The sequence below is a fragment of the Arachis hypogaea genome, chromosome 6 (genome assembly GCF_003086295.3).
Source record: "Arachis hypogaea cultivar Tifrunner chromosome 6, arahy.Tifrunner.gnm2.J5K5, whole genome shotgun sequence".
NCBI classification, from domain to species: domain Eukaryota; kingdom Viridiplantae; phylum Streptophyta; class Magnoliopsida; order Fabales; family Fabaceae; genus Arachis; species Arachis hypogaea.
Window position 1 is genome coordinate 38,452,162 of NC_092041.1, and position 72,089 is coordinate 38,524,250.

At 35.4% G+C, this 72,089-nt stretch overlaps 1 protein-coding gene across 1 annotated transcript; it reads left to right on the top strand.

The window, feature by feature from the left end:
* Positions 1 to 5,528: 5,528 nt before the first annotated feature.
* On the top strand, positions 5,529 to 28,857 carry LOC112805523 (uncharacterized). Its single transcript, XM_025847896.3, has 9 exons — positions 5,529 to 5,537; positions 5,655 to 5,742; positions 10,112 to 10,238; positions 11,401 to 11,649; positions 11,752 to 11,846; positions 17,701 to 18,033; positions 20,125 to 20,237; positions 26,861 to 27,232; positions 28,618 to 28,857. Exons 1-9 carry the CDS (start codon positions 5,529 to 5,531, stop codon positions 28,651 to 28,653), a joined length of 1,422 nt encoding a protein of 473 aa, XP_025703681.1. The 3' UTR covers positions 28,654 to 28,857.
* Positions 28,858 to 72,089: the final 43,232 nt, after the last annotated feature.

A 72,089-nucleotide genomic window follows, 5' to 3' on the forward strand; every position in this document is an offset into this window, starting at 1 on the left:
GTCGTAATACCTTGCCATCTCTGAATTATGACTTAAGCATAAGTCTCTGTATGGTAGGGTGTTACATTCTATATTTTCAGAATTTACTAATTCTTCTTCTATTTGAAAACCATGTTCCATAATATTATTTTCTTGAGCCATTTTTAATTATTTAAAAAGCATTGTAACTTCTTCTAATTTTTCTTCAATATTCATAATTTTAGTGGTGGTTTTACTTTTAAATCTGTTATGTTGATTATATTCTTAAATTTTTCTTCTTTGAGATTTTCTTTTTCCTTATTTCTTTGAAATTTTATGGATACTAATATTTCTTCAAGCATATCTACTATAGAATTTAATTGTGGGTTAAAAGTATGATAAAGATGTGGGGAATCATTTCCATGGTAACATTTTTTAGAAATTCCGTATGAAAAATAAGTTTTTTCAGGTTTTTGAAGTCCTTCAATAAAACTTATAGTAAAATACAGATTTTGAGAAAAATCATTTTGTATTGATTTTAAGAATTCGGTGTCATTACAGTTAACATTAGTTAAAATCATTAATTTTTGGTCTATTAATTTTGATAACTTAATTATTTTTTCTCTTAAATCTTCTAATTTACTTTTTTCTATTAGGTGACGCTTTTCTTTGTGAAGAGTTACAGATTTAAGTGAAAAATGTGGCTTTAGGATGTGTGGTTTAGATTTTGCCACGTAAGCATATCTTTAAATTTGTATAGATTTTTGATCTGTACCATATAATTTTTTTTATATTAAATGGTAAAGACAAAGTTGTAATACATAAGTAGATAAGGTAATTTATTCACACAAGGACGTGCACATAAAAGTAAGGTCAATTTTATGGTATTTTTTATTTAGTGTTTGATTTTTATTTAATTTATTTTTTATAATAATTTTTATATTTTAAAATTTTAAAATTTTTATATTTTTAAATTTAAAATTAATTTTAATTATTTTAATAATTAAATAATAATTTTTAGATATCGTAGCAAACGCTTAAAAATAAATTAAATTTAGCAGATTTATTATTATTTATTAAAATATTATACAGCGTATCTCCGCTATTCAATCTTATTTTATTCAGATTATCCGAACAGATAATTTATTTTGTTTCTTTCTATGTTTAGACACCAAAAAAAATTTTTTATTCAGATTATATATTTTTCTAATTAAAGTCGTAATTAACGTACGTGCGTGTATATTTTTAGCATTATACTTCGCCACGTCATTAAGATGTTTATCAATTATCATAATTCATGTTATAATTAGGCTCCAAAGTGATCACTATCCGATGATCTCATGATGAAGATAGCTCCAAGGATTTTAAAATAAATAAAAAAAATAATATTTGCACTAATTTTTCGTGTATATTCTTTTCATACATCTTTTCCTTTATAATAAAAGGGAAATCATTAAAAATGTCTTTTAATTACTAAATCTCTGACAAAGTTATCTTTTAAAATATTAGATATGACCCAATCATTTATACTAAACAAACCTTAAGTATGATCCAATCCGGATTATATATCGGTTAAATCACCGATTTTAGTAAAATTCGTTTGAGTTAGTCTGATTTTTTATTGGATCCAATGCTTAAATGATCTAATAAATAGATCGGTCCGACTAAATGACTGATTGATCGACTTACGAATCTCAAAAAATCTAGTTTCGAAAGATTTATGTTTCCATGGTTTTTTTCTTAAATATTTTTCTCTCATTTGGTTCGGTGAAGAAAAAAAATGAGATGATGATGATGATGTGGTGTTGTATTATTAAAGGAGCGTGTGCCATGCAAAAAAAATGCTGAATCAGCACGTCTAATTATAAATATTTTAAACGAATAATTACAAAAATTAAATATATTAAAACACAAGTAATAATACATATAGAGATAAGTATGTATAAGTTATTAATATAAATAACATAATGATCATAAGGATAGAAGATCTATAATAAAATATTAGTAAAATTAAATTCATCAAAAAATATCAATATTTATTTATACTAGCAAATTTTAAACTTAAAATATTTATTACCCAAATTAAATTATAAAATGTTCATTATTAATAGATTGCTAAAATTATAATTTTAATTATGTAAAGTATCTTATTATAGCAAAATTATATAATAATATTAATTAATCCAAACTCAAATGATAATAATTATAAAAATTAATTTAATTTTATCTATTAAAATAATTTTTAATAAATAGTTCAAACTAATAAAATATATCATAATGAAGTTAAACCTCAATAATAATAAAATTAATATAGTTACTCTTAATAAAATAGACCTCTAAAGATAATAAATTCAGATTAATAAAATAAATTGTAAATAATTTATAATAGAAGTTTCAAAAATACGGGTTGTTATAGGTTAAATTAGAATAATCAGAATGTGTGAAGACTCTATATGAACCATTAAACATGATAAAAGAAAAAATATTATCAACTATTTGTCATGGTCAATTGTATCAAAGAAGAATGGCTAGAGCATTCAATTAAAAAGTTCAGTCGAGAATTTGATGAAGGAGATTTTGTAATGACTCAATTTCTAACACATCATGATTGTATTAAAAAAAGTGTTACTAATTTGTTTTCCTAAAACTCTAACTCTTTATTAATATAGCATATGAGCCTGATTCGAAGAAAAAAGAAAAATAAACTAATTTTAAAGTTCAATTCTATTATAACCAAAATTATTATGGCAACCAATGTAGGTATGAAAATTACAATTTTTAAAATCATAATTAGCGTTTTCGCTCAAATTAATTTCTATATGTGGTATTAGAGCATCTTGATGAGTTTGGAAAACTCTTATTAGATTTTGATGATGAACAAACATTATTAAAATATTAAATTACAAAATTATTAATTTGATCTTAATTCATATTTGCTCAATTAATAATTTTGTTGTGCAGATTTTTGTTGGGCCGAAACAAAAGAGAATTAACAAAGCCCAACTGTTGCATTATTGGTTCAGCTTTGAGTGTCCAAATGAGTTTGTGATTAAAGCTAGTTATATTGGGCCAGAAATTTAAATAATGTCACAAGCCCAATTTGTTGAGCATGCATGGTCCGAAAAAAAAATGGAATTGGGGCACATTGATGAAAAATCCAACTCATTGAATTTGGTTGCTTGCCTCCAACAGATTCCATTTTTTCACTTTGGATGGAATTCAAATTTGATTTAATGCATTAGAAACATAAGAAAGAGAGAGAAGATTGATTTGATGGCTATTATGACTATGCACGCCACTCTAAGGGAAGTAAAAGCAAGCTATTCTCAAATTAATGTGCTTTAACCACTCTACATTGCTTTTCTTCAGATTCTTTAATTCTCTCTCATCTCTTTCCTCTTCTTTCTTCGGTCCTTGTCCAGGAAACAATGGAAGAAATGTTCTTCAACCAAGAAAAGGAAGAGGCTGCATGCATCAAGACCATCAAGCTAATGATGGCAAGAAAACACACTAAAATAAAAGTGAGCTGTGGCTGAGATTTTCACCAAATGTGGTTAGATTTGGTGAGGTAATCTTGAGCCTTTCATGCTCAAAAAGGGACGTTGAAGATTCGGCCAAGAGGGAGATTCTTGAAGCATGGCTTGTCTTTGGTTCTGCTCAACCACCACAGGGAGTAGCTAGAGTGGCGAAGTGATGGTTGAAGGCAGAGATTGAAGCAGATGAAGTCATTATCATCATGAGGCATCAAGGGCCAGAAATCCATCTTGGAGAGCAAGCCAAGGATGGAGAGCCCGGATTGATGAAGGGTGATGATCAAGAAAGGACTAGAGGTAATTGCATGTTGGTTAATGCATGGTTATCTCTTCTCTCTCTGTGGGGCCGAACCGGTTCTGTGTTTGTTGAAGGAGGAAGAAAGTTGGTTCGGTTTTGGCTTCAAGTGTGGAGGCTTTCCTCTTTTTTAAAAAGGGGGGACAACCACTGTTTGAAGCAAGGAGAAAATTTGAGAGTGCAAGGCACAGAGTTCTCAGAGCTACCTGAGCTAACAGTTTTTCTCTTCTCCTTCAATGTTCTCTGTTTTGTAATTTTTCTGTTTAATTTTGTCATGTCTTGAGTCTCATGGAAAAAGGCAAACAAGTGAGGTTTGTATGAAAAAGCCATAGAGTGGAAAAAGGCAGAGAGAGCAAAATTAAAAGAAAAAGCCATAGATGTCTTAGAGGTCCTTTGTTCATCTATGTTGTGTATCATGATTCTGTGGGAATCCCCTTGTAAGTTGGGTTAGCACTTTACAAGTTTTAATCAGATTGATTATAGTGAAATTCCATCATGTTTGTGATGGAGACTGGATGTAGGCTGCATTGCACTTAGCAGCCGAACCAGGATATATCTGGGTGCAATCTTCTTCTACTTCCTACTCCATTTCTGTTTTCAAATACACAGGAGCAAAAACCAGAATTATCTCGTGCCAAGTGACGAGACAAAAAGAAAAGTCTCGTGGCAAGGGACGAGACAAAACAAAGTTGCTCGTGTCTATTGACGAGCAAAAACAGAAAAGTCTTCTCTGAAGGTCAGCAAGTGTTAGCATCGAAAAGGGGGCTAAGATTCAACCCCCCTTCTCTTAGCCACTAAAACCATCACATCTGTTTTGAAAGTATGTGATTTTCTCTAGTTTAATTATGATATAAAGATGATGTCAACTATTCTGATCTTCTAATTAATTACTTATATAAGATTTTAATTAAATGGGATTTAAATTTCATGCCATCAAACATTGGATTTGTGGTCGTATATGTTCTACATGTTTTCTTTTAAAAATTTTAATTTAGCCGTAAATTATACTCATATCATGAATTTAGTTGAGTTCATGCACAGTGTTGATGACAACTATATTAAAATGATATTTCAAACCCTAATCTTGAATTTATTTTGAGTATGTAATACACTCTAATTTTATGAAAAGCTATAAATATTTTATTTATAATATTAAGTTTATTCATAATTATCTACTATTTGTATACATCAAAGTGACCAAGGTATGAATATATGATGTAAAATATAGTATAGTTTAATATTGTGTTAATTAATTTTAAAATTATATTTATCCAAAGAATTTTTTTTCTATTATCAATAAACTTGAAAGTGATAAAATTGTTATTCTTGGATCAAATATATATAGTATATGTATTTGGTAGAGAATTTTAATATTCAAATATGATAAATATGACATTTATTAGTATGTTAGTGTATTGTAAAATTTTACCTAAAGGTGAACTATAATATACTATGTTATGTTCTATAATCTGAGTATTTGATAAAATTAAAATTAATATGAGTACTGTATTATTAAATTACAAGTATTTCGATTCATTCTCAAGCTTCATTGATTACCATATTTAATTACTTAAACTTCTCTGAATGGAGTGAGCAAGTAAAGTTTTATTTAGGTCTTTTGGATCTTTAATTTGTCACTTTTGCAAGAAAAGCTCATTGTCACTAATAGCAACGATGATAATAAAAAGTATGCACTTAAGACATGGGAGTATTCTACTAGATTGAGGCTTATGTTTATATGAATGACTATTGTAAGCAATATTAAGACTATCTTTTCACAAACAAAAAGTACTAAAGAATATCTTGCATTTGTGAAAAATCACTTTTGATATGTTGATAAGTCACTCGCTAGTACATTAATGTTACAGATCATAGCCATGAAGTTTGATAGGTCTAAGAGCATGCAAGAGAAAAATATTAACATAACTAATATTGCTGCAAAATTAAAGTCACCAGGTATGACAGTTGTTGATTTCTCTATGATACAATTCATTTTAAACTCACTACCTTTTGAATATGGAGCCTTCCAAAATAATTATAATGTTATGAAGGAAAAACAAGATGTTAATGAATTGATTGGAAAGCTCATATAGGAGGAAAATAGACTTAAGAATTCTGGTAATCTTTCTGTTAACTTGGTTCAAGGAGTTAGCAAATCAAAAATGAAATTAAAGGTAAAGCCCAAGAATTTTAAGAAAAAAAAGGACATTCCAATGCAAAACAATATCATTTTTTTAAGAAGGAAAGAACTTCCAAAAGGATTATCCTAAATGTAAGGCATGGTTCGAAAAAAAGTATATTTGAAACATATGTATGAACTTTTGAATCAAATTTAATTGATGTTCTCATAATTCTTAATGGCTTGATTTTGGTTTTACAACTCATGTATCTAATGTAATACATGGATTACTTACGATCCAAATCACAAACCAAAGTAAGATGTTCCTCTACATGAAAAATCATGTGAAAATAACAATTGAAGGAATAGGAACTTATTGCTTAGTGTTGGATACTAGCTATCATTTAGATTTATCTTGAACTCTTTATGTGCCATCAATGTCTAGAAATTTAATTTCTATTTTAAAGTTTGGCAATTGTGGTTTTTCTTTCAATGGTGGACATTATTGTTTTAATTTATAAAAAATTGCTAATATTGTTAGTTATGATATTATAATTGATGGCTTATATAGATTAAAATTTCTTGATCAATTTTCTAATCCTTGCTTATTGAGTATCAGAATAATGTAGTTAAGCCAAATTTGCTTAAGAAAAGTTATGCATTCTTGTGGCATAAATGCTTGGGTTATATATCCAAGAAAAGAATGAAAAGATTAGTAAAAAATGAGATTTTACAAAATCTAAATTTTACTAATCTTGTTTAAGTGTTGATTGTATCAAAGAAAAACAAACTAGACAAAATAAGAAAAGTGCCACAAGAAGTAGTTAGCTTTTTGAAATTATACACACTAATGTGTGTAGATATTTTGATGCTCCATCTATTAGTGGAGAAAAATATTTCATCACTTTTATTGATATTTTTTACATTATGGACAATTTATTTGCTTAAAGAAAAGTTTCAAGCAGTTGATGCTCTTGAGATTTATATTAAAGATGTTGAAAGACAATTAGACAAAAAGGTGAAAGTTGTTAGGTTAAATAGAGGTGGTGAATATTATGAAAAACATAATGAAATATGATAATGTCCAGGTTCATTTGTAAAACTTCAAGAAAAACATGATATATGTGTACAATATACTAATACCGTACACACCTTAACAAAACTCGGGGTGGGGGGGTTGGCAGAAAAGTGTAATCAAACGTAATGAATATGATTAGAAGTATGATGAGAAATTCTTCTTTACCCAAATTCTTGTGTATATATGCAATAAAGACTACCGTGTATTTGCTAAATAGAGTTTCCAGTAAAGCTGTTCCAAAAGCTCCATTTGAGTTATGGACTAATAGGAAACCTAGTTTACGATATTTGCATCTTTGGAGTTGTCCAGTAGAAGTAAGAATACTTAATCCACAAGAAAAGAAATTAGATTCTCAAATAGTAAATGAATATTTTATTGGCTATCCAAATAAGTATAAAGGGTATATTTTTATTGTTTAAACTATAGTCCAAAAATGATAGAAATTGGTAATGCCAAATTCTTGAAAATGGTGAAGTTAGTGAGAGTGAAAATCATAAAAATATGAAAATAAAATAAATTAAAGTCAATGTTTCTATACATATTAGTGTTTCTTTATCCATGCCTACTCAAAGAGTTTCTCCAACCGTTGTTAAACACATCAGTAGTGATGGAAAAACTTTGAATAATAATACTCCCAATGAAAAAACTAACTTACAAATATCAGAAAGAAATGAGTCTCTAAAAGTATCACTGAAGATATCTCAAAAGAAAAGAAAGTCAGCTATTCCAAGCCATTATGAGGCTTATTTGCAAGAAAAAGATATTGAAATATCTAAAGATCCAGTTTTATTTTCACAAGGCATAAATAGTAATGATTCAGAAAAAATGGATTGGTGTCATGAAAAAAGAGTTAAAATCCATAGAAGATAACAAAGAAATATTTTGTCTGTTTCTAAGAAAGATTCATTGTGTATCATTGTGGAACCTGTGATTCATTATGACTTAGAGCTACATCAAATGGATGTGAAAATCACCTTTTTGAATAGTGATATTGATGAAGAAGTTTATATGGATCAAGATGAAATTTTTCAAAATGAAGAAAAATGTCGTATGGTGTGTAAACTCAAAAAATTAATATATGGACTGAAACAAGTCTCACGACAATGGTATGTTAAGTTTAATAATACCATTCTTTCTTTTGGTTTTGAAGAAAATATTGATGTATGCATATATCAAAAAGTCAGCGGGAGTAAGTTCATCTTTCTAGTTTTATATGTTGATGATCTTTTGCTTGCAAAAAATGATTTAGGAATGTTACATGAGACTAAAGAATATCTTTCTAAGAACTTTGAAATGAAAGATATGAAAGAGGCATCCTACGTGATAAGAATTAAATTTTTTTGTGATAGATCACAAAGACTATTAGGATTATCTCAAAAAGTCTATATAAATAAGGTTCTAGAGAGGCTCAATATGAAAAATTGTTTCACATGAATTGCACCGATTCAAAAAGGGGATCATTGAAAAGCTGCAGAAAAAGTTTTAAGGTATCTTTAAGGTATAAAAACTTATATGCTCATGTACAAAAGGTCTAACCAATTAGAAGTAATTAGTTATTTAGATTCAGGTTTTGGTGAATGTGCTAACACAAGAAAGTCTACATTTGGATACTTATTCTTATTTGGAGAAACTACCCTATCATGGAAAAGATCTAAACAAAGTATTGTGGCAACATGGCTATCATGGAGGCAAATTTTGTAGCATGTTTTGAAGTTAGATATCAAGATTTATGGCTATGTAATTTTATTTCAAGACTTGCCATAATTGACTTAATTGCTAGGCGATTCAAAATTTATTGTGATAACTCTGCAGTAATATTTTTTTCCAAAAATGATAGATACTCTAAAGGTGCCAAATATATGAAAATAAAGTACTTTGGCATTAAGGAGGAAGTTCAGAAATAAAGAGTGTCCATAGAACATGTAATAACAAAACTTGTGATTATTGATTCATTGACTAAACAACCAAAGACATGTACAGAATTTATACATAAAATAGGTCTTAGTTCTTTTGAATGATGTTAACACTTTGAGCTCATTATGTTTATTTATGTGTTTTTTGAACGTTGATAGTTTCTTGTTTTTATTTTAAGTAATATTATTATATGAGTTATAATATAATGATCGAGAAACTTTATGGGACCGATATAAAATTTTATGTTATTTATGTAGCTTGTGTAGTAAGATACTAGTGATTGTAATATATAAAAAGAAATGCATTTCATATTTAAATATATGACTGCCATAACTCACACAAAGTATTTTACTATATTAAAGTAATTATGTAATGTATGAAAATGTGAATACACTTAGGCCAAGTGCGAGAATGTTAGAAGTTCATTATAATATAAACTTCTATCTTAGCGTAATTGTAGTTATTTATAAATTGTTAATAACTTAATCTTATCTATTGATGTTAATGTTTGATAGACGTATTAGATTAATAGTAATGACATATATAAAGATTGACCTTTCTCTGCCCATAAGACATGATATTTTATAGTTTCTATTTTACTGACAAAATACTAGAAAACTGCCATCATGACGAACGTCTGAAAGAAGGAGAAAAGGAGGAGAAAAACTAATTTGAAATACAAATATGTGTCTAGACAAACTTTTTATGCCGATGAATTAATCAGTTTATGATAATTGAAATTTTATAAATAATAGGCCAACACATTGAATTATTGATCCTTTTTATGTAATGTAGATAATTTTTTTAATTGAATAAAAACATATAATTAATTATGCAATTAAAATCAATTATTGTATGCACCGCATGTGAAAATTTGTTAGTTCTTCTATTTAATTTGTAAAATGTTAGTCTTTTAATAAACAAGATCTTTTGCAAGCTTATTTTTGTTCTAATTTTAATATATATTTTATTTGTGTTATCTCAGTAATTTTATGTATGCGACTTATTCCTTATAAATTTTGAGATGATTGTTATTTATCAAAATATAATATTATAATTTTATAAAATTAAATTGATTATACTCATAGTTGGTTATCTCACAAAGGTATAATTTTATTAATCTAACTTTTAATATGCTTTATATGTAGACTATGATGGCAGTGTTCGACATTTTATTGATTATTAATCTATCTTTTAATATGCTTTATATGTAGACTATGATGGCGGTGTTCGACATTTTATTGATTATGTTATAAAGGATTATGGCAGGATTTTGTCAATGGTGTTCGACATTTTATTGATTATGTTACAAAACAACCTCAATTTGTACTTGATGGCGGTGTACTTAGATGTCCTTACAACAAACATAAAAATAAAATTTTCTCACCTCCGGATGAGGTTTCACTAGATTTATATAAATATGGTTTCATGCCAAGGTACTGGTGTTGGGATTCACATGGAGAGAGTCCGTTGTATTTGAATGTAGATCATGATAATCAAGAAGGCACATGTTCTTCTCCACATGCTAGTGTGCCAATAGAAATTCGTATGAATCTATGGTGGTTGATGCTGCTGGACCAAAATTGATGAGTCAATTTGAAGAACACATGGAGGAGCCTTCGAATGCAGAAGCTAGAAAATTTTATGATTTATTACAGTCTACTCAGTGCCCATTATTTGAGGGATGTGTTAGTCATTCAGAATTATCAATGGCAGTTAAAATGTTGAGTATAAAAGCTAAAGGGAATGTATCTCAACAAATCTTTGATGATTTCGTGAAAGCTATGAAGGAAGTGATGCCTAAGGATAACTCGTCTCTAATTTTTATGAAGCAAAGAAGCTAGTATCAAAACTTGGCATGGAAAGCAATAAAATTGATTGTTGCATTAATGGTTGTATGCTATATTACAAGAAGAATGATATATCAAGAAAGGAATGTAAATTTTGTCATTCTCCAAGGTACAAGATAGGTAAAAAAAGGGTAAAGAAGTGCCTTTGAAACGAATGCACTATTTATCACTTATACCTCGTTTAAGAAGACTCTATGCTTCAATGCACACAACATCTCACATGCGATGTCATTTTGATCACGAGTTTAAAGAAGTTCTTGAGCATCCATCGAATTCAAAAGTATGGAAGTATTTTGATAGAAAACATCCACAATTTTCTCAAGAACCACGCAATGTTAGACTAAGATTATGTGCTGATTGATTCACCCCTTTTGGTCAATTTGGTAAACAATATTCATGTTGGCCAATAATTGTCACTCCTTATAACCTGCCTCCTTCTATGTGCATGAAACTCCTTACATATTTTTATCCATGATTATCCCTCCTCGTAATTCCAAAACTAGGATTGATGTATACCTGCAAGAATTAAGAATGCCTGATGAATATGTTTCAAATTTAGGGAGATGTGTTGACATGAAGGAGGACAAGTTATTATGAATGAAAAGTCATGATTGTCATATATTTATGGAACGTTTACTCCCAATTGTTTTTAGTTCATTGCCAAAGCAGATATGGAAGTCAATAACAGAGTTAAGTCAATTTTTTCGAGATTTATGCTCAACATCATTACGAGAAGATGTTCTCAATAAACTTGAAGAAAATATTCCAATTGTGCTATGCAAGTTAGAACGTATTTTTCTTCCTGGATTTTTTGACTCAATGGAACATCTACCTATTCATTTGCCATTTGAAGCATTGCTTGGTGGTCCTGTGCAATATAGATGGATGTATCCTTTTGATATGTACCTTAGTCACACCTCTATATTTATTCTCAAATTTCTTTTTACTATTTTATTAAGCCAATTGTTTGTTGTTTGATTTTTGTTATGAATTTTTTACGACAGATTTCTCCATCATCTTAAGAAAAAGGTCAAGAACAAAGCACATGTTGAAAGATCTATCATTGAATCATACCTAATTGAGGAGATTTCTCACTTTTGTGAGTACATTTTAACCAAACTAGCATCGACACAAAGCAAAATGATGAGGGTGATGATTCAATGCAACCAACTTTGTCTATTTTTAATTTGCCTGGTTGTTTGGCTGGTGAATACAAAATTCGTTATTTAGATGACAAAGAATTTAGTGCAGCCATGAATCTTATCTCAAATGATATTGACACTATTATTGATTTATTGGATACGATAGTACAAGATATAAAGATGATGATGATGATGATGATGATGATCATGATGATGATGATGATGAGACAATTAAGGATGAGGACGAGGACAAGGATGAAGATTAAGACGAGGACGAGAACAATGAGGACGAAGATCAAACTGAATAGTATGAAAAAGTGCACTATAAAATGTATTCATTTGTATTTTCTTTTTTTAATTTTTAATATATCTTAATCTTATATGAAAAAGTATATGATTTTTTTATTTTATGTGATTTTTTTATTATTATTTATTATTTGTATTATTTTTTTAGAAGATTCGATATAATTTAATTTTAAGTTTTTATATATGTGATTCTTTTAGATACACTTTATCTTAATTTTTTTTACAAAATTAAATTTTGAATTATTATAAAGTGTATAATTAAAAGAATAAATTAAAAAATAATAGAGTAATCTAAAATATAAATAATATTTTTATACTAAATGTTAAAATTTTTCAATAAACATTTAAAATTCGTTTGAAAACTGATGCACTTTCAAACAGAATTTATAAATGATGTTATTTTCGTCCCAAATTTGTGGGAAAAAAAATTTTAGCTATTTCGAAGGGTTAGCTATAGTAAAAGCATTTAAGACTAATTATAGATAAATTTGGGATATAATTAACATTTTTCAAAATGCGTCCCAAATCCGTCTGAAGTTATTGCGCATATTAAGATGGAATACGGACGAATTATAGTTTTTGTCCAAAATGTGTTGCTAATCTGTATTAAAATTTTAGTGCCATCCAAAAAAAATTTGGCGCCAAAATTTGGGACAAAATTTAGACAAATTTAGGATAGAATATATTATTCCAATATCTCAACTAAAAATTGTTCAACATTTGTCTCAAATTTGTCCGAATTTTGTTTGGAATTTTCGTCCGAAAAAACCCTATTTCTAGTAGTGCATCTAACAACTGACACTTTGACTTCAATTTAAAATTTTACTTATATGAGCTTGACAGTACATTTTGTGAATTTGGATTGAAATTACTTAAGAGAATACTTAATTTTTGTCAAGTGACTTCAATTTAAAATTTTACTTATATGAGCTTGACAGTACATTTTGTGAATTTGGACTAAAATTACTTAAGAGAATATTTAATTTTTGTCAAGTGACAAGTCATTTAGGAGAGGTCATAGGAGCGACAATTGAATCTTGTTTAAATAATTGAAATTTGAATCGGATATTTAATGTGACAGTTGATAATGCATCATCTAATAATGTTGCAATTAAATATCTGAAGTAGCAATTAAGTTCTTGGAATAGCATTTTTTTAATGGTGAATTTATTCACATGGGATGTTGTGCAAATATTCTAAACTTAATTGTCAAAGAAGGATTAAAAGAGATTGATGAATCAGTCATAAGGATTCGTAGTACAGTAAAATATGCCAGATCTTCCTCATTTAGAGCCACTAGGTTTCAAAAGTGTGTTAAACTAGAAAAAAATTCAATATAAAGGCTTGCCTTGTATGAATGTTGTGACTAGGTGAAACTCTACCTTTCAAATGTTAGAGATAGATTTGAAGCACCGTAAAGTACTTGAGTTACTTGCATTGAAAGACAACACATATACACAAGAGTTACGTAGAGGAAAAGGGAGAGGTGTGCCTTTTGATTTAGACTGGGAGTATGATGAGTCAATTGTACCATTTTTGTGAGTGTTCAGTGATGCCACTGTATTCTGCTACCTTATATGTTACCAGTGATATGTATGTGAAAGAAGTGCTTGTAATTAGATGATGTATTCTTCATTCCTGTGATCATTCTGTTGATTCGGTACTTTGTCAATGGTGGAAAAGATGAGGGTTAAGTATAAGAAGTACTAGGTAATCCTGATTTGGTGAATATATTGTTATTGGTTGTTGTCATACTTAACCCAATGCAAAAAATTGAGTATGTCAATTAATTTTTGGATTACTTATTTGGAGAAAAAAAGGGGGACAAATTGAAGTCATAGTTTTCTAAGTACATAAAGTTACTTTATCAGCAATACCAAGGTTATGAGGAAGCAAGTGAAGCTGATACGCAAGATGTTCAAGATAGCAAAATTAATACCGATGTTCATGGCATAGGATTTTTCTACATGCAACAGGTCGTAAAACAAATACAATTTCTGAACTTTATAGATATTTACAAGAAGAATGCGAGCTGTACTCTCACAAGTTCGATATCCTAAATTGGTAGAAGATCAACTCAACTTGTTTTCCAATTCTTGAAAATATGGCTTGCGAGATATTAGTTATACCTGTTTCTATGGTAGCTTCAAAGTCTGCATTTAGTACTGGAGGAAGAGTTCTCGATCTATACTGTAATTCCTTGACACTTAGAATGGTGGAGGTCTTAGTGTGCACAGGAGATTGGTTGAAGGAATATGTTTTCTTAGCTTTAGATGGTGATGATAGTGAAGTTCTTCAACAAGTTGATCAAGATATAAAATTTTATTCATATTATTTTATTTTATTTTATTTTATTTTTATATTTTTGTGTTTTTGGCTATTTTTCTCCTTTGCTTTGATAATTTTTTTGTTTTTCTTGGCTGATATATTTTTTTCTAATGATGGTGCTTATTCTATGGTTGTATCTATTGATCATCTTGGTGATGACTAGGTATGCTTTAATATATTTTGTTATTTGCAGATATATTTATCTTATTTGCTAGTGATCTAACCAACATAATTAATTCTTGATCTGTAGGAAAAATACGAATTTGAGTTTTTGGAGGCATTTTTGTTTCTTCGAGTAGCTTGTTTGAGAAACAAAAGATAGGGAATGCTTCTAAATTGTATTGCTTTCTTTTTGTGTGTTTATTGAAGAAGAACTTCTACACTTTTTATTTTCTAACCTTGAAGTGTTATTGCAAGGTGTTTAAACTTTAAACTTGGATAGTCTATGAAGTACGAGTATGCTAATATTTGTTGAACTAGTATAATTGTTATATGGATTAATTATTGTCGTTAGATTTATAAAGAACTAAAATTGAGGTGTAATGAGCCTATAAAAAGACTTTAATATTAATTTTACCTTTTTAGAAAAATATTAAATTTCAAAATTTACAACAAAAAATCAATTTTAAAACTAGATTTTTAACAGAAAAAATATGATTTGAAAATTGAATTTCTAAAACCTGGTTTTTTAATTAAAAAATCTAGTTTAAAACAAGATTTTTAGAAAAATTGGATTTAAAACCGAACTTTTAAATTTAATTTTTAGATAATCGAATTTATAACCAGTTTGTAAGTAAAACTGAATTTAAAGTTCAAAACCAATTTGAAAACATTTTTTAATTTTCCAAACCGATTTAAAACCGATTTTTTTCTTTAATCTAGTTTCAATTTGATTTCAAAAACCATAAAACTGATTCTAAAGTGGATGCAATTTGAATTTTTAAAAATCCAAATCATGTCCACCCGTAAGTCCTAAATTTATTATTGCAGCCAATTTAAATATGAAAATTACAACTTTTAAAATCCTAATTAGCTCTTCTCTTCAAATTAATTCCTATATGGGACACTTCAACTGTCTTTGGAGCTCCATCAATAACCATGTTCCAAATGCCAACTTCCACAGCTTCTAGCTCAGCCTTTTCTCCATCTTTGGCCGTCAGTTGCACAATAATCGATAAAGGTTTGAGAATTTGAGGTCCAGCGCTCAACCATGGATGAGTAAGACATGGAGTCGTTATTGGCCTCTTGTCAGGGACAAAATCCAGTAATGGAATAATGAAGCTAGTCATGTCATTAGCTAATGCTCCACCAGTACTTTCTTGAGAGGCCAGAGCCGCAATTGACAAATTTGCCTCAAATCACCATATATATTGAAAAACTCATGTGAATAGTAACCACCTAATGCAATCTAAAGGAAAGATTGCTTTTAGCAGTTGGGAACAGATTAAATATTAAAACTTATTGACAAATTTAAAAATTAAATTCTAATTAAATTCTGCTATGTAGCTCAACCATAAATCACGATATAACTAAAGGTGTTTGACACTTGCAATAATTATAATAAAAATTATTCGTATGTGTGTGCATGATTGGTTGATGGTATAAATAACTTTACACTTATAGAATATCAAAATAAAAATATAAAATGAAATGCAATAAATCAACATATTGTTTCATTCTCTAATATCAGATGTCATTAAGAAAGAAAAATAGCCACCAACAAAAATCATGTATCACCACCTAATTTGTAGCTTGGCTTTGCATTGAATAAACATTACTCCTTAAAGATACTAAAATAAACGTCATATCGATCTAGCCTTTTTTGAGTAGCAAAGTTCATGCTCTAATCAGAACTATAAAATCATTTGAATTTTCTTGCATGCTTAACAGACACACTTAATCAGAATAAGGGGAGCTCTCAAACCTTCCTGCATACAAGAGGCAACCCATAATATTTTGTAAGTCATCCTTGTTGAGGGAAGCGAAAGGAGAAAGATAAACTAATCTTGACAAGTTTATCCTGGTTGGCAGAGATCCATGTTAGAGCAGGCTAGAGATTTCTAACCCTCATAGCTTCAAGAATCAGATGCATTTTTCTGAACTGCGACTGACTTTCGAGCCTCATTTATTATGCTCTATCTCCAAGATCAAATAAGCCTTAATAGTAAAAGTGGCTTGCAGTGATCTGATTCACAATGTGATTATCAAAATCAACGTTTCTGTAAGCCTTGATACGTTGGCGTTTAAATATTTTTGAAGGAGTTTTTGGTACTTGGAAAGACTTATGCTCAGTTCCTTCTGTGGTCCTTATAGTTGTTTAAGTACTATAATAGCATTAAACTTTGACTTAGATATGTGAGAACAGACTTTGAATCAATATAGGGGTTGAGGTGCTATTTGGTGACTAGATAGTTGCCAATGCCTACTGAATTTCACGCCCCACCTAGTCAACAACTTCTTGAGACATGGAAGAGGATAACTTTTGCTTCTTAGCTTCATAGTCAAATACATCTTTGATACCTCTCATTTCCATCCCTGCTCAAATCACACAATCTTATTCCACTACAAGAAAAAAGGTTTGTCGGCACACTTTTTTCTTGCCACGCTTTAAAAGTGTGTCCAAAAGTAGTCAATGGCCACGCTTTTGCGAGGGTGAACACTGATATGAGATTTAACCACGCTTTTTTTCGCTACGCTTAAAAAGCGTGGCCATAGAGGAAATCGGCAGGCTTTTACGAGGGTGGCCACTTATTTAAAATTTGGCCACGCTTTTTTACTGCCACGCTTGAAAAGCGTGGCTATAAAGAGAAATCGGCACGTTTTTACAAGGGTTGTCGCTGATTAAAAATTTGGCCACTTTTTTTTGTCATACTTAAAAAACGTGGCCATAGAAGAAAACCGGCACGCTTGAAAAGCGTGACTATACCGTGTTTATTTTAGCGCCGAAAAAAAATGTGCCGATAGAATTTCCTCCCCTAAAATTTAGTTTCCACCTATTTTTCCCACACTTAACCTTTTTTTCCTAAGTTATCAAATTTTACCCTAAAATTGATAACAACAACACACACTAACTTTACATTGTTACCAAATTCACTTTTAACTAAAAATGATAACAACAACACACTAACTACAAATAATGAAACAGTAAAAATTCACTTTCAAACGCTAAAAGCTAAGGCGCCGTCAGCTTTATCTTCTCAAACCCAGCCTTGGCGTCGTTCATCCATCTTCATCACTGCCCTTCATCGCACCCAGCCTTCATTGCATTCATCTCCTTCATCGTTGTGTTAGCGAAGATCGCAACTCTTCGCACTCAAGGTCGAAACCCTTTGCGCTCAAGATCGCAACCCTTGCTGTTTTGCTTGTTGTCCTTCTCGCCGTTCTGGTCGCGGTTCTGCTCGCTTCTCTCTGTCGCAGTTCTGCTTGCTTCTCTGTCGTGGTTCTGCTCGCTTCACTGTCGCGGTTCTGCTCGCTTCTCTGTTGCAGTTCTGCTCACCGTGCTGCTCGAAGGTTAGTGATTAGTTGTGCTCCATCTTCGTTTTTTTTAAAATGCTTCATTTAGAAATTAATCAAGAAAATGGGATGATTAATGGAATGTTTTCTGCTGTTAACTTTTTATTGAATTGATTAGTGATTAGCTCTTGCTGTGTTGTTGTTTTAATTTGTAAAATAGATGATTATTGAATGTTTTCTGCTGTTTTATTGATTAATGGTGACTCTTGCTATTTTAATTTGTAATCAAGAAAATTGGATGATTATTGAATAATGTTTTCAGCTGCTTTATTGAATTGATTAGTGGTTAGCGCTTGCTTTTTATTGAATGATTTCTACTATTTTCTGCTGTTTTAACTAATGTGCAATATTATAAAATAGCAAAATAGCGACTTTGATTCCACTTTTAAACAAAGCACAAGATATAATCCACCGCAACTCCAACCCGAAACACCCCTTAGGCTTGGGGTATTAATCTCTATCTCTTTTTTTTTTTTAAATCATGGAAAGATGTGTAAAATACTATATAATGTTTCTCCTACTGAGTCAGTTCCTATATTCAGGTAATTTTCCTTCTTCTTCTTTTTTTTTCTTTTTTTTATTTAGCTTCTTCAGTTAAGTTAAGTTCAGTTCTGTTCCGTTCTGTTCTGTTCTGACATTTGTTGCTTAAGTTTGAAGATATTGTTTGTTTGTTTCTTGATCCTCACTTCTGTTTCCCTTCTTTTTTTGGTTTAATGTATTCAGTTGCTTTCCTTTGCATACTTTATCTTTTGAATATATTCTCTGCTCTCCCTTTAACTGAATGGTTCTATTTTAAGTTTTTTGAAACCACAAATTGCTTTGTCCTTCTTTGTCATTTTGTGTTCTTTCTAATTGAAATTTAGTTAACTAACTAAGCACCTTTTTCTCTTCTTGTTTAGTTCAAAATGGACGTCAGAAACTTTAAGGTCCCTTTTTATGTAGATTGTTGCTCCACTCATCACACCAAAATCTGCAACCATAACATAAAAATAATTACACTAAATTAAACCAAAAATAAAGATTTTAGCATGCTATATATATATATATATATATATATATATATATATATATTTTACCCTTTCTCAAAATTTTGAATAACTGGATAATACAAGTCTTTTTATTTTTTTCAATTTCAATAATTTTAATTAATTTTTTCAGCTAGCACATGTGTGGTATAGTATTTAGTTTTATTCTTCCCTTGGAATAAACGATTTTTTTTAATTTTCTCTTGAAACAATGAAGAAGAAAGGACAAGAGAAACAAAGTGTAACTAGGCCTAGTTTTCTTTAATTCTTTGTAACAAGATGCAGGGGATAGGAAGTCAAATAGGCTCAAAAGTGAAACAAGTAAGATTAGAAGGCAGGTAGGAAATGAAAGCGGTGAGTGCTGACCGTAGCCAAGTAAGATTGAAGTCATGGAAGCCAAAATGGCACAAGCAAAAGCATACTTGTTCCTTTTAGGCTTCTTCTTGTGAGGATCGAAATCTGCAAGGTGGTTAGTGTTGTTGTTAGTTGCAGCTTCAACTGCTTTGGCCTCAGTCATTTTGACTAATTATTGCTTGCTATAGAGAAGAAGAAACGAAGAAAGAAAGATGGATGAGAAGTGTGTGTGTGTGTGTGTTAATGGTACATGTGTATGATTAATAATTAAAATGGCATGTGATGAGTTAGGTTTGTGAGGATGCTCTAGCTTGCTTATATAAACATCACCCCCTTGGACCATGGACGTATGGACTCACACACATTACTCATTTACTCTCTCTCTATGTATAGCCTCACAATCTTCTCTCTCTTTCGTCAACGTCATTTTCACTCTGCCTAAGGGGTGTTTTGGGTTGGAGTTGCGGTGGAATAATATCTTGTGCTTCGTCTAAGAGTGGAATCAGAGATTCTGCAGCTTCATTTATTCCTTTTTATACTATTTTAATATTTTTTTTAATTTACCTTTCATAAATCACTTGTCTCAGTAAATTATATATAATGTAGGGACTTATAGATTTAATTCTATTTGAATTAATTGCCATCTTCATTTTTGTTACAGCTTCTAATGATGTTTCATTAACAAGTTTAGGATCTGCTACCTTTACAGGGTTGAAGTGTCCAGCACCAATTGCAAATGGGGTTGCAGAATTACCAGTTTCATCAGTTAAACACTTAAAGGATTTCCTGTGTTGTCTGTTGTCCCAGCTGCAAAATAAAAAAGTATGTTAGTATGTTACTCTCTACATAATAGAGTTAGATAAAATTAAATATAGTGAAGGGTCACCTTGAGAATATTAGGGTCAATTACACTTGACCCCTTGCTAGAGAATGAGGCCACTGAGGGTGCTGGTTTGGTATTCATGACAGTTATTTCGGGTAGAATATATACCATTGGATTAGAAGAAGAATTGATGTAGTGAATGAGTTTTAAAACATTGTGATAGGACACTTGAGTGGAAGGAATGAAGTGAGCGTCACTTGATAGATCATTCCCAAGTAGTTCATTGTTTCCTAGGATGAAACCAACACCACCAGCTCTTTCAACTTCTAATTCCTTTCTTATTCTTCCTCCTTCCCCTCTCATGCACACAACTATCTTCCCTTTGGCCTTGTTACGATCAAGGCTGTTGTCCAAACAGAACCTGCATATATCATTACATAAAACTAGTATTTACTTTTTTCTACCTTTGTTTGCCATGTCATATACTAATCAATATATACAATAGCAAAATTGAAAACTCTGTGTTTGTATGCTTGAATTGAATCTTGTGTTTGCTTGGTTGCTACTGAATCTTATTAGTATTGATTTAAGTCTATTTTTTTTATTACAAGATTTTAGTAGTTGTCTTTTTGCTGCTGTTGCCGCTGCCATCTCTCTTGGTTTGCTTTTGCTGTAGTACTGCTGTTGCTGCTAGGGTATGGATTTAGTTTCTGCGGTGCTAGTTGACTATCTTTATTTTAGTTTAATTTTAAAAATTCTGACAGCTTCTTTAGAGGAAACTACGCTAATGAATGTTAAGTTGTTGTAACTTATTTGTTTTGTAATAGAACCTCTATCATTGGAGGTCATGTGATCGTGGTTCTCTATGTCCTAACCTCGTATAATTTGTTATTCATGTTATGTATACTACTTAATTTGTTATTCAAATTATGTATACTACTTAAGTGCTTTCTTGAGGCAATCACTTCAAGGATTTCTTTAAGAATTGCTAAAACTCAATTTTCTTTGATAGTTTTTGTTAGTTATCTTCAAAGTATTTTGGAGGTTGGGAAACATTGTCTCTTATTAGTTACATAGGAAGCTAGATTTGCAGTTAGTGAGACTAACGTTAATTAAGGACTTTAGAACAGGAACTTAGCTATCTATTTGAAATACATAGGTTTTCGATGGATGTCTCCAAGAATTGGATGGATACGCCCCGTCATTTGAAAGAATATCAACTCGTTGTAGAAAGGTTTTTAAATTTTGCTTAATCAGCGGGAATTCCTCAAGGGGAAGAAATTCAATGCCCATGTAAAAAGTGTTCTAATAGACTTTAGTTAAAGAGAGATGACGGGTATAACCATTTAATATGCCGTGGATTTGTAGAAGGTTATAGGCGGTGGTTTAATAATGGAGAATCACTTGTTGCTATGGATGTTGACAGTGACACAGACGGTGAATATAACTGTAATGATAACATTGATGAGCTGTTACGAGATAGATTCAGAGATACTACATAATTTGATGGACAAAATACAGGGCCCGACGAATATGCAAAGGAATTTTATAAATTGGGGGACGAGGCAAGCCAAGAACTATACCCTGGGTGTAAAGGATTCACAAGATTATCTTTTACTATCTGTCTTTACCTCTTAAAATGCTTGCATGATTGGAGTAACGCGTCGTTCACTTCTCTCTTAGAATTATTAAAAAAAGGAATGTCATATTTGAATACCCCTACTTCTTTTGATAAAACCAAGAATATGATAAAGAATTTGGGTCTTGACTACCAAAAGTTCGATGCATGTCCTAATGACTCCATGTTGTATCAAAACGGGCATGAGAATGACGTATCGTGCCATGTCTGTAGATCATCCCGTTATGTTGAGCGTCCCGTTGTGGTAGAGGATGATGTAACCTCATTAAGAAAGTCTCGTAAAGTTGCTACGAAAACTCTAAGGCATTTCCCTTTGATTCCCAGACTTCAAAGACTTTTCAAGTGCACAAGGACAGTTGAAGCTATGTCTTGGCATCATAATGAGCGTGATAAAAATGGCTCATTAAGGCATCTTGCTGATGGTGAATGGAAAGCATTTGACAGTCGACATGAAGATTTTGCGAAGGAGCCTCGTAATGTGAGACTAAGCTTAGCAAGCAACGGGTTCAATCCGTTTCGAATTTTGAACAGTATACATAGTACATGGCCTGTTGTTCTGATGGTGTACAATCTACCCCTTTGGATGAGAATGAAGCCTGGTTATCTTATGCTCTCTTTACCCATTCATAGACCACAATCACCGGGAAATGACATTGATGTCTTTCTTCAACCGCTTATTGAAGAATTAAAAGAACTGTGGGAGTCAGGTGTAGAAACATGACTCTTCAAAAAACAAAACATTCAACATGAGAGCATGTCTTTTATGGACAATTAATGACTTCCCTGCGTATGCTATGTTATCTGGCTGGAGTACAAAGGGAAAACTGGCTTGTCCGTGTTTTAATGATGACACTTCTTCTATCTATTTGAAACATAGTCACAAGACTGTTTATATGGATCATCAAAGATTTTTACCCATGAGTCACCCGTGGAGGCATAACAAAAGATCTTTCAATGGAAAAACTAAACTTCGGTCTCCACCCCCGTTGTTAGAGGGAACAGCTGTATTTGACATATTGCATGAGCTAGATAACTCTTTTTGGAAGAAGCAAAAGAGATCAAAGAATGGGCTATCAAACTGGAAAAGGCGGTCAATATTTTTCGAATTACCATATTGGAAGTACAACATGTTTAGACATAACCTTGATGTCATGCACATAGAAAAGAACATAGTTGATAGCATAATAGAAACTCTATTGGATATTCCCGGAAAGACAAAAGATCATGCAGCTGCTCGTTTTGACCTTGAAGACATGGGTATCAGGAAAAACCTTCAGCCGAAAGATACGAAGGATGAAAAAAAAAAACTATGTTAGAAAATGCATGCTTCTCAATGACTTCAGCAAAGAAAATAATCTTTTGTGGTGTGATGAAAGGGGCAAAATTACCAGACGGAAGTGCTTCCAACATCTCTCAATGTGTGCAACAAACAGAAAAGAAGATTCAGGTTACAAGACCCATGCTGCTCATTTCATGTTACATTACTTGTTGCAAGTACCAATCATGAGCATACTTCCTGACCATGTTGCCATCGCTCTAGTTCGATTATGCTCATTTATTCGCCGGGTATATCAGAAGGTAATTAGCCTAGCTGAGGTGGTAAACTTAGAAGCAGAGATTGTTGAGACATTATACCAGCTCGAGAGAATTTTTCATCCAAGCTTTTTTGACATAATGGTGCACTTACCTATTCATGTGGCAAATGAAGTGAGGTTAGGTAGTCCAGTTCAATATTGTTGGATGTACCCTGTTGAATGGTATATGTACACACTACAATTGTATGTTTGTAACAGAAATCATCCAGAGGGGTCCATTGCTAAAGGATATTTGGCTAACGAGTGTATAAACTTTTGCTCAAGATATTTGCATCAGGATGTTCAGACAAGATTCAATAAAATTCCTCGAAACAATGATGAGTGTGTTTCAGATGAGATGTGAAATCCCAGTTTGTTTCCAAACAAAGGATGTCCCTTGGGTGGAAAAATGGAAACTGTGTTCATCTTAGAAAAAAAATCAGAAGCAAAAGGGCATGCATACATCCTGAACAACTATGATAAGATCGAACTCTACATGAGGTATTTTGTTTGCTTTATTATCATCTGTTAGTTTGCAATTACAACATCGTACCTTACTAACAGATAAGAATATTTGATATTTTCAGAGAGCATGAGAGTCAAGTTAATGATAACAATCCACGCAGAACGAAGTGGGAGAAAGCCAAAGATCATAGTCAACAATTCTCAGAATGGTTTAAAATTTGTGCCATGAAAAAAGATGTGCTTGGTTGGGCAAAAAGGTTAGCTAGAGGTCCAAATAGAGTTGTGAAAATATTTTCAGGTTTTGTTTTCAACGGGTATAGGTTCCATACAAGGCACCGTGATGCGAGACGTAAAACCCAAAATAATGGTGTCACATTAGAAGCATTGACTCCTAGTTTTGCTAGTGTGAAAGATAAGAACCCAATTGAAGCAAAAATAACCTACTATGGTAGAATAGTTGATATGTTTGAGTTAGATTATTATGGCCAATTTAAAGCAGTCCTATTTACGTGTGAGTGGTATACAGTTGCAAAAGACCACTTTGGTCTCTCATATGTGTATTTCTGTAAAAAATGCTACCAAGAAGAACTATTTGTGCTAGCATCTCAAGTAAACCAAAGCTTTTGTGTGCAAGACCCATATGTGAGTGACAAACACTATGTTATGAAAACAATTTCGAGAGATTTATTTAGAATAAGTGACGACTTTGAGTCTGAATCCCCCACAATATATGCAAGGGAGCCATGTGAACCTAAAATGATTCCAAGTCTTCCAAATGATAATGGTAAAGTTGATCTAGTGAGAAATGATCTATGAGCTACCATCATAGATATGGCTCCAAACTTGTTTGCCAAGCAACGTTGTGAGGAAGACGAGGAAAGTGAATATGATAAGTACATGGAGGATGTTGATTCCGATTCATCTTGACATGTGTTTATCTTTGCATTTTTTGGTAGTATTCTAAATGAATTACTTTTGTTGGTTGTTTTGCTTTTTTAGTTACTTGCTTGTGCTGATTATGTTTATTTAATTAATAGAATTACATTTTTTCTTCTTATTTCTTATGTGTGCAGAATGGAGAAAGGGGAGATCACTAAAAGAAAAAGAGTAATTACCTTAGGTCAAAAGAACATGAAACAGAAAAGTCCAAAAAAAAATTATTCTTTTGAGGTTATGCAAGTTAAGTCAAGTGCTGAAATGCTACAACAATATAATATTAAGAGAGAGAAGATCATGACTGACAATAAGAAAGCTAGGTTGCAAGCTCAAGGCCCAAAAGATCCAACAAGAATATAACCCATCACAATAGTGGAAGATGCATTTGAAGAGCAAACTGGGGCTCCGAAGAAGAAAAAGAAGGTCCAACCAAACTCACTTTTTCAAGAATGTGAAGGTAATGGGAATAATTCAAAGGCTGCTGAAAAGAACCCCCAAAGTGGGAATGAGACAATGTTTCAAGCTGAAAGGAACTTAAAAACTAGGAATAAAAAAACTATTGAAGATGATACAATGGATCAAGATAATGCAAGTTCTAATGAGGAGGGAGAAGATACAAGTGAGTTGAGCATAGAATCAAACAAAAAAGGAATGAGTATTGACATGTATTTTAAGGTGCATAGGATTAATTTTGAGGACGAGGAAGATAAGGAAAATGAGAAAGATGAGCAAGATGCTGCAAATATTGAGGGTAGCGTAGGACAAGCTAGTATGAATGTACTTTTTCATATCTCTTTTATTGCCTAATTATAGCTTATATTACTTTTCAATTAGGTAGAGTTAAAATTCTGTTATTCTAATTGGACTTAGGCACTAAAAAGAAAACTCGTGGCAAGACCTTATGCGAAAAACTTCATGCCACTGATTATGATCGACGGGAGGTGGAGTTTTTACAGGGAAGCCTATTGATCCAACCAAGGAGGTCGTAGCTAACCTAGGCCAATTTTTGGGTTCAACAGTTAGAAATCCCCGTTTTGTGACTTTGCTATACACTAGTTGGCATGGTGTGCCTGATAATATCAAAGAGGACATGTGGGAGTACGCCAATGTATGCAAATATGCCTTTATGGACAGTTTATTTATTTGTTATGTTGTGCATGCTAACCTTTGGCATTCTAATGTATTGTGTTGCATAGCAAAAGTTCATTCTTCCAATAAGTTCAAAGCCGTGGGTCATACGGGGATTTTGTCTTGCATGGAAAAAATACAAGGGTGAAATTAAAAAAGAAGATTTTTTAAAGTACAACACAAAGAAAGAAATGATAAAGAACTAACCATTAGATATTCTTGAATTTTAGTTTCGCAAGTTAATTCGGTATTGGAGTCTTCCCGCTATCAAGGTAATGTTATGTCTTCTATTTCTTCTAGCTATCCTTGATTTTTTTTATTAGACTTGGCATTTCAAAAGAAGGTGATATGATTTTCAAAGAGAAAGAAAATGTGTCCATTAAGAATAATATCTCTTTTTCATGTTTATATTTAGGCTATGAGGAAAATATGTCCGTTAAGAATAATATCTCTTTTTCATGTTTATATTTAGGCTATGTCTGTTAAGAATACTGAAAATAGGTCAAAGCAAATATGTCCTTACCGAATGGGATCCACAAATTTTGCAATAGTGCGCAAGCAGCTGGTAACATAACTTATTTTTTTGTGATTTCTCCTTTATATCCATGTTATATTGTCTAGTTAGTATGCTTCATGTAAATTTTTCTCTTCATACTCTAGCGTGACTCTAAAGAGAACAATGAAGAGTCATCAAAGGCTGAAGTTTTCACAGCAACTCGCACAAGTAAAAATGAAAAAAAATTGATGCTAAAACACAAACAATAATTGTGAGTTATTTTGTATTTGTATTTGGATTTGTACAATATAAATGCTAGATAGATTTGTATTTATATTAAGTTAATGTGACTTTGTATTTTTTTGTTGTTGTTACTTTTGGTAGAATGAACTTCAAAGCCATGTAGAGGCAGGGGAAAATCATGAGGATGCATTTGTAGCAGTTCTAGGAAAGGACCAACTAGGTCGAGTTCGTTGTTATGGGACTTCAGTTACAAGAAGCTCTCTTAGAAAGGATGAGGAGATTTGCCAAGTGAAGGTTGAATACAATGATAAGGTCTCATCATTAGAAAAGAAGATGGACGGTGTTTGTGGTCTATTAAATGTGATGTATCACCAACTCAATCCTGAAATGAGTGATGAAGAGGTAGCAACCTTAGTGCAAGCAACCCAAAATTCTCTTTTGGATGCCTCAAGTAGTAGACCAAGAAATACTCCTCACTCCTCTCGAGCAACTGTAATTCCACCAACTGATGATGTAAGTAACTGTCCTAACCTTGTATTATTGTCATTCCCTTGATTTAGATTATAGAATTTTATTTTTCATGTTGAATTTATGTTTATGGCTGAATATGTACTGTTGATTCATCCATTATGAGTTTACACTCTGCCAAAAGAACAACCTTGTTTAACCAGCTAACAAAACAAAAATAAATCATTGACATGGCCAAAAGTAACTAAGGGAGGTTCAGATTTGTATAAAATGATGCTGTCAAGGCTAGTGGGGGAGGAGTGGGTGGAGTTGGTGGTGGTGGTGTTGGGGATAAACGGGGCTGTAGCTGCTTCTTCGTTCGAGAAATCAAAGAATTACTCAACCATGAAATGCTCAGAACTAGGGGCATTATTGTCTTGCTGCTGCTCAAACAACTCTTGAGCTTCCATTGCCACAAATTTAACAATTCTTCTTTTCTTGTTTGTTTTTAAATCTAAGTCAGAAAGTGAGAGAAAAAAAACACACTAATAGTTAGAACTTAGAAGGTTGATATGCCTTTGCAAAGGACCCATTGCTATGGACCCTAGCTTGTTACCTTATATTTAAATTTCATGGATTATATTATTTATCAATTATAATATTATTAGCAATTAAATACATGAGTACTACTATACATACATTGGAATAGGTACAAACGTAGCTTCCTCTTATTTATTTCTGAAGATCCGTAAAAAGACTTGCTATGGAGACACCAGTATTTAACCTTTGCTTTTTCAACTAGATTTAGCATTAATTTCTCCTTTGTTTAATTAAGCCTTTGCTAATCATGGAATCAAATCTGAACCCACGACCTATCATAGTAACTAAGGAAGGTTTACCAAATAGCTAATTACTCCCTAATTACTATATTTTATGTTTAGCTATGAGTGATTTTCTATGCTTTATCTTCTCATCTATTTGTTGGCCTTGGCAAGTTTCCTTCCTTATTTCTACTTTTAAGCTGAATATATACTGTTGATTGCTTAATTTGCTGCTTCGCATGAGTTTTTCTTTCAATTTTCGTGGATAAATAGAATGAAATAAGTATGTGTTCAATTCAATTTATTGCAGAAGATGATCTTTTATTTTTCTTAGTTTCTATTTAAATAAAGTATCTGTTGAATTAGGATATAGGTATGTTATCAATGGTGCTAGATAAAAAAGTGCCAAGGGGAGCATATATGGTTGTGACCTTGTATAGGGACTATTTCTTTTGTATTTGATATGTGTTTTTTGTTCTAATGGATGAATATACAATATTGCGGGACCTAATTAAAGTTGCCTTGCCATTTTCATGTTTAATCAATTTGGATTTGGAATTGGATTTGTTGGACTTAATTGAAGTCGCCTTTATAACATGCACTAACACAAGATTATTTAAAATTCTGCAGGGCAATGATAAAAACAATGGAGCTCATAATGGATGATCACACTACTCATGAAATTTGATATTTTGTAACTAAGTACATAAAAGAAGAAGATATGTGACACTTGTTGGAATTACAATTCTCATTTACTTGTTATGACTTTATGTTTTGGTACTTTATCATCAAAGCCTACTTTTGTGGTGACAAGTTTTATATGTATGCTTTTTTTATGGAGAAGTTTATATATTTGTTGGATTAGTTCAATATATATAATTTTATTTTTGTTTATGATTTTAAAATTATATATGAATTTTGCACGAAGTATTAGGAAGATTAATGAAAAAAAATGTGACCAAACTTATGGGCATGCTTAAAAAGGGTGGCTATATCTTAATTTTGGGCTCAACAAGCACGCTTAAAAAGTGTGGCCATAACTTGGCAACCAGCGCGCTTTGAAAGAGTACCCATATCCTCATCTATTGGCACGTTTTCTAAGCGTAGCTGTATCTTTTCGTATTTATAAATTGTCACGCTTTTGGAGCATAGCCATATGTTTACCCTATTGGCACGCTTAAAAAGTGTAGCCATATCTTCTCCTATCGGCACGCTTTTAAAGAGTACCCAAAGCAAACAATCTGGGACGTTTTAAAAGTGTGGCAATATGTGCACTTTTCGGTATGTCTTTTAAGCGTACCTATAGGTTACGACCTATGTCCACGCTTTTTAAGCGTCGCGAGAGATGAAAGCGTGCCAACAAAAAAAGCGTGCCGATAGATCCACAAAAGTGTGGCGATAGAACAACCGGCACGCTGGCGGATGTGACCTTTTCAAAAGCGTGCCAATAGCTCAAAAAGTGTGGCAAAAAGCTATCGGCATGCTTTTTTGCACTTTTCGGCACGCTTTTAAAGCGTGGCAGAAAGGTTATTTTCTTATAGTGTTCGAACAATTCCTACATTGATAATGAGCTCTAGCTACCACATTTAGAGACAATATACACAAACAGACTCCTTAACCAAACAAGTCAAACATGCTTTCTAATGAAATGGAATATACTCTTAACTTTTGAAATTTTCTTACAAGTTTGTGTAAGAGCTGGTACTTGCACTGACAGAGCGCGCGCACACAAATAAAAAGAGGAATTCATCAAGATGATCTTACCTCGTAATTTATTGAACATAGAAAATGTAACAACTCGTATTTTTTAAAATTTAAATAAAAAATTATAATTTATTAATTTGAACTTTTTAATTTTAAAAATTAATTTATTAAAACTAATTAAATTAATTTATGATAATTAGAATTTAAATTAATTAAAATTATATAATTTATTTTTATGAGATAATTTGTATATTTAAAATTAAAATTTTATTAATTAAAAATAATAAAAATTATATAATTTAATTTGAGTAATCAATGTTTTGAATTCTAAATTATATTTTATAAAAGATGATAATTTAGTTATTTTAGATTTTAAATTAGGAATAATTATTTGAATTTATTATGTTGATAAATCAAATTTTATATGTTTTCAGAATAATTTTTTGGTATTATAATCGATCCCAAATCATTGTTTTAACCTAAAGATTTTAAAAAATTGTTACACTACTAATACGTATTTTACTCTAATCCTAATCCTAAAGTCAGCCACACATACACACACACATACTAAGACACACGTAGCTTTCGTCTTTCTTCCCAGAAACACGCGTTCTTCTCTTCTTCCATAATGCATGACTCACCCTCCCCAACACTCAGTAAAAGAATTGATGAGCAAAAAATAAAGTTCACGGATACCAGCAAGTACACCGGATCATTTAAGTAATACCACAGTGAGTGGATATCGTTCTCACGAACATTGAATGATTGAACACGCAAATATCGAGTTAAATAACTAATTAGATCAATAGAACTTGGAATTGATGGTTACTAAAATCTTGTTGAAAATCCTAGAAAGCTTGAATACTGGAATCTTAAAGGTTTAATGCTTCAAAGGCTGTAATTGTTGAATAGGAAAAGAACATATGATGGGACAGCAAGGGTTTCGGAGATGTTTAAGTCCTTGGAAAAATCAAACTTTGTTTTCTCTATTCTAAAGCAAGCAAAGATTGTTTCGTGACAAATCTTAAATAATCGATTTCTTGTCTCTTGGTTCCTCAATTTCTCTTCGATCAATCAATTGCCAATTTCTTGGTAATTAATTAATTAAAGAGGTTAAGTACAAAAATTGATTCAGTTCCTCATAAGATTCAAAAGTAGTCCTCAAATTGGATTATATGCCATTATCCAAACTAGTCCTGTCCGATTGAATCTTATGAGAAAATACAATTTTCAAGAATTGTCAAAATTTGAATTATATATCTGACGTGGCGGAAACTGGCAAGTTAAGAAATTATTAATAGAAATACATTGCAAGTACAGTCCTTAACCAGCCGAAAATCCACTTATCAATTTAAAAAGGGTTGTCACAAAGATTAAAATTAAAATAATGGGAGTATGAATCCCAGGTCGTCTCCCAACGAGTTGCAGAGAGATGTGCTATTTTATCAATCAGGTGTTTTCAAAAATGGTTGAGTTGATAAACAGGAAATTAAAATAGAGAATTTAATTAATTCTAAATAAAAACCTTGACTGGGAGTAGATTAGTTGGAAGCCCTATTCTTGTTGAAATACTCTCCAGATTGATTGATAATTGAAGGTTGCTCTGTTTAGTTACCCCTTACTAGGTAAGGGAGAGTCAAACACGTTGGAATGCTGTTTCTATTCATAAGTCCCAATCCACTCATTGAAAAGGATTAGTGTCTATGAATAGAGGGCATTCCAACAATGAACCCAATTATAATTATCCTTTCAAGCATCCCAACTCAAGGGTTCCTTTCAATCAACTCCCCATCAAGGTAGGGAACTACTCGCTCATTGTGAATGTAGAACTCATAACATATAAAAAAGAATTAAAGGAAGACATGATAAATAAAAGATGAAAAGGGATTAAATAAAAATATTATTCTATATTAATAACTTGTGAAAACAATCCAATGTCAACTCTAGAGAGAATAATGATATGGAAGAATAAGTAAAAAGTAAATAGCAAAGTATAATGACTAGTACCGGAGGTGGCCTCTTCTCAAAGCTAAAAAGCAAAATCTTCCAAAAATCCTAATTATGAATGTCAAGTGATAAAAACCTAAGGGAGGAGCCAATTCAGATCTAAAACTAAAAATTAAGTGGAATGAATTGTTCTCTCTGTTTCTACATGTTCCCTGGCTCTAGTCTGTGTTTCTGGGCCGAAAACTGGATTGAAATCTGGCCCAGAAACTCTGCCAGTGACTTCTGAAATTCTGCAGATCGTGCACGCCACGCGGTCGCGTCATTCATGTGGGCGCGTCATTCGGCGTTTTGCTTTCCCACGCGGGCGTGTCGTCCATGCCTCCGCGTCACTTATGCTTTTCCAATCCGTGCGGTCGCGTGAGCCATGCGGCCGCGTCACTGCGATTTCCTCTCATTCGCGCGGTCGCGTGAGCCATGCGGCCGCGTCATTTCTCGTTGGTCATCTCCTTAATTTCTTGTATTCCTTCCAGTTTTGCAAACTTCCTTTCCAATCTCCAATTCATTCATGCCCTATAAAGCCTGAAACACTTAACACACAGATACGGCATCGAATGGGATAAAGGAGAATTAAAATACCTAATTAAAAGTCTCTAGGAAGTAAGTTTTCAAATCATGTAATAATTTTAGGAAGGAAATATAAATGCATGTTAATTATATGAATAAGTGGGTAAAGATCATGATAAAACCACACAATTAAACACATTATAAACCATAAAATAGTGGTTTATCAACCTCCCCACATTTAAACATTAGCATGTCCTCGTGCTTAGTTGAAGGAGATAAAATAATTGAGTAGGAACATGTAAAAACTCATGTAATACAATGCAACCTATATATGTGAATGCAACTATATGATTCTTGTCCACTTGATCAAGAATAAATAAGCTCTTCAAAACAACTACAAATCAAGCTCCACTAATTCAATTCTCATATAGTAAGAACATATAAAAATGCAAGAAGGTAGCTCATGAAACCAGGGAACATAGAATTTTAAGCATTGAACCCTCATTGATGATGTATGTATATTCTAATCTTTCCAGTGTATAGGGTAATCACTCTATCCCTCTCTAATCATGCTCCCTAAATTTTGTTCTTTTCCTAATCAATCAACAACATTTAATATACCAATGCAACATCATGAGGTCTTTTCAAGGTTGTAACGGGGCCAAGGTAAGGGTAAGGATACATATATGGTTAAGTGAGCTTATAAATTGAATCTTTAATTAACTCAAACTCTAACATAACCTATATATTTTATATAACTATGGAGTTCGTACCTAGCTACCCAGAATTCTCTTTAACATCTATACTCATATATCAACTGTTTATTTTAATTCTATCATACATGCATTGACCTTTGAATTCTTAACTCAACATTGGGGTAATTTTGTCCCCTTATTTATTTATTGAATATTTTTTTAAACATAGCTTATTAATGCACATGGATTTTTTTTATAGTTTCACATGAGTAGGTGTCCAAATTCCCATTATATTATCATGACATATCCCCTTATTATCTTTTGTTCCCACAATTTCCCATACTTAATTAGCACACACAATTCTATCTTAAGCTAACCAAAGATTCAAATTGGGGTATATAATTATTTTTCCGCTTAAGGCTAGTAATGTGGTAAACTATAGAACAAATGGGATTTAAAGGCTCAAAGTGGCTAACAAAGGAAATTGAAAGGGTAGGCTTAATTTGGATAAGTGAGCTAAAGAATTAATGGCCTCAATCATATGCAGCATATAAATATATTAAACATTGGACATATAGGATGGAACAAAATATAGGTTACAATCATAGAGAAGTAAACACACAAGAATAAAACAAATATGGTTAAATAATGTAACCATGCATAAAGGCTCAATTCTCACAGGTTGTGTGTTCTTTAGCTTTAAAAATCATGTTCCAAATACAACTTCAAGCAAATTTAACATAAGAGTTTTAATTAAAATTAGTGAAATTTTGTTCCAAAGATAGAGTTTTAGAAGAAACTTATTGTCTTTTCAATCAAGTAGAACATGCATGCAACTAATCTATTACTATGTAATTTATCCTATTCTACAAAAGAAAGAAAAACTAACTAAATATCCTAATTTATTGGTGTTTAGGGAAGAAAAATTACCTATGGAAGTCAGGTACTGACCGACCTCCCCACACTTAAGGATTTGCACCGTCCTCGGTGCCATCTGTCAGGAACAATGGTGGGCTGGTGGCAGTGTCTCCACAGTCGGGACCGTCGTGGCTTCCTGTGCTGGTGAAAGAAGTGGAGTCCGGAGTGCCTGGATCATCATCGGGTCTGTGATTGCCTGTAAGTAGCTCCTTGAGGTGTTTGAAACGGTGGTGGTCCGGCGCTCTCGGAGCTTTGCTTTTTTTCTTATTGGTCCAATCGCTTCAGTATTTGGTGCAGCAGCTGACTAGTAGATGGTGGAGGAGCTGCAGCATCCTCTGTGGACTGGCTGGTAGTGGCAATTTGTGGCCTGAGATATCTCCCGTTAGGGACATACTGATCATCCCATGGAAGAATGACTTTGGTGTCTCCAACTTTGTAGGATACTCCGGCTGCTGAGATAAGATCAGAGACCAAGGCGGGGAAAGGTAGGTTGCCTGCGATCTGCACATGTTCCATAGCATTTCGGATATGTCTTGGTAAATTAAGAGGCTGGTCTGTGAGGATGCACCATAGTAGAGCTGCCATGTCTGCGGTGAAGGAGGACTCATGAGTACTCGGGAAGACGTAATGAGACATAATCTGTGCCAATACGTGAGCCTCTATGGTAAGTGCAGAAGCCGAGATTCCCTTAGGATGGGAACGATGGTATCCGAAGATCCATTTGCTGCCAGGTTGAGCGATAACTCTGAGAACAGCGTCCCAGTCAAAGGTGTATGCCTGGCGCTTGATTGCGACTTTCTAAAAGGCGTCCAATCCTTCTGGAGCAGGTGGAAGATCTAAGGCTCACTGAATGGCTTCTTTTATAATAGGGACTTGCTTCTGACGTATATAGACAGACTGCAGGGTTGGCAGGTGGAAGTTGGAGTAGAACCCAATTACCCAAGAAAGATTGACCTATCGTGGCTGTCTCTGTAAAAATCCCCAGTGTCTTTGTGCAATTTGCGGCTCAACAAAGGCGGCAATACGTGGCAGAAGGATGAGAAGGTATTCGTTGTTGTAATTCCGAGCTGCCAGAATAGGAAACATCTGCTCACAGTAGCAATTCGGGAATCGTGCAGTGTCCTTTGCTGGGAAAGCTCTCTCCTTTTCATCAACCTTTATGATCCTTTTAATTCTTTTTGTTGAGGGCTTGACTGCAGTTGAAGAAGGTTCTGCCACTAATGCTCTTTTTCAGTAGTAGTGTAATTGGACTGAGCGGCGTCTAAAGTTTTAGACGCATAAGCAATAACAAAAGGATCCTTACCTTCACGCTGAGCCAGCGCCGCTCCTACTGCATAGTTAGAAGCATCGCACATGATTTCAAATAGCTGGCTCCAGTCTGGTCCTCTCACAATTGGAGATTGAGTCAGGGTAGTTTTCAGCTTATCAAACGCTTGTTTACAATCCTCACTGAACTCGAATTCAATATCCTTCTGTAGTAATCTAGATAGGGGAAGTGCTACCTTACTGAAGTCCTTGATGAATCTTCGGTAAAAACCTGCATGTCCAAGGAACGAACGGACTTCCCTCACAGAAGAGGGGTAAGGTAAACCAGAAATAACATCCACCTTTGCTGGATATACAGAAATGCCAGTATTAGATACAACATGTCCCAGCATAATACCTTGTTTAACCATAAAATGACATTTTTCGAAATTCAATACAAGGTTTGTACTGACACATCTATCTAATACTTGGTGCACAAAATTATGACCATCAATGGCGCCATCAACATGGTACGCTCAATTGCAATCTCAAATCTTTATCACAACTTCGCACAACTAACCAGCAAGCGCACTGGGTCGTCCAAGTAATAAACCTTACGTGAGTAAGGGTCGATCCCACGGAGATTGTTGGTATGAAGCAAGCTATGGTCATCTTGTAAATCTCAGTCAGGCGGATTCAAATGGTTATGGAGGATTAATGATTAAAAGATAAATAAAACATAAGATAAAGATAGAGATACTTATGTAATTCATTGGTGAGAATTTCAGATAAACGTATGGAGATGCTTTGTCCCTTCCGTCTCTCTGCTTTCCTACTGTCTTCATCCAATCCTTCTTACTCCTTCCCATGGCAAGCTGTATATTGGGCATCACCGTTGTCAGTGGCTACAGTCCCGTCCTATCAGTGAAAATGTTCAACGCGCTCTGTCACAGCACGGCTAATCATCTGTCAGTTCTCAATCAGGTTGGAATAGAATCCAGTGATTCTTTTGCGTCTGTCACTAACGCCGAGCCTTCAGGAGTTTGAAGCTTGTCACAGTCATTCAATCCTTGAATCCTACTCAGAATACCACAGACAAGGTTTAGACCTTCCGGATTCTCTTGAATGCCACCATCAATTCTAGCTTATACCACGAAGATTCCGATTAAGGAATCCAAGAGATATCCACTCAAGCCTTGTTTGCTTGTAGAACGGGAGTGGTTGTCAGGCACGCGTTCATAAGTGCGAATGATGATGAGCATCACATAATCATCACATTCATCATGTTCTTGAGTGAAAATGAATATCTTGGAACAAGAATGAGCTGAATTGAATAGAAGAACAATAGTAATTGCATTAATACTCGAGGTACAGCAGAGCTCCACACCTTAATCTATGGTGTGTAGAAACTCCACCGTTGAAAATACATAAGAACAAGGTCTAGGCATGGCCGAGAGGACAGCCCCCAATGATCTAAGAACTAGACGTCCAAAGATGATCCTAAGATCTAAAGTGATCCAAAGATGAAAATACAATAGTAAAAGGACCTATTTGTAGAGAAATAGTAGCTTAGGGTTTACAAAGATGAGTAAATGACATAAAAATCCACTTCCGGGCCCACTTGGTGTGTGCTTGGGCTGGGAATTGAAGCATCTATGTGTAGAGACTTTTCTTGGAGTTAAACGCCAGCTTTTGTGCCAGTTTGGGCGTTTAACTCCCATTCTTGTGCCAGTTCCAGCGTTAAACGCCAGAATTCTTAAGCTGACTTGAAATGCCTGTTTGGGCCATCAAATCTCGAGAAAAGTATGAACTATTATACATTTCTGGAAAGCCCAGGATGTCTAATTTCCAACGCAATTAAGAGCGTGCTAATTGGGCTTTTGTAGCTCCAGAAAATCTACGTCGAGTGCAGGGAGGTCAGAATCCAACAGCATCTGCAGTCCTTTTCAGCCTCTGAATCAGATTTTTGCTCAGGTCCCTCAATTTCAGCCAGAAAATACCTGAAATCACAGAAAAACACACAAACTCATAGTAAAGTCCAGAAAAGTGAATTTTAACTAAAAACTAATAAAAATATAATAAAAACTAACTAAAACATACTAAAAAAATGCCAAAAAGCGTATAAATTATCCGCTCATCACAGTACCAAACTTAAATTGTTGCTTGTCCCCAAGCAACTGAAAAACAAATAAGATAAAAAGAAGAGAATATGCAATGAATTTCAAAAACATCTATGAAGATCAGTATTAATTAGATGAGCGGGGCTTTTAGCTTTTTGCCTCTGAACAGTTTTGGCATCTCACTCTATCCTTTGAAATTCAGAATGATTGGCTTCTATAGGAACTCAGAATGCAGATAATGTTATTAATTCTCCTAGTTAGGTATGATGATTCTTGAAGACAGCTACTTTATGAGTCTTGGCCGTGGCCCAAACCACTCTGTCTTCAAGTATTACCACCGGATACATACATGCCACAGACACATAATTGGGTGAACCTTTTCAGATTGTGACTCAGCTTTGCTAGAGTCCCCAATTAGAGATGTCCAGGGTTCTTAAGCACACACTTTTTGCCTTGGATCACGACTTTATTTATTTATTTTTTTTCTCTTTTTCTTTTTCCTTTTTTTTTCGTTTTTTTTTGTATTCACTGCTTTTTCTTGCTTCAAGAATCATTTTTATGATTTTTCAGATCCTCAGTAACATGTCTCCTTTTTTCATCATTCTTTCAAGAGCCAACATTCATGAACAACAAATTCAAAATACATATGCACTGTTCAAGCATACATTCAGAACTCAAAGTATTGCTACCACATCAAAATAATAATCTGTTATAAAATTCAAAATTCATGCAATTCTTCTCTTTTTTAATTAAGAACATTTTTCATTTAAGAAAGGTGATGGATTCATAGGACATTCATAACTTTAAGGCATAGACACTAAGACACTAATGATCCTAAGACACAAACATAGATAAACATAAGCATAAAAATTTGAAAAACAGGAAAATAAAGAACAAGGAGATTAAAGAACGGGTCCACCTTAGTGATGGTGGCTTGTTCTTCCTCTTGAAGATCTTATGGAGTGCTTGAGCTCCTCAATATCTCTTCCTTGCCTTTGTTGCTCCTCTCTCATGATTCTTTGATCTTCTCTAATTTCATGGAGGAGAATGGATTGTTCTTGGTGCTCCACCCTTAGTTGTCCCATGTTGGAATTCAATTCTCCTAGGGAGGTGTTGATTTGATCCCAATAGTTTTGTGGAGGAAAGTGCATCCCTTGAGGCATCTCAGGGATTTCATGATGAGTGGGATCTCTTGTTTGCTCCATCCTTTTCTTAGTGATGGGCTTGTCCTCATCAATGAGGATGTCTCCCTCTATGTTAACTCCAACTGAATAACAGAGGTGACAAATGAGATGAGGGAAGGCTAACCTTGCCAAGGTAGAGGACTTGTCCGCCACCTTATAAAGTTCTTGGGATATAACCTCATGAACTTCTACTTCCTCTCCAATCATGATGCTATGAATCATGATAGCCCGGTCTATAGTAACTTCGGACCGGTTGCTAGTGGGAATGATTGAGCGTTGGATAAACTCCAACCATCCCCTAGCCACGGGCTTGAGGTCATGCTTTCTCAGTTGAACCGGCTTCCCTCTTGAATCTCTCTTCCATTGAGCGCCCTCTTCACAAATGTCTATGAGGACTTGGTCCAACCTTTGATCAAAGTTGACCCTTCTAGTGTAAGGGTGTTCATCTCCTTGCATTATGGGCCAGTTGAATGCCAACCTTACATTTTCCGGACTAAAATCTAAGCATTTCCCCCAAACCATTGTAAGCCAATTCTTTGGGTCCGGGTTCACACTTTGATCATGGTTCTTGGTGATCCATACATTGGCATAGAACTCTTGAACCATTAAGATTCCGACTTGTTGAATGGGGTTGGTAAGAACTTCCCAACCTCTTCTTTGGATCTCATGTCGGATCTCCGGATATTCACTCTTTTTGAGTTTGAAAGGGACCTCGGGGATCACCTTCTTCATGGCCACAACTTCATAGAAGTGGTCTTGATGCACCCTTGAGATGAATCTCTCCATCTCCCATGACTCGGAGGTGGAAGCTTTTGCCTTCCCTTTCCTCTTTCTAGAGGTTTCTCTGGCCTTAGGTGCCATAAATGGTTATGGAAAAATAAAAAGAAATGCTTTTACCACTCCAAACTTAGAAGGTTTGCTCGTCCTCGAGCAAAAGAAGAAAGAAGAGAGTAGAAGAAGAAGAAATGGAGGAGATGGAGGTGGGCTTTGTGTTTCGGCCAAGGGAGAGAAGTAGTGTGTATGATGTGTGAAAATGAAGGGGTGAAGATGGATTTATATAGGGGTGGGGAGAGGGGTAGGGTTCGGTCATGTATGGGTGGGTTTAGGAGGGAAAGTAGTTTGAATTTGAATGGTGAGGTAGGTGGGGTTTTATGAAGGATAGATGTGAGTGGTGAAGAGAATGGTGGGATTTGATAGGTGAGGGGTTTTTTAGGAAGAGGTATTGAGGTGATTGGTGAATGGTGAATGGGTGAAGAAGAGAGAGAGTGGTGGGGTAGGTGGGGATCCTGTGGGGTCCACAGATCCTGAGGTGTCAAGGATAAGTCATCCCTGCACCAAGTGGCAAGCAAAAATGCTCCTTCTGCCAATTCTGGCGTTAAACGCCGGGATGGTGCCCATTTCTGGCGTTTAATGCCACCTTCTTGCCCATTCCTAGCGTTAAACGCCAGTCTGGTGCCCCTTTCTGGCGTTAAACACCCAGAATGGTGCCAGACTGGGAGTTAAACGCCCATTTGCTGTCTTCACTGGCGTTTAAATGCCAGCAAGTTTTCCTCCAGGGTGTGCTATTTTTCTTTCTATTTCTCATTCTGTTTTTGGTTTTTCAATTGATTTTGTGACTTCACATGATCATCAACCTACAGAAAACATAAAATAACAAAGGAAAATAGATAAATATAACATTGGGTTGCTTCCCAACAAGCGCTTCTTTAATGTCAATAGCTTGACAGTGGGCTCTCATGGAGCCTCACAGACACTCAGAGCAATGTTGGAACCTCCCAACACCAAACTTAGAGTTTGAATATAGGGGTTCAACACCAAACTTAGAAGTTGGTTGTGGCCTCCCAACAACAAACTTAGAGTTTGACTGTGGGGGCTCTGTTTGACTCTGTTTTGAGAGAAGCTCTTCATGCTTCCTCTCTATGGTTGCAGAGGGATATCCTTGAGCCTTAAACACAAAGGATTCTTCATTCACTTGAATGATCAATTCTCCTCTGTCAACATCAATCACAACCTTTGTGGTGGCTAGGAAGGGTCTGCCAAGGATGATGGATTCATCCATGCACTTTCCAGTCTCTAGGACTATGAAATCAGCAGGGATGCAATGGTTTTCAATCTTTACCAGAACATCCTCTACAAGTCCATAAGCTTGTTTTCTTGAATTGTCTACCATCTTTAGTGAGATTCTTGTAGCTTGTACCTCAAAGATCCCTAGCTTCTCCATTACAGAGAGAGGCATGAGGTTTATGCCCCCTAGGTCACACAGAGCCTTCTCAAAGGTCATGGTGCTTATGGTACAAGGTATTGAGAACTTCCCAGGGTCCTGTCTCTTTTGAGGTAATCTCTGCCTAGTTAAGTCATCCAGTTCTTTGGTGAGCAAAGGGGGTTCATCCTCCCAAGTCTCATTACCAAATAACTTGTCATTTAGCTTCATGATTGCTCCAAGGTACTTAGCAACTTGCTCTTCAGTGATATCTTCGTCCTCTTTAGAGGAAGAATACTCATCAGAGCTCATGAATGGCAGAAGTAAATCCAATGGAATCTCTATGGTCTCTGTGTGAGCCTCAGGTGGGTAAAATTCATATCCCTTAGCTTTCTAATTCCACTTGAATATGGGCTACTGGAGACAGATGGTCAACTTAGAGCTCTCTGTGGCATTAAGAGTAAGAAGAAGATGGTCGGAGATAAGATTTATCCTACAAGGTTCAACATGATTGTGTGTTCAACATTTAAACGCAAAGGTTGGTGTAGAGCTCAACTGAATGGGTCTAGGAAGTTGTCTGGTTGCTTCAGTGAGGATTCAGACTATTTGCCACCCGGCTGGAACAGTATTGCTCAACAAGAAGACAAGTGCAAAAGCAAGATTTGGAACCCCAGAATTCACTCTAGAAATCAACACTCTTGGGGCCTTGTCACTTGCTTTAACTTGCTAGAAGGCTTTCTGCGCCTTGTTTGGGACCCCGGAGGCTACTGGAACTCCAAACATTGGTGGAGATTTCTGGATGAGTTCAAGCACAAGCCGCCATAATAGGAAGCTCCTTAAATGTCCAACTTAAGGACTTTAACTAAAAGTGCTAAGTGGGAGACAACCCAACATGGTTTGATCGTTCTTTTTCAATTTATTCTATTTCGTTTTGTTTATTTTTTAGTTTTATTTTATTTTTTTGAACCTGGAATCATGCATAGCATTCACATTAAGCATTGCATTCTGCATACTGCAATATGCATTTTTCAAAAAAATAAAGGAAAAACACGCACGCGATGCAGCAGCGTCGCTGACGCGTCCGCGTCACTAGTGCGCGAGGAAGAAAAGCATTGAACAGAGAGTCACGCAAGAGCGTGGCTAGAGCTGCGCCTTTAGCATCATTTGACCCCACGTGACCGCGTTATGTGGAACTTTAGCCTCCCACACGACCGCGTCATCCACGCGGCCGCGTGTCCTGAAAATCGACGTCAAAAAGGTGCATGGCCGAAAGTTGTGCTGGAATTGGGCTGGACTCGTGCTAGAAGCCCAAGCCCTCCCACACGAACACATGCCCCACGCGGCCGCGTCATTTTTCAAAAATGGCCATCCACGCGATCGCGTCACCCAAAATTTGGCAAAATAAGATTTTGAACAGAGAGTTGTGCTCGCGCGAGGCTGCCCTCGCGCCAGTAGCATAAATTGAGTCACGCGACCGCGTGACCGACGCGACCGCGTCGATTAACTTACAGCGCAAGTCGCGCGACCGCACAGCTTATCCTAATTTGCAAATATCTTATCTTTTCTTCCCCAATCCTAATTTCTTCTATCTTTTCTTCTTTCTTCTTTCTTTCTTACTTTACTTCTTTCCCTTCTCATTCTTCTTACCTTTTATTTTATTTTACTTAATTTATTTGCACATCTCATTCATCGCATCTTAATTTTGTGCATATTGTTTTTTTTTTCTTTTCTGAATTTTTTATTTTTCCATTGGTGTTAAAAAAATTTTCTTATTCTACTGTTGCATCTTTTCTTGAATTTATTTTGGTAACTTATTTTACACTGTGGGATGATATTAATTATCTGCCAATGCCAATCTTTTATGATACTTGCACTCCATTTGCATTGGCATGAACTTGTATTGATACTTCCATTACCCACTCTCCTCCCCTATGTTACAAATTTTATACCACTGGTATGCCATGGCTTCTATTATTTTCTCATGTACATGTTGAAGCTTCCATGTAAATGAGACCCTTATCATTTGGCATTAACCCACCCATACTTTATTTATTTTCTTATCCTTATTTCTAGGTTACTTTTCTTCCCTTTTTCTTTCAGGATGGCCACCCGGAAGAGAACCGGAAGACGTTTACATGGGGAGACAGACAAGTCCATCTGCACAATCTTGAAGAAAAGCATCAGTTGCAACAACCCGTCCACCTACACATCTCAGCATGCACTGAGGACGGTGCAATCTTTAAGTGTGGGGAGGTCGATACCGATCTCCATGGGTTAGTACTTTCTTGTCTCAAACACCAATGTTTAAATTCTCTTTGTTGATTAGTTGTTGCATTTGCATATTTGTTTGATTTTTGCATATTTTACCACTTGGTTAAAGTAATATTTTCTTTTTCAAGAAACCTTTTAGAGCATTTCACTAATTTGAATAAAATTTAATGTTACACTTGTTTGAAGAAATATTATTTTGGAACATGGTTTAGAGTTCGAACACACAAAACCTGTGAGATTTTGAGCCTATTTGAATTGGTTGCATTTTATCAACCAAAATTTTGTTTTAGTGTGTATTTTTCTCTCTAAAATTGTGATCTTTGTCTTGCTTAATTCTATATTTCCATTATTTGATGTATGCATGCACTTACATGATTGAGGCCTTTGTTTCACTGAGCTTACATACCCATATGGCCTTACCTTTCATTATCCCTTGCAAACCAATGTTGAGCCTATTATACCCCTTTATTCTTTACTTTAGCACATCACTAACTCTAAGTAGAAAACAATAATATCCTTAAGATGAATCCTTGATTAGCTTAGACTAGTGAGAGTGCTCATGAATTAAGTGTGGGAAAGTGAATTTGGAAACATCTGGTTTGAGAATTGAGTATGTTAGAATTTTCAGAAAATGTGAAAGAAATGTTTAGGACATGTTCATGCATTCAATAAATTAATCATATGCATTGAGAAAAACAAAAGAAAAAAATATATAAAAAAAAGAGCAAAATAAGTGAAAGGGGACAAAATGCCCCAAAGTAAGTGGTGAAAGCAATGCATATGAGTTGTACTTGAAATTAGAATGCATGAATATGTGGAAAACATAGTTAATGGGAAGTCAGATTTTATATTATGATTACATGGATTGTCCTAAGTTAGGTGGAATAGTTTATGTTAATTAAGGATTCAAATTTTAGTCCACTTGGCCAAATACAATCCTACCTTGACCCTAACCCCATTACAACCCTTAAAAGACCTCTTGATTTGTGTATTGGTGCATTAAATTTTTGTTGATTGTTAGATGAAGAGCAAGCTATAGAAAGCAAGATTAGTAGAGAATTGAGAGAATTGACCCTAGACACTTGAGAGTTAGAATGATATACACTACCAGTAAGGGTTTAGTGCTTAATTCTATGTTCCCTGCTTTCATGAGCTATCTTCTTCTTGCAAGTTATTTGTATTGTATTTTGTGATTTGAATTAGTGAAATCCAGTTCATATTTGTCTTGAAGAACTTATTTATTTTTAACCAAGTAGGTAGAAACATTTTGCATTTAGTTGCATTCATAGGTTGCATCTCATACATTCTATCATTCCTCTTCATTCCTTCATAGCTTCTCTTGAGCTTAGCATGAGGACATGCTAATGTTTAAGTGTGGGGAGGTTGATAAACCCATATTTCATGGTTTATCTTGTGCTCAATTGAGTGGATTTTATCAACTCTTTACCCACTTATTCATACTATTTGCATGGTTTTACATTTGCCTTCCTAATTATGTGCTTTGATTGAAAACATGCTTCTTTGGCCTTAAGTTCCCTATGTTTAATCCTCTCTTATTACCATTAGATAACTTGATATGTGTGTTAAGTGATTTCAGAGATTACAAGGCAGGAATGACTCAGAGGATGGAAAGGAAGCATGCAAAAGTGGAAGGAATACAAGAAGTTGGAGAAACTGCTAAGCTGTCTAGCCTGACCTCTTCGCACTCAAACGGCAATAACTTTAGCTACAGAGGTCCAAATGATGCCGTTTTACTTGCATTGGAAAGTTAACGTCCGGGGCTTCGATTTGATATATAATTTGCCATAGTGACCGTACAGATAGGCGACGCGAACGCGTCATTCACGTGGACGCGTCGCATCTGCGAAAATCAGCGTGGCAGATTTCGCAAACAGCGAATCCTGGGCTATTTCCGGCCCAATTTCAAGCCCAGAAAACACAGATTAAAGGCTGCAAAGTGAAGGAATGAGGAGAGACTTCAGATGCACTCATAATTCACTTTTTATATTTTCGATGTAGTTTTTAGTGAGAGAGGTTCTCTCCTCTCTCTCTTTAGGATTAGGATTTAGGATTTAGGACTTCTCTTAGTTTTAGGAGTGACTCTCAATCCCAGGTTCAATGTTCTTTGTATTTATTTATTTTCAATGTTCCTTTTATTTATTTCCTCAATTTAGTTTATGGATTCCTATGTTTAATCCAACTTCTTTATTTGGCTACAACTGCCCATGTTACTTTTGATATCTTTATTAGTGCTAATTGTGGTATTTCAAAATTATGATTGCTTTCTTTTATTTATTATATAAATAAGTTGAATTTTTTATTTTGGCTTTGGTTAAATAATTGGTGACTCTAGAGTTATCAAACTCATTGTTGATTGAAAATTGGATTTCTTCATTTCATTAATTCATATTCCAATAACCCTGGCCTTTCCCAAGGAAAGACTAGGACTTGAGGAATCAGAATTAATTTATCCACTTAACTTACCTTCATAGTTAGAGGTTAAAAAAGTGGGAGAAAAATCCAATTCTCATCACAATTGATAAGGATAACTAGAATAGGACTTCCAGTTCTTACACCTTGCTAAGAGTTTATTTTACAGTCATTCATTTACTTTTATTGCTTTGAAAATATACCTGTGCCCATTGCCCAACTAACCTTTTACCTTAATCCAAAAACCCCAAACACACTTTTTCATAACCAATAATAAGAACATACCTCCCTGCAATTCCTTGAGAAGACGACCCGAGGTTTAAATACTCGATTATCAATTTTAAAGGGGTTTGTTACTTGTGACAACCAAAACATTTGTACGAAGGGATTTCTGTCGGTTTAGAGACTATATCTACAACGCGACTGTTTTTATGAAATTCTTTACTGGCAAAAATCTTAACGTCAGAGTCCAACCATATCCTAGCTCTGTCTCTTACAGCAAAAGGGAATAGCATAAGTCTGTAGACCTCAGGGTCAACCCCATTAGTCTTGACAGTGTCATAGATTTGCAAGAATTCAGCTAAAAACTGATGAGGATCTTCCAATGGAAGTCCATGGAACTTGTAATTCTGTTGCATTAGAGAAACTAATTGAGGCTTAAGCTCGAAGTTGTTTGCTCCAATGGCAGGGAAAGAGATGCTTCTCCCATAGAAGTCGAGAGTAGGTGCAGTAAAGTCACCCAGCACCTTCCTTGCATTGTTGGCATTGTTGTTGTTTTCGGCTGCCATGGTTTCTTCTTCTTTTAAGAGCTTTGTTAGGTCATCTAGAGAGAGTTGTGCTTTAGTTTCTCTTAGCTTTCGCTTCAAGGTCCTTTCAGGTTCAGGGTCAGCCTCAACAAGAATACTTTTGTCTTTGCTCCTGCTCATATGAAAGAGAAGAGAACAAGAAAATATGGAATCCTCTATGTCACAGTATAGAGATTCCTTGAGGTGTCAGAGGAAAAGAAAAATAGAAGAAAGAGGTAGAAGAATTCGAACTTATCAAGAAAGATAGAGTTCGAATTGTGCATTGAGGAAAAGTGTTAGTCCATAAATAGAAGGATGTGAGAAGAGGGGAAGAAATTTTTGAAAATTAAAGTGAATTAATTAAAAGAAATTTTGAAAAATGGTAATTGATTTTCGAAAACTAAGATTGGGAAAGAAATAAAGTGAAATTGAAAAAGATTTTTAAATTAGAAATCAAAAAGATATAATTGAAGACTATTTTGAAAAAGATGTGATTAAAAAGATATGATTGAAAAGTTATGGTTTTAAAGAGATATGATTGAAAAACAATTTAAAAAGATTTGATTTTTAAAATTAATGACTTGGCTAACAAGAAATTTAAAAGATATGATTCAGACATTAAACCTTTCTCAACAGAAAAGGCAACATACTTGAAGTGTTTGAATCAAATCATTAATTGTTAGCAAGTATAATGGAAAGAAATTGATTTTGAAAATATATGATTGAAAAGATATGATTTGAAAAAGATTTGATTTTGAAAAATTATGAAAACTTGAAAAAAATTTGAATTAAAAACAAAATCTTCCCTCTTGTGCCATCCTGGCGTTAAACGCCCAGAATGGTATCAATTCTGGCGTTTAACGCCCAAAATGCTACCCTTTTGGGCGTTAAACGCCAGCCAAGTACCCTGGCTGGGCGTTTAAATGCCAGTTTTCCTTCCTCACTGGGCGTTTTGAACGCCCAGCTTTTTCTGTGTAATTCCTCTGCTGTATGTTCTGAATCTTCAATTCTCTGTATTATTGACTTGAAAAGACACAAATTAAAAATTTTTTTGGATTTTTAATAATGAGGAATAATCAAAATGAAACTAAGATCAAATAAACAATGCATGCAAGACACCAAACTTAGAAGTTTGTATACTACTGACACTAACAAATTGAGAATGCATATGAGAAACAACAAAACACTCAAGACAAGAGAATTTAAAGATCAGAGCAAGGAAATCATCAAGAACATCTTGAAGATCAATGAAGAACATTAATGAATTCGAAAAATGCAAGAAGAATAGAAACATGCAATTGACACCAAACTTAAAATGAGACACTAGACTCAACAAGAAACATAAAATATTTTTGGTTTTTATGATTTTATAATTTTTTTTGTATTTTTCAAAAATTATATGGAAAAGAAAATAAAGAGATTCAAAATTTTTAATAAGAATTCTAGGAATCATGCAATGTTAGTCTAAAGCTTTAGTCTAAAGAAATTAGACATGGCTAGCCAAGCTTCAGCAGGATATTACATTCAAGAGCTAAATTGATGAGAATCAATCAAGCTTTGGTGATGATAAGAACATCACCTTGAAACTCTAGAATTCATTCTTAAAAATTCTGAAGAAAAATACCTAATCTAAGCAACAAGATGAACCGTCAGTTGTCCAAACTCGAACAATCCCCGGCAACGGCGCCAAAAACTTGGTGCATAAAATTGTGATCATTAATGGCGCCATCAACATGGTACGCTCAATTGCAATCTCAACTCTTTATCACAACGTCGCACAACTAACCAGCAAGTGCACTGGGTCGTCCAAGTAATAAACCTTACGCGAGTAAGGGTCGATCCCACGGAGATTGTTGGTATGAAGCAAGCTATGGTCATCTTGTAAATCTCAGTCAGGCGGATTCAAATGGTTTTGGAGGATTAATGATTAAAAGAGAAATAAAACATAAGATAAAGATAGAGACACTTATGTAATTCATTAGTGAGAATTTCAAATAAGCGTGTGGAGATGCTTTGTCCCTTCCGTCTCTCTGCTTTCCTAATGTCTTCATCCAATCCTTCTTACTCCTTCCCATGGCAAGCTGTATGTTGGGCATCACCGTTGTCAGTGGCTACAGTCCCGTCCTCTCAGTGAAAATGTTCAACGCGCTCTGTCACAGCACGGCTAATCATCTGTCGGTTCTCAATCAGGTTGGAATAGAATCCAGTGATTCTTTTGCGTCTGTCACTAACGCCCAGCCTTCAGGAGTTTGAAGCTCGTCACAGTCATTCAATCCTTGAATCCTACTCAGCATACCACAGACAAGGTTTAGACCTTCCGGATTCTCTTGAATGCCGCCATCAATTCTAGTTTATACCACGAAGATTCCGATTAAGGAATCCAAGAGATATCCACTCAAGCCTTGTTTGCTTATAGAACGGGAGTGGTTGTCAGGCACGCGTTCATAAGTGAGAATGATGATGAGCGTCATATAATCATCACATTCATCATGTTCTTGAGTGCAAATGAATATCTTGGAACAAGAATGAGCTGAATTGAATAGAAGAACAATAGTAATTGCATTAATACTCGAGGTACAGCAGAGCTGCACACCTTAATCTATAGTGTGTAGAAACTCCACCGTTGAAAATACATAAGAACAAGGTCTAGGCATGGCCGAGAGGCCAGCCCCCAATGATCTAAGAACTAGACGTCCAAAGATGATCCTAAGATCTAAAGTGATCCAAAGATGAAAATACAATAGCAAAAGGTCCTATTTGTAGAGAAATAGTAGCTTAGGGTTTACAAAGATGAGTAAATGACATAAAAATCCACTTCTGGGCCCACTTGGTGTGTGCTTGGGCTGAGCATTGAAGCTTCTATGTGTAGAGACTTTTCTTGGAGTTAAACGCCAGCTTTTGTGCCAGTTTGGGCGTTTAACTCCCATTCTTGTGCCAGTTCCGGCGTTAAACGCCAGAATTCTTAAGTTGACTTGGAACGCCTGTTTGGGCTATCAAATCTCAGGCAAAGTATGGACTATTGTACATTGCTGGAAAGCCCAGGATGTCTAATTTCCAACTCAATTGAGAGCGCGCCAATTGGGATTTTGTAGCTCCAGAAAATCCACTTTGAGTGTAGGGAGGTCAGAATCCAATAGCATCTACAGTCCTTTTCAGCCTCTGAATCAGATTTTTGCTCAGGTCCCTCAATTTCAGCCAGAAAATACATGAAATCACAGAAAAACATACAAACTCATAGTAAAGTCTAGAAAAGTGAATTTTAACTAAAAACTAATAAAAATATAATAAAAACTAACTAAAACATACTAAAAACATACTAAAAACAATGCCAAAAAGCGTATAAATTATCTGCTCATCAATACTCTAGATAGACTATCCAAGCAAAGGGTAAAAGAATCGCCATAAACGCTGAAATCGTCCATAAAAACTTCCATACAGTCCTCGATAAGATTAGAGAAAAGACTTATCATGCACCTTTAGAAAGTAGCTGGTGCATTGCACAAGCCAAAGGGCATTCTCTTGTAAGCATAGGTCCCAAAAGGACAGGTAAAAGTAGTCTTTTCTTGATCCTCGGGAGCTATATGAATCTAGAAATATCCTGTATAACCATCTAAAAAGTAATAATGTGATTTACCTGACAGGCGATCCAGCATTTGATCAATGAATGGAAGATGATAGTGATCCTTATGAGTGGCTTGATTGAGATGCCTGTAATCAATGCAGACTGTAGCTATGAGCTCTCCATGCTCATTCTTTACTGTAGTGACTCCAGACTTCTTGGGTACCACTTGTACTGGGCTCACCTATTCACTGTCTGAAATGGGGTAGATAATATCTGCCTCTAGTAGTTTGGTCACTTCCTTCTTGACAACCTCTAAGATAGTGGGGTTCAGTCTTCTTTGGGGTTGACGAACAGGTCTTGCTCTTTCTTCTAAAAAGATTATGTGCTCACAAATGTGAGGGTTGATACCTACTATGTCTGCTAAACTCCACCCAATTGCTTTCTTGTGCCTCCTTAGCACACTAAGTAATTGCTTTTCCTGTTGAGAAGTGAGGTCCCGTTCAATGATAACTGAAAACTTTTTCTTATCTTCAAGGTAAGCATATTTGAGGTGTGAAAGGAGAGGTTTCAACTATGACTTCTGTTCATGGTCAGGCTCTGAATTATCTGGAGCTGGTGGCAGTGGTAGAGTACTTTCATTGTTCTCTAGGAATGTCCTCACACTTGGACCTTGTCCTATGTACTTCTCTTCAAACTCCTCTAGGTGAACTTCAGCTATAGTTTCATCTATGATGTCACACTGGAGGATAGAGTGATCTTCTGGAGGGTATTTCATAACTCCGTTTAGATTGAAGCTTACTACTCGGCCGTCTATTTCAGAAGAGTATGTTCCTGAGAAAGCATCTAATTTGAACTTTGAGGTCTTCAAGAAAGGTCTTCCGAGTAGGATTGATGATGGCTTCTCTGAGTCATGTTGGGGCATCTCCAGGATGTAAAAATCAATGGGGAAAGTGAGACCTTTAATGCCCACTAATACATCTTCAGCAACTTCGGCCACTGTAATAATACTTTTATCTGCTAATACAAAATGAGCTGCCGATGTTTTTAAGGGAGGGAACCTCAAAACATCATATACAGATAAGGGCATTATACTAACACATGCTCCTAAATCACACATGCAGTCAGAAAATATCACACCTCCAATGGTACAATTAACCATGCATGAGCCTGGGTCACTACATTTTTCAGGTATATTTCCCATTAAAGCAGATATAAAATTTCCTAAAGGAATAGTTTCTAATTCATTAATTTTGTCTTTATGTATGCACAAATCTTTTAAAAACTTTGCATATTTAGGTACCTGTTGAATGACATTAAAAAGGGGAACAGTTACCTCAACCTTTTTGAATATTTCTACCATTTTGGGATCAGGTTCTAACTGCTTCTTGGGCTTCTTTGTGAGTTGAGGAAATGGAATAGGAATGGCATTTTCTGCAGTGTCTGCGCCCTTTGGTGCTTCTTCCTGTGACTTAGTGTCTTCTTCCTCAGCCATGTCCTGTATATCAGTTTCTTCCTCAACATCTTCTGATTCCACTACCTCTTCAGCTGAGGCGTGTTCTGGTAGGTTTGACTCTTCTTGATTCCTCTCTTGCAATGTGGTTCTGGACCTTAGGGTGATGGCATTAATACCACCCTTTGGATTGGGCAATGGTTGAGAGGGGAGTCTACCAGAGCTTGAGGACTGGTTGTTGGAGTTGGTCATTGATCATGGCGCTATTTTTTGAACTGGAAAGATAAGGGTCATTTGCATTCAAACAGAACATCATATCGTTTTGAAGATATGGATGTTAGCTTTCTAACACCACTAGAATCACCTCATTTGAATCTCGCTAACTCAAGTTATGATCACGTAAGTATGAAGAGGTCAAGATTGATAGCTCCCAGGGCTTGGCTTTCTTCTCTAAGGCGTGGCACTTCTCCTTCAATTGTGGCATGCCCTTCTTTGATCTTCTCATGGACGTGGCACACCCGTTCACTACGTGGCATGCCATGCATCATTTTCTTCACAGGCGTTGCATGTCCTTCACCAAGCATGGCATGCTAGCTTCATTTGGCATCTAAGGAAATGCTCTTCTCCAAGACATGGCACGCCTTGTCCCACGTTGCACGCCTCATCCAAGTTGTCTCAGGGCGTGGGACGCCTTCTTCCACTCTTCTCCAAGGCGTTGCATGCCCTGTACCTGTGTGGGATGCCCCTGTTTCTATTTACAGGGCCTAGCATGCCCTTTCTTCTTCTCTCTAGGGCATGGCATGCCCATGCCTCTGCTTCCTTGCATGGCATGAATCTTCACGTGCTTGGCTCTTGGTTTTGCATGCAATGCTTGCTCCTTGATCATCCTCTCTTTGATACTTATTTTTATCTCTTTAATCCCGTATTTCCTTAAAAATATTTTGAAAATACTTAGTAGCAAATGATACTAAAAAGCAATGAAATTTAGAGAAGATTATGTAATTAAACCTAAGAACACAAGATAAAAATATAATAAAAAAAACTAATGATGCGAACACATTAAGAACACGTAGCCTTTTCTTCTTCACACACCTTGATTTTTTTATTCAAAAAGAAAGAAGCAGATAAGGGAGAGCTCTCAAGAGAGAACCATAAAAAGAGGGAGAAGGAGAAGAAGAAGAAGAAGAAGTGAGGGGGAAGAGGGAAGGGACGATGCAAGCGGGGCTAGCAGCCGTTGTCACTGTTGTTGTCATAGAGAAGTGAGAGAGAGAGAGAGAGAGAGAGAGAGAGAGAGAGAGAAAGAGAGAGAGAGAGATCGAATGGAAGAGAGAAAGAGGGGGCGCAAAGAAGGAAGCGCATGACTAAGAAGAGGAGGAGGGCTTTGTCCTTGCCATCACCGTGCACCGTCGTTGCCGTGGATAGGTCTTATCGCAGGAGGCAACACCGTCATCATTGTTGTTCATTGAAGTCACCTCCGATGAACCCAGAGAGAGAGAGAGAGAGGACGCCACAGAGGAGAGGAGAAGGGGAGCTCCGCCAAAGCTTTCGTTGCTGTCGCCGTCGTTGTGCACGCTGCTGCCATCATCGCCGTCACCATGCTCATCACAGTTGTCGGGCTGTGATGAGTGGATATTTTATACGCTTCTTGGCATCATTTTCATATAGTTTTTAGTATGTTTTGTTTAGTTTTTATTAAGTTTTTATAGGTTTTAGTGTTAAATTAACATTTTTGGATTCTACTATGAGTTCTTGTATTTTTGTACAATTTCAGGTATTTTCTGGCTGAAATTAAGGAGCTGAAGCGAAAGTCTGATTCAGAGACAGAGAAAGCAATGCAGATAATGTCTGGATCTGACCTGCTTGCATTCGGAAGAGCTTTTCTGGAGCTAGAGAAGTTCAAATGGAGCATTCTCAACTGCTATGGAAAGTTGACTTTCAGAGCTTTCCAACAATGTATAATTGTTTTTACTTTGTATTTTCTATCAGTATGAGTTTCTAAACCTCCTAGGTTAAAGGGAGGAGCCCTGCTGAGTCCTATGAATTAATAAAAGTATTATTGTTTCTTCTTCGATCCGTGTTTGATTTATTTCTAAGATGTATATTTGTTCTTCAACATGGTGAATAGGATGATCATTGACAATCAACTTTGTTCATCATACTAAGATGAACGTGCCTGATAAACATCCACATCTACTTGGGTTCGTGTGAATACGTGGCCGGAAAGCGTGAACCAACAGCTATGTTTACACATCTCTCAGACGGCTAATCCACGACTTCGTTGGGGACTTGTCGAGACACTAGTTCAGCCAATTTTCGTGGAGATTAGGGTCTCCGTGGTATAGGCTAGAATTCAAAGAAGCAGCATTCTCTGATCCGGAAGATTTGACCTTGTCTGTGGCGTTTTAAGTAGAATTGCCAAGAGAATGAACTGCTAGAGCTTCACCCTCCGTCAGATTGGATAACCACGGGGAATGGCATTTGATCTGGAGCAGAGGAGATCAATGACCACGGACAATGGCTTTGATCACATACAGCCTGCCATAGAAGAAATCACTCACAAGCAACTCATATCCTCAACTATATTCCTATTACTGATTCCATTCCAATTTACAAAAACAAATTATGAATAGTTTCCCCTTTTCATAAAAACACAACCTTCTGTTTTCGCCTGACTAAAACCTATAAGATAACCATATCTTGCTTCAAACCACAATTTTCGTGGGATCGACCCTGACTCGCTCAGGTCTTACTTGGACGACCAAGTGCACTTGCTGGTACATCTGTACAAAAGTGTGGGGATTTGCGCACCAAGTTTTTGGCGCCGTTGCCGGAGATTGTTGAGTTTGGACAAACTAACGGATTGTCTTGCTCCCTAGATCAGGTAATTTTTATTTTATTTGAGTCTTTTAATTTTTGTTTTCTTCTTCTCTATTTTTTCAAAAAAAAAAAAAATTAAAAACCTTTTCAAAAATATTTTATTCTTTTGTTTAATCTTTGTTTGTGGTTTGAGTCTTTTTGTTTATGTTCTTGGTAAATTTTCATTTCTTTGAGTCTATGTTTTTGTTCTTACAGCAATTTTCAATTTTTTGAATCCTTCTTTCAAAAAATTTTTCAAAAATAGTTTCTTTGGTTAAATCTTGTGTCAAAATCTTTATGTTTGGTGTCTTCTTGTTAATTTTCTTTTAATTTTCAAAAATTTGTGTTTGTTTTTCTAAAAATTTTATGTTTGGTGTCCTTTTTATATTCTTGTATTCTTTGAGTGTTTGAGTCTTGTTCTTTCTGTTCTTGTTAGTCTTCAAAGTGTTCTTGTGTTTTCTTTTTTGTTTTGATCTTAAAATTTTTATATTTGGTGTCCCTTTATGTTTCCCTCCAAAATTTTTGAAAATAAGGTGCACTAGATCTAAAAATTTTAAGTTTTGTGTCTTTCACTTGTTTTTCTCTTTCATCATTAAATTTAAAAATAAAAAATATCTTTTCTTATCTTTTTACTTAATTTTCAAAAATTTTAAAATAAAAATTCAGATTTTAATTTCAAAATTTTTATCTTATCTTATCTTAGTTATGAATTTTCAAAAATCAAATCTTTTCAAAATTAAAAAACTTATCTTTTTCAAAAATCTTATCTTTTTCAAAATCTTATCATATCTTTTTCAAAATTCAAAATCTTATCCTATCTTTTTAAAAATAAAAAATTTAAGAATTCAAATTTCAAACTTTAAAATCAAATATTTTTCAACATCAAATCTCAAATCCTATCTTTTTCAAATCTTTTTAATTTCTTATCTTATCTTTTCTTATCTTTTTTTTTCTAATTTCAAATTTGAATTTCAAATCTTTTCTTATCTTATCTCTTATCTTATTTTAAATTCAAATCTTTTCTTAATTAATTACTTCTCTTCTCTCTCTTCTCTTTCAAAACTTCCTAACTAATTCTTCTCTCTCTCAATTTTTGAAAATTACTTCTTCTATTTCTCTTCCCTCTTTTTCAAAAAACAATAATTAAAATTTAAATCCTTTTAATTTAATTAAACTTAATTTTTAAAAATAATTAATAACAAAAATAAAAACAAAAATATTTCAATTCTTATTTAACTTTTCTTTTTATACTTCTTCTCCTATTTACTTACATTTATTCGAACTCTACTTCTCTCTCTTCTTCCATCTTCACTTTTCTTTCTCTCTTCTTTCTCTCCTTATTCACATCTCACTGGAAGCTCTTTAGTCCAAGTTGTACAAAAAGCTTTCTTTCTTTCTTTCTTTTCTCCTTTTCTTGTTTTTGACCAGGAATAGGGATAAAGAACCCCTCTTAACTCTTGATCCTGAACGTGAGAAGACTCTAAGGAGTCGTTTACAAAAAGGTAAAGCACAACACTTCGGAAGAGACCTTTCAGAAAGTTTTGAAAAATAACTAGAAGACATGGCCAAACCTCAAGAGGAAGCAAGAAAGGTTTTTGGTGACTTCCCAAGCCTACCTCTGACTTTTATGGAGAAGTATCTCTGTACCTGCCATTGGAGCTAACAATTTTGAGCTTAAGCCTCAGTTAGTCTCTCTTCTGCAGCAGAACTGCAAGTTCCATGGACTTCCAATGGAAGATCCACATCATTTTTTAGTTGAGTTCTTATAGATCTGTGATACTGTAAAGACTAATGGAATAAATCTTGAAGTCTACAAGCTTATGCTCTTTCCCTTTGCTGTAAGAGACAAAGCTAAGCTATGGTTGGATGACCAACCAAAAGAGAGCATAGACTCTTGTGAAAAGCTAGTTAATGCTTTTCTGGCTAAGTTCTTTCCCCCTTAAAGGATGAGCAAAAGTTTAAACCTTCAGACAGAGAGAAGGTGAATCCCTCTATGAAGCTTGGAAAAGATACAAGCAACTGATCAGGAGATGTCCTCCTGACATGCTCTCAGAATGATCTATCATAGGCATGTTCTATGATGGTCTATCTGAGATTTCTAAAATTTCATTGGACAGTTCTGCAGGTGGATCACTCCACTTCAAGAAAACACCTGCAGAAGCAAGATAACTCATTGAGATGGTTGCAAACAACCAATTCATGTATACCTCTGAGAGAAATCCTGTAAACTATGGAATCCCTCAGAAGGAAGGAGTTCATGAACTTGAAACTCTGAATGCCATATTGGCTCAGAATAAGATCTTGACCCAACAGGTCAATATGATCTCTTAGCATCTGACAAGAATGCAAGCTACAGTTGGCAGTACTCAAGAAGCTTCTTCTGAAGTAGAAGTTTATGATCCTGATCAACCTACCATGGAAGAAGTGAATTACATGGTAGAACACTATGGAAACACCTACAATCCTTCATGGAGGAACCATCCTAATCTTGCATGGAAGGATCAACAAAAACCTCAGGAAGGTTTCAATAACAATGAATGTGGAAGGAACCATAATAGGTTCAACAACAGACCACCATTCCCATCTTCTCAAGGAAACATGGAAACCTATAAGCACAGCCTCTCTGACTTAGCTAATCTGGTTTCCAACCTCTATAAGACCACTCTTAGTTTCATGAATGAAATAAGGTCCTCGATTAGAAACTTAGAGGTACAGGTTGGTCAACTGAGCAAGAGGATCCCTGAGATTCCTCCTGACACTCTTTCCAGTAACACTAAGGTGAATCCAAGGGAAGAGTGCAAGGCCATAACCATGGAGGTAGAGGCCGAATCAGAGGAGAATATGAGGTCATTGAATGCTAGTGAAGAAGCCTTCACTGGGTGTTCAACGCCCACAATGGTAGCAAGCCTGGCGCTGAACACCAATGAGGAACCCCTCATCGGGTGTTCAACGCCCACCTTGGCAGCAGAGCTGGTGTTGAACGCCAGCCAGGGAGTACTAACTGGGCGTTCAATGCCCAAACACACAGGCTTTCTGGCGTTGAACGCCTGTGAGAAACCCCTCACTAGGCGTTCAACGCCCAAACATGTAGCCATTCTGGCGCTGAACGCTAGTGAGGAACCTCTGATTGGGCATTCAATGCCCACACACCCAGGGAAGCTGGCATTGAATGCCGGTAAGGACATTCCTGCTGGGTGTTCAACGCTCAAAAGCATAGAGGGACTGGCGTTTAACGCTAGTAAAGGTGGACACCAAGGGCGTTTAATGCCTCAAGAGCTATCAGAGATCGCGTTGAATGCCAGTGAAGGCACATCCTTTGAGTGCTTAAGTCACACTCAAGAAACCTCTATCTTAGAACCAAAGAAAACCATAAAGACCATTGAGGTTCCTTTGTATCCGCTTCTGTAGTGCATGAGTTCTAATGACTACTCATCCTCTGACGAAGATAAAGATACTAAGGAAGAGCAGGTTGCTCGGTACCTAGGAGCTCTAATGAAGCTGAATGCCATGTTATTTGGTACAAAGCTTCTGAAGGAAGAACCTTTACTGTTTACCAAAGAACTCCATGCTTTGGTTTAGCAGAAGCTACCTTAGAAGCTTCCAGATCCTGGACGCTTTCTGATTCCTTGTACCATAAGCACTATAACCTTTGAAAAGGCTCTGTGTGACCTAGGGTCAAGCATAAACCTTATGCCACTCTCTGTAATGGAGAAGTTGGGCATCCTTGAGGTACAAGCTGCGAACATCTCCTTAGAGATGGCAGACAAGACAATGAAGAAGCCATATGGCTTAGTAAAGGATGTCTTAGTGAAGGTTGAAAACCACTACATACCTGCAAACTTCATAGTCTTGGACATTTGACAGGATGAGGATGACTCTGTCATCCTTGGAAGACCTTTCCTAGCCACTCCTAATGCTATCATTGATATGGCTAAGGGAGAACTGACTCTACAACTAGAGGAGGACTACATCTTGTTTAAGATGCCTCATCCCAATTCTCCCTCTGATAAAAGAGAGATAACTGTGTAACACCTAGTGTTCTAACGCTTTTTTTCTGTGTAGAGCATTACAGAGGCCCCAACCATCAACTCTAAGTTTGGTGTTGGGCATCCACCAACAAGCTCTAAGCACAAAGGTACTAGGAAGAAAATACCTAAAGGCTGGAGGGACAAGAAAGTCCCAAATGAAGGCGTCTTACTTGGCATGAGAGTTGTCTCCACCAAGAAGCCAGTCTTACCACATACAATGAGTTGTATCCTATTTCTAGAGCATGTAGAGCTAATTCATGAGAAGATAGGAAGAAAGTTTACTGTCAGGGGCAAAAATCTGAGCCCAAACTCACCTCCGTAAGGAGCTAAACGTCAAGCTAGTGACGTTAAAAAAGCGCTTATTGGGAGGCAACCCAACCTTATTTAATTATTATTTATCTTTTTATTTTTGGAGTCATGATCATGTGTATCAGTCAGAACAGAGACAAAATTCACAACAGTGAAAACAGAACACTCTGGATGGAGTGAAAGTTGAATGCCAGCCAGGGTATCCCTGCTGGGCGTCCAATGCCCTAAATGGGTAGCATTGCTGGCGTTAAACTCTAGCCAGGGAGCAACCCCTGGGCGTTCAAACTCCAATACAGAGAAGTAGGGAATCTGGATTTCCTAGCCTCTCAGGACTAGTGGGTCCCAAAGCATCTTCTCCTACCCCACTTTCTTTCACACTTCCCCATACATACTTCCCTATAAACCCTAGCCCAATCACATCCATATTACTTCCCCAAACCCATGATAACTCCCACCAACCCCCCACCCAATTCAAAATCAAATTTTCCACCTAAAACTCCATCCATGGCCGAACCTAACCTACCCTACCCCCTTTTTATAAATACCCCTCTTCATCACCCTTCATACACACACCTCTCTTACACTCATAAGCCCCATTGGCCGAGCCCTCTATCCATCTATCTTCCTCTATTTTCTTCTCCTTTTACTCTATTCTTCTCTTTTCTTTATTTTTTCTCAAGGATGAGCAAAGTTTTAAGTTTAGTGTTGGAAAAGCATAGCTTTTTTTCTTTCCATTACCATTTATGGAACCCAAGGTTGGAGAACCCTCTAGAAAGAGGAAAGGAAAGGCAGTAGCCACTCCCTCTGAATCTAATAAGATGGAGAGATTCATCACCAAAGCCCATCAAGACCACCTCTATAAAATAGTGGCAGAGAAGAAAGTGATCCCGAATGTCCCTTTTAAGCTCAAGAAGAATGAGTATCTGGAAATCCGAAGAGAGATCCGGAGAAGAGGTTGGGAAGTCCTAACAAATCCCATTCAAGATGTTGGGATTCTAATGGTGCAAGAGTTCTATGCTAATGCATGGGTTACTAAAAACCATGACACTAGTGTGAACCCAAATGCAAGGAATTGGATCACCATGGTCCGAGGGAGAATCTTAGATTTCATCCCGAAAAGTGTGAGGTAGGCGTTCAACTTGCCTCTAATGCAAGGAGATCCTCATCCTTACACTAAGAGTAGAGTCAACTTTAATCAGAGATTGGATCAAGTACTCTCAGATATCTATGTGGAAGGAGCATAGTAGAAAAGGATTCCCAAGGCAAGCCCATAGCTAGATGATGGTTGAAATTCATCCAATGTTCCATCATCCCCACTAGCAATCGGTCAGAAGTGACTGTTGACAGAGCCATCATAATCCATTGCATCATGATTGGAAGTGAGGTGGAAGTACATGAGGTGATTTCTCAAGAATTGTACAAGGTAGCTGAGAAGCGTCACACCAATGCAAGATTGGCATTCCCACACCTCATTTGTCATCCATGCAATTTAGCTGGAATTGTCATAGAAGGAGATATGTCCATTGGGGAGGATAAGCCATCACTAAGAAGAGGATGGAGCAAACTAGAAAGCATTGATGAATGAATTTTTGACGGTTTAGAATTTTACAAATAAATTCTCATTGCAAGTATAGTTTCTTAACCAATTAAAATCCTTTCATACAAAAAATTATTTGTCACAAGTAAAATCAAATAAAAATAAACCGAAGTATTTAAACCTCGGGTCATCTCTCAAGGAATCGCAGGGAAGTGTACTTATAATTGGTTATGAGATTGTATCTGTTTAGGTTTTTAATTGTTGAACAAGGAATTTAAATGACAAGAAGATAAACTAATAATTAAGAAAAGTCCTAGCAAGGATTGATGATTAGAATTCCTATCCCTATTATCATAGTCACTTGTGATGGTAATTGCCTTTTTCTATCACTTGGTTAACCTCTAACAATGAAGGAAAGTCAAGTGAGTAAAGGTAACTTAAGTTCGGAAGTCCTATTCAAAGACTAGCATTAGTGAAGCTCAAACCAACTAGCAAGTTTCAATCACCAACCAACAAGAGACTTTGACAATTCAAGGGTCTCTAATTACTCAATCGAAGCTAAGAACATAAAAAGCTAATTTAAAATCCAACCAAGCATTTTGTTAAACACTTAGAAGGCACAAAATAAAAACATAGAAAAATAATAAGAGATAATAAAATCTAAGATACCCAATTGCAAGACAACAATAACAAATGAAGAGAGAAGCAATAAATATGAAATACCTTAAATTGCATTAATAAGAAATTGAATCTAACATGAAGTTCATAAACCTAATTAGGGAAATAAACAAATCAACAATAGAAATAAATAAACCAAAGTACTAGAACAATTAAAGTAGAAGAAACCTAAATTGAAGCAAGGTAGAATTCTGAAATTGAGAAGAAATAAACCTAAAAACCTAAAACCTAGAGAGAGGAGAGTGCCTCTCTCTCTAGAAAACTACATCTAGGACCTAAAGTGTGAATAATGAGAAGTGTATGACTGATTCCTCCACTCTGCAGCCTCTAATCTGTGTTTTCGGGCTTGAAATTAGGTCCAAATCATCTCAGAAATCGCCCCTAGTAATTTCGTCATCCACACATACGCGTCGCCTAACAGCAAGGCAACTATGTCAAATTGTATAACATTTCGAAACCCCGGATGTTAGCTTTCCAACGCAATTGGAACCGTGTCCTTCGGACCTCTGTAGCTCAAGTTATGATCGATTTAATACGAAGAGGTCAGGCTTGACAACTTTGCAATTCCTTCAATTTCTTGTATTCCTTCCTCTTTTGCATGCTTCCTTTCCATCCTCTAAGCCATTCCTGCCCTATAAACCTTGAAAACACTTAGCAAACATATCACGGCATCGAATGGTAATAAGAGAGGATTAAAAATAGCAAATTTAAGGCTAAAAAAGCATGTTTTCAATCATAGCATAAAATTAGGACGGAAAATGTAAAACATGCGATTTCTATGAATATGTGTGAGAATAATGGATAAAATCTACTGAATTAAGCGCAAGATAAACCGTAAAATAGCGGTTTATCAATCTCCCCACACTTAAACATTAGCATGTCCTCATGCTAAGCTCAAAAGGAGCTATAAAGAGTGAAGGCAAAATGGTAGAATGTATGAAATGCAACCTATCTATATGAATGCAACTATATGCTAAAATGTTTCTGCCTACTTGGTTAAAAGTAAACAAACTCTCCAAGACAAACATAATTAAATTTCACTAATTCAAATCACGCAACAAGATACAAGTAAACTTGCAAGAAGAAAGCTCATGAAAGCCGGGAACATAGAGTCGAGCATCAAACCCTCACTAGAAGTGTATACACTCTAATCACTCTAGTGTTTGAGGGTCGAGTCTCTCGGTTCTTTACTAATCTTGCTCTCTAAGGCTTGCTTTTCTTCTTCCAATCAACACAATTTAATGCACCAATACACATATCAAGAGGTCTTTTCAAAGGTTGTAATGGGGTTAAGGCCAAGGTAGGAATGTATTTGGTTAAGTGGACTAAATTCCAAATCCTTGATCAACCTAAACTTCTCACCTAACCTAAGACATTCCAAGACATTACAATGCAAAACCTAGCCATCCATTAAGTATTTTTCCACAAATTCATGCACCTTGATATCTTATAAGTACAAGTCATATGCATTAGTTCACTTATTTGCATTGGGGCATTTTGTCCCCTTTTTATTTATTTGCTCCTTTTTTTTCTTTTTCTTATTTCTCATTTTTTTCTTTTTTTTTCTTTTCAGTGAATTAATGCATATGATTTATGTTGCATGAACAAGTGGTCAAATTGTTTTCACATTTTCATATAAGCATATAAAGTACCCAATCTCCTAAACATGTATTCTCCCAATTCAATTTCTCCACACTTAATTCATGTGCACCTCACTAGTCTAAGCTAATCAAACATTCAGACTAGGGACAATTATTGTTTTACGCCTAGATTTAATGATGTGCTATAATAAAGAACAAAAGGGGTAATATAGGCTCAATATGGGGTTGCAAGGGTAATGATAGGGTAAGGCAATATGGATATGTGAGCTATAGTGAAACAAGGCCTCAATTATATAAGTGTATGCATACATTAAACCATGGAAATATAGAATCAAGCAAGATATAGATCACTATTTTAGAAAGAACAACACACACCAAAATAAAACATTGGTTGATAAAAGGCAACCAATCAAGTAGGCTCAAAATCTCACTCGTTTTGTGTGTTCGAGCTCTAAAACCATGTTCCAAATTAAAAATCTTCAAAACAAGTTTAACAAAAATTTTGATTTAAATTAGTGAAATGATATAAAATAGTGTCTTGAAAAAGAAAATATCACTTCAACCAAGTAGTAGTAAAATATGCACAAAGTCTAACAAACATGCAATCAAACATGCAAATGCAACTACTAACTATAAAGAAGAATAAAAATTGGTGTTGAAAAGAAAGTAACTAACCCACAGAAGTTGGTATCGACCTCCCCATACTTAAAGATTGCACAGTCTTCGGTGCATGCGAAGATGGGCAAGTGGACAAGTTGCTACAACTGATGCACTTTCTCCAAAGAGTATACGGTAGGACTTGTTTGCTCCATTTAGAAGTATTCCGGTTCCCTTCTTGGTGGCCATCCTGAAAGAAGAGAAAAAGGAAGAAGAATAACCCACAAACAAAGATATGAAAATAAATAAAATATGGGTGGGTTAATGCCAAATAATAAGGAGGTTCTCGACTACATGGTAGCTACAACATGTAAGTGAGGAAGCAATAGAAGTAAAGGGCATATTAATAGTGCAAGAATTTCAACAATGAGGGAGAGAGAATGGGTCATGAAAGACAATATAAATTTATGTCAATGCAAAAGGAATAGAAGTGTCATAAAAAGTAGCATTGACCTATGAATAATAATACCCAAAATTATAAAACAAGTCACGAAGTACCAAAATAATGCAAGAAAAGATGCAACAATTGAATAAGAACATTTAACACCAATGGAAAAATGGCAACTTAGAAAAGAAAATGAAAACATGCACAAAGTTAAAATGTAATGAATGACAGTATGTAAATGCAATGAGTAAAAGAAAATGAAGGAGAATAGGGAGGAGAAGGTAAAGCAGAAGAAAGTAAGGAAGGAAGAGGAAAGAATAAGAAAGGAGAGAAAAGAGTAGAAGAATGGAATCAGCAAAACGACACGTAAGCGTCGCCCACGCGTACTCGTGGGTTAGCAAAATCACGAGTGACGCGTAAGCGTTAGTCACGCATACGCGTGACCACTTGTCGTGCTAGACGCACGATTGCAGCACAACTCCAGCCCAATTCTCTGTCCAATTACCGAATTGCGCCGATTTTCATCCCACACGTATGCATCACTAACGCTTACGCGTGGGTTGACTAAAATACCAGTGACACGCACGCGTCGCCCACGCGTACGCGTGGGTTGGCTCGTGCGCAAGGTACCCTTTCTGCACAGTTCCATCGTAACTCTCTGCCTATTTTTTATTTTTACGCACCTACACATGACGCGTACGCGGCATAGGCGCTCACGCGTGGGTGCTTTTTTTTTTAATATAGAAAATTAAACTTAAATATGCAGAACTGTAAATTAACACTAATATAAATAAAATAAAAATAATAAAAAGGGAAGATCATACCATGATGGTTTGCCTCCTACGTAGCACTTTTGTTTAACGTCCTTAAGTTGGACATTTGGTGAGCTTATTGTCAGGGTGGCTTATGCTTGAACTGTTCTTTGAATCCCCACCAATGTTTGGAATTCCAATATCCTCTGGGATCCCAAACTAGGCACATAAAGCCTTTAAGTAAGTTAAAGCAAGTGACAAGGCCCCAAGAGTGTTGATTGTTGGAATGAATTCTGGGGTCCCAAACCTTGCTTTTACACCCGTTTTCTTGTTGATCATTATTATTCCAACCAAGTGGCAAGCAATTTGAATTCTCATTAAGACATCCAAACAACTTCCTAGACCCATTCAATCGAGCTCTACACCAATCCTTGCACTTTAACTTGGAGCATGCAACCGTATTGAACCTTGCATGACAACTCTAACCACTACCCATCTCCCCTTACTCTTAAAGCGAAAAAGAGATCTAAGTTGACTATCTATCTCAAGTAACCGATATTTAAGTAGGGAAGTAAAGGTTAAGGATAATAATTTTACCCACTTGAATGTTGTATTGGATGGTAATGGCTTTGGGAGAGGTGTTTCTAATGTCTTTGCAAGCTCTACTCCCTTGTGCTCTTCTTTGATTTCTTCCACCTCTTTGCAAACTTTTTCAATTTCAATCCTTTGTTCATCAATTTCATCTAACTCTTCTCCATCACTTAAATCATAAATGGGAGGATGAGAGAAATCTACCTCTGCATTACTTTCTATCTCACCGGGAGAAGGTTATTCAAGTTCAAAGGATTCACCACCAAGAAGGTTTGATGCATGATCTTCATCACCAAGGGAACTCAACTCTTGCTTCATTCCTTCCAAGTCTTCATTCAACAATTGTTTTGGATGTTGTGCACTCTCCTCCTTAACATCAAATTTAATCTTCTTGGAGGGGTTTTCTTCCACTCTAGATTCCCATGGAGGTTCCGCATCTCCTAAGTCTTCAACCACCTCTTCCTCTTCTTTAACAACCATAGGTTCCTCCAATTGTTCTAACACAAAGCAATATTCCTCCTTTTCTACTAGATTTTCGAAACTCTCCTTCATGCTAGGCTCTTCATTTGATTCTCCACATGTGGCCATGGGATTTTCTTGAGTGCTCAAACATCAGAAGGCTAATCGATTTACTATCTCGGCCAATGTAGCCGTAAATTCTAGTACCTCCCTTTTTATCTCTTCTTGTCCTTGAAGAAGAGCACCAAGGGTGTTGTTCATTGGAGATTGGAGTGGATATAAGGCTTCATCATTTGGAAGAAAGTGTTCATGATAGGAAGGTGGTTCATCTTGATAGGGATATGGAGGTAGTGTATATTGAGGTGGTGGTTCTTGGGAGTAATTGTGTTGGAATGGGTGTGGTTCTATATATGGCTCATACGGTGGTTGGTACGGTGGATATTGGTTGGGGTTATATGGGGGTGTTTGGTGAAATGGGGCTTGTGAGTACGGTGGTTCAAAATTATGTTGAGAAGGGGGTTCATAGGCATATGGTGGGGCTTGTTGGTAACTACAAGGAGGTCCACCATACGTATTGTCTTCATATGCACTACGGAATAGCTCTTACTCATAGTACGTTGGTGGAAGTTGTTGCCAAAATGGTTGATCATAAGCGTGAGGCTCCTCCCACTTTTGATTGTCCCATCCTTGATGCATGTTTTCATTGTAGCTTCCATTCCCTACAACATAATTTGAACCAAACTCATAGCCAAAGGGGTGAGAATTCATAGAAGCAACTAAAAACAAAAACTAATAAAATAAGCAACAAAGTCCTAAAACTAACAAAAACTAATAAACAAGCAAAAAGCACATATTTACAATAACCAATAATAAGGCACCCGTTTGCAATTCCCCGGCAACGGCGCCATTTTGATGAATGAATTTTTGACAGTTTAGAATTTCACAAATAAATTCTCGTTGCAAGTATAGTTTCTAAACCAACTAAAATCCTTTCATACAAAAAATTGTTTGTCACAAGTAACAAACCCAATAAAAATGAACCGAATTATTTAAACCTCAGGTCGTCTCTCAAGGAATCGCAGGAAAGTGTACTTATAATTGGTTATGAGATTGTATCTTTTTGGGTTTTTAATTGTTGAAAAAGGAATGTAAATGACAAGAAGATAAACTAATAATTAAGAAAAGTCCTAGCAAGGATTGATGATTAGAATTCCTATCCCTATTATCATAGTCACTTGTGATGGTAATTGCCTTTTGCTTTCACTTGGTTAACCTCTAACAATAAAGGAAAGTCAAGTGAGTAAAGTTAACTTAAGTTCACAAGTCCTAGTCGAAGACTAGCGTTAGTGAATGTCAAGCCAACTAGCAAGTTTCAATCACCAACCAACAAGAGACTTTGACAATTCAAGGGTCTCTAATTACTCAATCTAAGCTAAGAACATAAAAAGCTAATTTAAAATCCAACCAAGCATTTTGTCAAACACTTAGAAGGTACAAAATAAAAACATAGAAAAATAATAAGAGATAATAAAATCTAAGATACCCAATTGCAAGACAACAGATAACAAATGAAGAGAGAAGCAATAAATATGAAATACCTTAAATTGCATTAATAAGAAATTGAATCTAACATGAAGTTCATAAACCTAATTAGGGAAATAAACAAATCAACAAGAGAAATAAATAAACCAAAGTACTAGAACAATTAACGTAGAAGAAACCTAAATTAAAGCAAGGTAGAATTCTGAAATTGAGAAGAAATAAACCTAAAAACCTAAAACCTAGAGAGAGGAGAGAGCCTCTCTCTCTAGAAAACTACATCTAGACTAAAGTGTGAATAATGAGAAGTGTATGATTGATTCCTCCACTCTGCAGTCTCTAATATGTATTTTCCTCCTCAAAGCTATTGGGATCAACGACAGACTTCTCTTGGAGAACTAAGAACTAATATGGAGCAATTGAGGGAAGAGCATCAAGAGCACTCCATCACCCTCAATGAAATAAGAGAAGATCAAAGAGCCATTAAAGAAGACCAATGGGCTATAAAGAAAGAACAACAAATACAAAGGAATGACATAGAAGAGATCCAGCATTACATTGGATCCTTAAGGAGCAGCACTAGCCGCCACCATTAGAGGTAGACTCGATTTCTTTTACTTCCTTTCCTTTTATTATTTTTTCTATTTTCTGTTATGTTTTGTCTGTTCTCTTGTTCTAGTTGCATGATCATTTGCATTGATGTCTTAAAGATGTAAAGTGTTCTATATATCTCTCACCTTGCTTAAAAGAAAATTTTATTTGAGAAAGAATTGAGAGATACATGAATTTCAAGTTTAAAATAATAGTTTAATTATTTTGGTGTGGTGGCATTGCTTTTGCTTTCCGAATGTATGAATAAACAATGCATATTTGAAGTTGTAATTTTAAAATGTTGGCTCTTGAAAGAATAAGGAAAAAGGAAAAGTATTATTGATAATCTGAAAAATCCAAAAATTGATTCTTGAAGGAAGAAAAAGCAGCAAAAAGAAAAAGAAAAAGCATGTTGCAAAAGAAAAAAAAATTATTATGCTTGCGAAAAAGAAAGAAAAATGGCAAAAAGAAAAAAATAAAAAGCAGTAAAATCCATTACTGCCCAAAAATGCAGGAAAAGGAGGGCATATTGAAAGAGCCAATAACCCTTTAAACCAAAAGGCAAGGGTAAAAGGATCCAAGGCTTTGAGCATTAGTGGATAGGAGGGCCCAAAGGAATAAAATCTTGGCTTAAGCGGCTAAACCAAGCTATCCCTAACCATGTGATTGTGGCGTGAAGGTGTCATGTGAAAAGCTTGAGATTGAGCGGTTAAAGTCATGATCCAAAGCAAAAAGAGTGTGCTTAAGAACTTTGGACACGTCTATCAGGGGACTCTAGCAAAGCTGAGTCACAATCTAAAAGGTTTCACCCAGTTAAAGTGTCTGTGGCATTTATGTATCCGGTGGTAATACTAGAAAACAAAGTGCTTAGGGTCACGACCAAGAATCTGAAAGCTGTGTTCAAGAATAAAAAAGAACTGAACTAGGAGAGTCAATAATATCATCTAGATTCTGAGTTTCTAAAGAGACCAACATTTATAAGTTTCAATGGATAGTGAGATGCCAAGACTGTTCAGAAGCGAAAAGCCACTAAGTCTCGCTCATCTAATTGTAACTAAGCTTCATTAGAAACTTAGAGATTTATTACGTCTTAATTTTTTTTATAGCCTACTGTATTTTTAGTTGCTTGGGGACAAGTAACAGTCTAAGTTTGGTGTTGTGATGAGCGGATATTTTATACGCCTTTTGGCATCATTTTCATGTAGTTTTTAGTATGTTTTGTTTAGTTTTTAATAATTTTTTATAGGTTTTAGTGTTAAATTCACATTTTCAGATTCTACTATGAGTTTTTGTACAATTTCAGGTATTTTCTGGCTGAAATTAAGGAGCTGGAGCAAAAGTCTGATTCAGAGACAAAGAAACACTGCAGATGTTGTTCGGATCTGACCTCCTTGCATTCGGAAGAGCTTTTCTGGAGCTACAAAAGTCCAAATGGAGCGTTCTCAATGGCTATGGAAAGCACACTTCCAGAGATTTCCAGCAATGTATAATAGACCATACTATGCTTTGGATTAGAAGGCTCAAAACTGGCGTCCAATGCCAGCTTCCTATTCCTTTCCAGGCGTCCAACGCCTAAAGAGCGGAGCCCAGTGTCCAAACTCCCAAAAAGGACACCCTAACCAGCGTTTCACACCCTAGAGACCTCATAACACGTGGATCTCATCAAAGCTCAGCCCAAACACTCACCAAGTGGGCCCCAGAATTGGATTTTAGCACTAAAAAGACTATTTTACCCTTACTAGTCATTAGTTTAGTATTTAAGGGAATTAATTTATGTTATTCGAACATCTTTGATGAGTGGATAATTTATACGCTTTTTGGCATTATTTTTAGGTAGTTTTTAGTAGGATCTAGCCACTTTTAGGGATGTTTTTATTAGCTTTTATGCAAAATTCACATTTCTAGACTTTACTATGAGTTTGTGTGTTTTTCTATGATTTCATGTATTTTCTGGCTGAAATTGAGGGACCTGAGCAAAAACCTGATAGGAGGCTGACAAAGGACTGCTGATGCTGTTGGATTCTGACCTCCCTACACTGGAAATAGATTTTCTGGAGCAAAAGAACTCCAAATGGCACGCTCTTAACTGCGTTGGAAAGTAGACATCCAGGGCTTTCCAGAAATATATAATAGTCTATACTTCATTCAAGTTTAGACGATGCAAACTGGCGTTCAACGCCAGTTCCATGCTGTATTCTGGAGTAAAATGCCAGAAACATGTCACAAACTAGAGTTAAACGCTAAAAACACGTTACAACTTGGCGTTTAACTCCAAGAGAAGCCTCTGCACATGTAAAGCTCAAGCTCAGCCCAAGCACACATCAAAGTGGGCCCCGGAATTGGATTTCTGCACTTAGACTTATTTCTGTAAACCCCAGTAACTAGTTTAGTATAAATAGAACTTTTTACTATTGTATTTGCATCTTTTGATCATCTTTTGATCTCTTGATCATATTTTGGGGGCTGGCCATTCGGCCATGCCTAGACCACCATCACTTATGTATTTTCAACGGTGGAATTTCTACACACCATAGATTAAGGTGTGGAGCTCTGCTGTACCTCGAGAATTAATGCAATGTACTACTGTTTTTCTATTCAACTCTCATTTATTTCTATTCTAAGATATCCATTCGTGCCTAAGAACCTGATGGATGTGATGATTATGTGACACTCATCATCATTCTCACCTATGAATGCGTGCCTGACAACCACTTACGTTCTACAAGTAAACAAGCTAGAATGAGTATCTCTTAAGTTCCTTAACCAGAATCTTCATGGTATAATCTAGAATCCATTGGCAGCATTCTTGAGAATTCGGAAAGTCTAAACCTTGTCTGTGGTATTTCAAGTAGGATTCAGGGATTGAATGACTGTGACGAGCTTCAAACTCGCGAGTGTTGGGTGATGCAAGGGCATCTTGGCCAGTTTCACTGACCTTTTCTTTACTGTTTTTAGGGTAGTTTCATGTATTTCCTTAGGAAATAAGCTAGTTTTGGGTAGATATTCACTTACACCTTGATTCAAGCATACATTCTGCATTTTACATGATTTTATGAGGATTTTGCATGAATTTAGTGACAAATTATATGTTGCATTACCCATGACATAGACTAGAACTTTGATGCACTCTATTGCTTGATTTCAGGACCAAAGGAAGCAAGGAAGAACCACTTAGCAGTCACGTTAGTCTAATTAACGTGGCCACTAACGTGGAATGGGAGGTAACTTGCAAAGTTAATGAGAAAAGTGATTGCCAATAACGCTCTCGAAGCCATCATTGTCCACGTTAAGAGTCACGTTAACTAAGTTAACGTGAGCTCTAACGTGAAGAAAGGACTTTGAGCCAACGTCAGTGACACTTAACATTATCACTAACGTTGGCCAATGATCATAAGTGGCCACGTTAGAGTCCATGTTAACTTGGTTAACGTGGCCTCTAACGTTAACAAGGGGAAGGAAGCCAACGTTAGTGACATTCAACATTGTCACTAACGTTGGCCTAAGGTGCAATGTACCACATTAACTCCACGTTAACTTGGTTAACGTGGGAGCTAACGTGAGAGGCAAGAATGGTTGACAACGTTAGTGACACCCAACATTGTCACTAACGTTGGAAGCAACCACAAAACCCCAAGGAGCCACGTTAACTTCTACGTTAACTTAGTTAACGTGGAAGCTAACGGCAATGAGTGAAAGATGAGCCAACGTTAGTGACACTCAACATTGTCACTAACGTTGGAAATGGTTTGCAAAGCCACGTTAGAAGCCACGTTAACCTAGTTAACGTGGACTCTAACGTGAGATAGGGGCATATTGGAACATTAGTGACAATGTTGAGTGTCACTAACGTTCTCGAAGATTGGCACGCCTACGTTAAAAGAGCCACGTTAACTAAGTTAACGTGGACTCTAACGTAGGAAAGGGGGAGGCTCTCAACGTTATTAGGAAAGTTGAGTCCCAATAACGTGTGCGAAGGACAAAGAGGCAACGTTAGTGGCAACGTTTGTGCCACTAACGTTGAGGTTAACGTAGCCTTTACTTGTGTAAGAAACGTTAGTGAAAAAGTTGAATGACACTAACGTTTTCGAACCCATTTTCTCACTGAATGTTAACACCTCTAACGTCCTGAGCTAAAGTCTCTGCCCATTTCACACTTTCTCTCTGCAAGTAAAGCCAAGCCCAAGTGAAGAAGAGAACTGCTCCAAACTGAAGATCCAAAGGCCCAAGACTTGAAGAATCAACTAGAAGAATAGAAGAGTAGTATATATAGGAGTAGCTTTGACTTATTTAAAAAGGGGGAAAGAATTGGAAAAAAGTTCTAAAAGGAAAAAGCATTACTCTCTATTTTACTTTCTCTGCTCTTCTAGTTCAGAATGTCTTCTCCATCTTTGTTCTCAGTTTTTAGAGCTATGAACAACTAAACCCATTTCATTGGGTAGGGAGCTCTGTTGTAATTTGATAGATCAATACTAGTTTTCTTCATTCTTCTTCTATCTTTTTTCCTGATTTTACTTGAAAGCTTTCGATCTTCATCCCATTGGGTAGTTATATTGGAAAAGAAACTATTCAAACTTGGATCCCTTCTGAACCCTGAAAGAGGAATAAAGAGATCAAGCTAGAAATGCTTTCTCATGCTGGACCAAATTGGGTTTGGATGGATATGTGACTATAATCCTCTCAAAACTTGATTTGGGAAATGCATGTGGTATAATCAGTGACCACACTTCATCTCTTCTCATGAGCAATTGACCAAGGAATTGGCTATTGATCAAGATTTGAGAGATTGAATTGCAAGAAATTGTAATTCAATCAATTAAGATTGCCAAGGAGATCAATGAATGCATTGATTGAGGAAGAGATGAAAATGAACTTGATCCGGAGAATTGCAACATCTCCTGTGCCCAATGAACTCCCAAATTCTGATCTCTCCCATTCTCTTTAATTTCTGCATTTATTTTCATGAGCAAACACCCCATTCCCATTTACAATTCAACAATTTAATTTCAGTCATTTACTTCCAGTTCTTTAATTCTAGCATTTACTT

What these genes read in the sequence shown, in the direction of transcription:
- LOC112805523 (XM_025847896.3), top strand. An exon ending in GCTCACCGTGCTGCTCGAAG is followed by an intron (nt 18,034 to 20,124) that starts GTTAGTGATTAG and finishes CTACCTTTACAG; the next exon opens with GGTTGAAGTGTCCAGCACCA. An exon ending in CCCAGCTGCAAAATAAAAAA is followed by an intron (nt 20,238 to 26,860) that starts GTATGTTAGTAT and finishes TACTTTTGGTAG; the next exon opens with AATGAACTTCAAAGCCATGT.